Here is a 60,948-nt window from a genome sequence, read left to right on the forward strand (position 1 = left end):
ATCTACTGCCCGACCTGCATCAATCATCCTAGTGACCTCCTCGAAAAACTCTATCAAGTTAGTGAGACACGACCTCCCCTTCACAAAACCGTGCTGCCTCTCACTAATACGTCCATTTGCTTCCAAATGGGAGTAGATCCTGTCTCGAAGAATTCTCTCCAGTAATTTCCCTACCACTGAAGTAAGGCTCACCGGCCTGTAGTTCCCGGGATTATCCCTGCCACCCTTCTTAAACAGAGGAACAACATTGGCTATTCTCCAGTCCTCCGGGACATCCCCTGAAGACAGCGAGGATCCAAAGATTTCTGTCAAGGCCTCAGCAATTTCCTCTCCAGCCTCCTTCAGTATTCTGGGGTAGATCCCATCCGGCCCTGGGGACTTATCTACCTTAATATTTTTTAAGACACCCAACACCTCGTCTTTTTGGATCACAATGTGACCCAGGCTATCTACACCCCCTTCTCCAGACTCAACATCTACCAATTCCTTCTCTTTGGTGAATACTGATGCAAAGTATTCATTTAGTACCTCGCCCATTTCCTCTGGCTCCACACATAGATTCCCTTGCCTATCCTTCAGTGGGCCAACCCTTTCCCTGGCTACCCTCTTGCTTTTTATGTAAGTGTAAAAAGCCTTGGGATTTTCCTTAACCCTATTTGCCAATGACTTTTCATGACCCCTTCTAGCCCTCCTGACTCCCTGCTTAAGTTCCTTCCTACTTTCCTTATATGCCACACAGGCTTCGTCTGTTCCCAGCCTTTTAGCCCTGACAAATGCCTCCTTTTTCTTTTTGACGAGGCCTACAATATCATTCGTCATCCAAGGTTCCCGAAAATTGCCGTATTTATCTTTCTTCCTCACAGGAACATGCCTGTCCTGTATTCCTATCAACTGACACTTGAAAGCCTCCCACATGTCAGATGTTGATTTGCCCTCAAACATCCGCCCCCAATCTATGTTCTTCAGTTCCCGCCTAATATTGTTATAATTAGCCTTCCCCCAATTTAGCACATTCATCCTCGGACCACTCTTATCCTTGTCCACCAGTACTTTAAAACTTACTGAATTGTGGTCACTGTTACCGAAATGCTCCCCTACTGAAACATCTACCACCTGGCCGGGCTCATTCCCCAATACCAGGTCCAGTACCGCCTCTTCCCTAGTTGGACTGTTTACATATTGTTTTAAGAAGCCCTCCTGGATGCTCCTTACAAACTCTGCCCCGTCTAAGCCCCTGGCACTAAGTGAGTCCCAGTCAATATTGGGGAAGTTGAAGTCTCCCATCACCACAACCCTGTTGTTTTTACTCTTTTCCAAAATCTGTCTACCTATCTGCTCCTCTATCTCCCGCTGGCTGTTGGGAGGCCTGTAGTATACCCCCAACATTGTGACTGCACCCTTCTTATTCCTGATCTCTACCCATATAGCCTCACTGCCCTCTGAGGTGTCCTCTCGCTGTATAGCTGTGATACTCTCCTGAACAAGTAGCGCAACTCCGCCTCCCCTTTTACATCCCCCTCTATCCCGCCTGAAACATCTAAATCCTGGAACGTTTAGCTGCCAATCCTGCCCTTCCCTCAACCAGGTCTCTGTAATGGCAACAACATCATAGTTCCAAGTAGTAATCCAAGCTCTAAGTTCATCTGCCTTACCCGTAATGCTCCTTGCATTAAAACATATGCACTTCAGGCCACCAGACCCGCTGTGTTCAGCAACTTCTCCCCGTCTGCTCTGCCTCAGAGCCACACTGTCCCTATTCCCTAGTTCTCCCTCAACGCTCTCACCTTCTGACCTATTGCTCCCGTGCCCACCCCCCTGCCATACTAGTTTAAACCCTCCCGTGTGACACTAGCAAATCTCGCGGCCAGGATATTTATGCCTCTCCGGTTTAGATGCAACCCGTCCATCTTATACAGGTCACACCTGCCCCGGAAGAGCTCCCAGTGGTCCAGATAACAGAAACCCTCCCTCCTACACCAGCTGTTTAGCCACGTGTTTGTCTGCTCTATCTTCCTATTTCTAGCCTCACTGGCACGTGGCACAGGGAGTAATCCCGAGATTACAACCCTCGAGGTCCTGTCTTTTAACTTTCTGCCTAGCTCCCTGAACTCCTGCTGCAGGACCTCATGCCCCTTCCTGCCTATGTCGTTAGTACCAATATGTACAACGACCTCTACCTGTTTGCCCTCCCCCTTCAGGATTCCCTCTACCCGTTCGGAGACATCCTGGACCCTGGCACCAGGGAGGCAACATACCATCCTGGAGTCTCTTTCACGTCCACAGAAGCGCCTATCTGTTCCCCTGACTATAGAGTCCCCTATAACTATTACTCTTCTGCGCTTTGACCCTCCCTTCTGAACATCAGAGCCAGCCGTGGTGCCACTGCTCTGGCTGCTGCTGTTTTCCCCGGATAGGCTATCCCCCCCGACAGTATCCAAAGGGGTATATCTGTTCGAGAGGGGGACAACCACAGGGGATTCCTGCACTGACTGCCTGCCCTTTCTGGTGGTCACCCATTTCTCTGCCTGCACCTTGGGTGTGACCACACTTACATAACTGCGATCTATGACGCTTTCCGCCACCTGCATGCTCCTAAGTGCATCCAATTGCTGCTCCAACCGAACCATGCGGTCTGTGAGGAGCTGCAGTTGGGTGCACTTTCTGCAGATGAAGCCATCCGGGACGCTGGAAGCCTCCCGGACCTGCCACATCTCACAGTCAGAGCACAGCACCCCTCTAACTGACATTGCGTCAATTAATTAAAATTAAAATTTGTCTTTTTTTTTTTATAAATACTTTTTTTAAATTACAAAGTTACTGTCAACTATCTGTTTCCTAGCACTAGATTTCTAATAGAAATGCGATAGCTAACTATAATATCCTCCGATCTCTGGCTTAGATATCCTCTAAATTATAATTAAGTTATTATGTTTAATTAGTTCCCAAATACTCAAAAAAATTTAGGTTAGAATCCCAACCAGCCACTCAGGTCACAGCTTTTCTGTGATGTCACTTCAGTTTCCCCCCGACACACACAATTTGAAAAAAAGGTATAAAAGTAAAAATCACTTGCTTACCTTCTGAGATGTTCTCAGGTTCTCTTGCTGACAGAGACTGCTCCTCCACCTCCAATCCTTGGCCTGCACAATGCTAATAATATAATAATATAATATGGCACTTACCTTACACCAATGGGTCTTATTATTAGGTTAGAGGAGGAGGGTGGGTGGGAGACACTACACGTGTAGTGTCTCGGGTTTCCTCTCCACCAGAATTTATTGGGGGGGGGGGGACTTGCCAGAGGTCGAACTTCCGGTTCCCGCCGAAATCAAAGGGCTGCTCCTGTAAAGGTAAGGTTTTTAAACTAACTACTCACCTCCAAGAAGGCCCCTGCGCACCGCTGCCGCCGAAATCCAAAGGGCTGCTCCTGTAAAGGTAAGAGCTTTTAAACTAACTACTCACCTCCCAGAAGGCCCCTGCGCACCGCTGCCGCCGAAATCCAAAGGGCTGCTCCTGTAAAGGTAAGGTTTTTAAACTCACTACTCACCTCCAAGAAGGCCCCTGCGCACCGCTGCCGCCGAAATCCAAAGGGCTGCTCCTGTAAAGGTAAGAGCTTTTAAACTAACTACTCACCTCCCAGAAGGCCCCTGCGCACCGCTGCCGCCGAAATCCAAAGGGCTGCTCCTGTAAAGGTAAGGTTTTTAAACTCACTACTCACCTCCAAGAAGGCCCCTGCGCACCGCACCTCAATCAATGGGTGGGAATCAGAAAAGTTCCAGATCAGATCTGGAGTCAGGCAGGGCTGCCCTCTCTCCTCTGCCCTTTTTGTGTGCTGCATAGAACCTTTTGCCGAGTCCATCAGGAGGGATCCGGGTATAAGAGGAGTGACGATCCCAGGCAGTGGAGGCATGCAAGTCAAGGCCTCCCTGTACATGGACGACGTTGCCGTCTTCTGCTCGGATCCTGCGTCTGTACGCAGGCTCTTAACCACCTGCGACCAGTTTGAACTGGCCTCTGGAGCCAAGGTAAACCGGGGCAAGAGCGAGGCCATGTTCTTTGGGAACTGGGCCGACCGGTCCTTTGTCCCCTTCACTGTCAGGTCAGATTACCTGAAGGTGCTGGGGATATGGTTCGGAGCTGCTGGGGCGTGCACCAAAAACTGGGAGGAGCGCATAGGAAAGGTAAGACAGAAACTGGGCTGGTGGGAGCAACGCTCCCTCTCCATTGCGGGCAAAACCCTGGTCATCAGGTGTGAGGTACTCTCGGTGCTACTGTACGTGGCGCAGGTCTGGCCCATAACCCGACCCTACGCCACAGCAGTCACCCGGGCCATCTTCAAATTTATCTGGCGATCCAAGATGGACCGTGTCCGAAGGGACACCATGTACAAACCTCTGGAGAAGGGAGGGCGGAACGTACCCAACGCCTCCCTCATCCTGTTGGCCACCTTTGTGTCCAGCTGCATCAAGCTGTGCGTGGACCCCCAGTATGCAAACACCAAGTGTCACTACATACTGAGGTTCTACCTGTCCCCGGTGTTGCGAAGGATGGGCCTGGCCTCATTGCCGCGGAACGCTCCAAGTAGTTGGACCGTACCGTACCACCTGTCCTTTGTGGAAAAGTTTTTGAAAGAAAACACCTTTGACCACAAGGCAATGAAGCAGTGGTCAGCACGTAATGTCCTCGAGGCCCTCAGGGAAAAAGAGACCGTGGAGGACGTTGGATGGTTCCCTGAGCAGACTGCCAGAGTCATCTGGCAGAACGCCTCATCACCAGAACTTTCAAACAAGCACCAAGACCTAGCTTGGCTGGTGGTGAGAAGGGCCCTCCCTGTCAGATTCTTCATGCACACCCGAAGGCTCTGCACCAATGCACGCTGCCCTCGGAGTGGCTGTGGGGGAAATGAGACGGTCACACACCTCCTTGTGGAATGTGCCTTTGCAAAGAAGGTCTGGAGAGAGATGCAGTGGTATTTGTCAAGGTTTATCCCAAACAGATCTGTGACACAGGACTCTGTGCTCTACGGACTGTTTCCAGGGACACACACCGAGACAAATAGCAACTGCTGCTGGAAGGTCATCAACTCGGTAAAAGACGCTCTTTGGTCTGCCCGAAACTTGCTGATCTTCCAGTGCAAAGAATTGTCCTCGACCGAGTGTTGCAGACTGGCACATTCCAAGGTCCAGGACTACGTGCTGAGGGACGCACTCAAGCTTGGGGCAGCTGCCGCCAAGGCGCAATGGGGAAAGACCACTGTGTAAAGTCTTTCCAGCAAATGTACACCGAGGGGCGGGTAACAGTGTAAAGCCCCTCGGTCGGGGCAACCAACACTACAATGTATAAAACTAACATGCCACTGTAAATATTTAAGAAGGAATGGTAATGTAAAGAGTGATATGTGTACGACAATATCAAAATTGAATGGAAGAAAGTCAAGGCAACATGTAACCCTGCCGGAAATGTACAGTCAAGACAATTTGAAATGTTTCTGTAACGCTCATGATAAATTTTTATGAATAAAGTATATTTTTTTGAATAAAAAAAAAAAAAAAAAAAAATCTGTTCTTATCAGTTTAATATCTGATACGTCCCTTATCTGGGGACCATATATTAAATTGATTTTTGGAGCAGGGAGATGGAATAGGGGCTTGCTCCGTCCACTCCACGCATCGACCTGGTATTGCAGTATCTCCAGGAACGGTGCACACCACCCCTTTATGGGGAATTTCAAAGTCAAAAAACAGCTCAAACACAGACAAATATACACTTTATTCACATTTCTTTCATCACACAACAAAACGCTTCGTCAAGTGGCTGCTGCTACTCAGCTTCTACGGGGTGTGATGAAGGATGACGAAAGGCCTCATCTTACAAGCACAAGGGGGAAAGCAAACAAATTCAAAATTGACCACCCATTTCACTGCAAAATCCTACCAACTGTCCTGGCTTGACACAATTCACACCTCTCAAACCTGGGGTTACCCCATCTCTGGATCTGTAAAGATTTAATCACCTGCTAATGGTCGCATTCCAAGCATTGTCTGGCATCTTTGAATCTGTCCATATATATGTTTCTGGAGCATACCTCTTCATTCACCTGAGGAAGGAGCAGCGCTCCGAAAGCTAGTGACATCGAAACAAACCTGTTGGACTTTAACCTGGTGTTGTGTTGGACTTTAACCTGGTGTTGTAAGACTTCGTACTGTGCTCACCCCAGTCCAACGCCGGCATCTCCACATCATTTCACTGTTGAATGTGGATTACTCCGCTTCTCGGCCTTTTGGCTAAGATCAAGTGTAGTCTCATTTGATCGAGGGAAGCTGAGGATTTCCATGTCGATCGTGGATTGAAGTTGTCAAAGAGGAAACGTTTGGAGCTTGGCTGCTATTGGTGGATCTACATGCTGGCCTAAACCTCGGGTTTAGGCCTAACGCCGATACAGTTTCACACCCAACGTACGAGCTATGGATGCAGCTGCATCCCGACCACCAGGCTGGGGCGTGCGAAACACTGTCCGAGTCACAGTGAAGAAAACGGATGGAGAGTCACCTTTGGACCGGAAACACTTCGTGAAGAAGGTGCTGCTCGAGTGCTGTGGGTTTAAAGCAACAGAGATCTTCTGCTTGCAAAACTTCCCCAAGAATGGTTTCTTTGATGTCACCTTCAAGAGCGTCGCAGCGTGCATCAAATTCTTGAACGTCTTCAAGGAAAAAGGTAACCAGAGTCCCTTGTCGATCCTGACTGCGGAACCTCTGTTTACGCTACCGGCACAGCGAAATCGGGTTGTTACACTGCACACGTACAACCCCCACGTCCCTGTATCTGATGTGCTCACGTTCCTCGCCAGGTACGCTGAGCTGAAAAGTGACAGCGTGCAAGTGAAAGACACCTTCGGCATCTGGACAAGTGAGCACCAGGTCAAGGTGACCCTAAGAACGGACAGCAACGGAGCCATCCTGCATCCCCCCTCCAATTTCGCTATTGGAGTAAATCGTGGCTACCTCTACTACGTGGGACAGCCACGAGTATGCCACACCTGTGGCAAAACGGGGCATGTTGCCGCAAACTGCAGTGTGACCTTCTGCAAGAACTGCAGGCAGGAGGGACACATGACTAAGGACTGCAAGGAAGACAAGTGCTGCAACCTGTGTGGGGAGGCCGACCATCTTTACAGGGCCTGCCCGAAACGCGGGGCGACATACGCTGAAATCATCAGCAGCGGAGTTAAAAAGGCGACCAGAGAGGAGGTGCATACACCCTCCACCGAAAAAGACACCACGGCTCAGAATGAGGAAAAGCAACAAAAGGGCCCCCAACAAAAAGAGGAGGCCCCAGCACCTCCTGACAACCCAGCCCCAGCCCCATCTGAGGAACACTCAATGGAAGAGGAAGAGGATGGGACAAAGAATAAAGAGCCCTGGGAAACCGTGAACAGGGACAAACGTAAGAGGAAACAAAAAAACAAACTGAAGAACCCCCTGAGGGGTAGTGGCAAAAAGCGACACCTCTCAGCCGGCGCACTTAGTGCCGACACCTCATCCGATGAGGGAAAACAGGACAAGAATCGGCCTCAGATAAAGAGGCAAAGCACCAACGTGGAACGGAAGGCACAGACCCCCCAGACCACCGACCGGGAAGAAAACAAGGTCACAGACCAACCCCCGATAGCAACGAGCAGCAACAACCCAGGTGAAGACCGGCCTGCAACCCCAACACCTACTGACTGCCACGACGAACCCCAGGGCTACACCACCCCCCCAATGCATCTGCATCAAAATCACGGGGCCAGTACGGACCAGAACAGTTTTCTCAGCCCTGCAACTGTGCTAAAGTTTGCGAGCACCACCGGCATGCTGGGGAACATTCAACAGCTGGAACAGCCAACTGTATAGACTCTGGACTCTTGAGACTGGTAAATCTATCTTTTTATAATGGGTTTAAAAATTGCATCCATAAATGTGCGAAGCATCAAAGATACTTCGCGGTGTGTAGCCACTCTCAACTATTTGGCAAATGTAAAAGCTGACCTACTGTTCCTGCAGGAGTGCGGAATTCCGCACCTCAGCAACTACAGGCGCTGGTCGAGCTGGTGGTCCCACGGGCCATCCATCTGGTCAGGAGGAAACGACTGCCGCTCCTCCGGCCTGGGTATTCTGCTGCGGGGAGGCAACTTCACCATCTCCGACGTTAAGGAGGTGGTGGGCGGGCGCCTCCTCGTAGCAGACGTGAAATACAAAAACACCCCTCTCAGACTTATTAATGTGTACGCCCCGGCCGTAAAAAGTGAGCGGCTGGCAGTCCTTCAGCAACTCCCACTGCTGTTGGCCACCTCCAAGCCGGTCATTCTGGGTGGTGACTTCAACTGCATCATCGATGCGGCTGGACGATCCAGCAAAGCCGACAGCAAACTAGACGCTACGTCCAGACTCCTGATGGAAACGGTAAAAGACGCCAAGCTGCTCGACGTCTGCAGCAACCCTGCAGACGGCGCGCAGCGTAGATACACATGGTCACGGCCAGACGGGTCCGTCCGCTCCAGGATAGACTTCTTTTTTGTGTCCCGAGCTTTCACGGTCAGGTCCACCGACGTAACGCCGGTGTTCTTCTCTGACCACTGCCTCCTACTGGCCGACTGCCACCTGCAGGAAGACCAGGGGGTAGGCAGGGGGACGTGGAAGCTAAATGTAAAACTGCTGACCCCTGAGAACATCGAGGAACTCAGGAGGGATTACAAAGGTTGGAGAACCGTGAAACCCCTCTTTGAGGCCCCACATCTCTGGTGGGAAGCAATCAAGGGGAATATCAAGAGGTTTTTCATCCTCAAGGGCGTTCAGAAGGTGAGAGAGAGACGAGGGGTCATGTCCAGGCTCCAGAAAAGTATGCAAAATTTGCTCCAGCTGCAGTCGATGGGGGTGGATGTCAAGGAGGATCTCCAAGAGGTGAAGAGCCAGCAAGCCTCGCTCTACACCTCGGAGGCCTCCAAGGTTATCTTCCGTTCCAGAGTCCGCTCCGTGGAGCAGGACGAAAAGTGCTCACGCTTCTTCTTCCAAAAGGTGCACAGAGAGACCTCTGTGATCAGCAGCCTGAAGGAAGAAGATGGCTCTGAAAAGTCATCGCAGTCTGACATCCTGAGGATCAGCCAATCCTTTTATGCCGGACTGTATGACCTGAAGCCAACAGATAGCACTGTTTCCCAGACCTTCCTGTCGACCATCACGGAGGTCATAGGCGACAGCGAGCTGGAAAACCTGGACAAACCACTAACTCTGGACGAGCTGACAAAGGCCGCCAAGTCCTTCGAGACGAGTAAAACTCCCGGAAGCGACGGCTTACCGGTTGAGTTGTATTCGGCTCTGTGGGACTGGATGGGCCCAGACCTGCTGGAAGTGTACGAGAGTATGCTTCTGGAAGGCAGCATGTCAGAGTCCATGAGGAAAGGCATCATCACCCTCATCTACAAGCAGAAGGGGGAAAGGGAAGAAATTCGAAATTGGCGACCCATTTCACTGTTGAATGTGGACTACAAAATTCTAGCAAAGGTCATCGCCAATCAGGTCAGGTCTGCTCTGGAGTCGGTGATCCACCCTGACCAGACCTGTGCTGTACCCGGCAGGAAGATCTCTGATAGCCTCGCGCTACTCAGGGATACGATCGCCTACGTGCAGGACAGGGGGGTGGACACTTGCCTCATCAGCCTTGACCAGGAGAAGGCTTTTGACAGAATATCGCACACCTACATGATGGATGTGCTCTCCAAAATGGGGTTTGGGGAGGGAATTCGCAATTGGATCAAACTGCTCTACACAAACATCTATAGCGCAGTCTCAATCAATGGGTGGGAATCAGAAAAGTTCCAGATCAAATCTGGAGTCAGGCAGGGCTGCCCTCTCTCCTCTGCCCTTTTTGTGTGCTGCATAGAACCTTTTGCCGAGTCCATCAGGAGGGATCCGGGTATAAGAGGAGTGACGATCCCAGGCAGTGGAGGCATGCAAGTCAAGGCGTCCCTGTACATGGACGACGTTGCCGTCTTCTGCTCGGATCCTGCGTCTGTGCGCAGGCTCTTGACCACCTGCGACCAGTTTGAACTGGCCTCGGGAGCCAAGGTAAACCGGGGCAAGAGCGAGGCCATGTTCTTTGGGAACTGGGCCGACCGGTCCTTTGTCCCCTTCACTGTCAGGTCAGATTACCTGAAGGTGCTGGGGATATGGTTCGGAGCTGCTGGGGCGTGCACCAAAAACTGGGAGGAGCGCATCGCAAAGGTAAGACAGAAACTGGGCTGGTGGGAGCAACGCTCCCTCTCCATTGCGGGCAAAACCCTTGTCATCAGGTGTGAGGTACTCTCGGTGCTACTGTACGTGGCGCAGGTCTGGCCCATAACCCGACCCTACGCCACAGCAGTCACCCGGGCCATCTTCAAATTTATCTGGCGATCCAAGATGGACCGTGTCCGAAGGGACACCATGTACAAACCTCTGGAGAAGGGAGGGCGGAACGTACCCAACGCCTCCCTCATCCTGTTGGCCACCTTTGTGTCCAGCTGCATCAAGCTGTGCGTGGACCCCCAGTATGCAAACACCAAGTGTCACTACATACTGAGGTTCTACCTGTCCCCGGTGTTGCGAAGGATGGGCCTGGCCTCATTGCCGCGGAACGCTCCAAGTAGTTGGACCGTACCGTACCACCTGTCCTTTGTGGAAAAGTTTTTGAAGGAAAACACCTTTGACCACAAGGCAATGAAGCAGTGGTCAGCACGTAATGTCCTCGAGGCCCTCAGGGAAAAGGAGACCGTGGAGGACGTTGGATGGTTCCCTGAGCAGACTGCCAGAGTCATCTGGCAGAACGCCTCATCACCAGAACTTTCAAACAAGCACCAAGACCTAGCTTGGCTGGTGGTGAGAAGGGCCCTCCCTGTCAGATTCTTCATGCACACCCGAAGGCTCTGCACCAATGCACGCTGCCCTCGGAGTGGCTGTGGGGGAAATGAGACGGTCACACACCTCCTTGTGGAATGTGCCTTTGCAAAGAAGGTCTGGAGAGAGATGCAGTGGTATTTGTCAAGGTTTATCCCAAACAGATCTGTGACACAGGACTCTGTGCTCTACGGACTGTTTCCAGGGACACACACCAAGACAAATATCAACTGCTGCTGGAAGGTCATCAACTCGGTAAAAGACGCTCTTTGGTCTGCCCGAAACTTGCTGATCTTCCAGTGCAAAGAATTGTCCTCGACCGAGTGTTGCAGACTGGCACATTCCAAGGTCCAGGACTACGTGCTGAGGGACGCACTCAAGCTTGGGGCAGCTGCCGCCAAGGCGCAATGGGGAAAGACCACTGTGTAAAGTCTTTCCAGCAAATGTACACCGAGGGGCCGGTAACAGTGTAAAGCCCCTCGGTCGGGGCAACCAACACTCCAATGTATAAAACAAACATGCCACTGTAAATATTTAAGAAGGAATTGTAATGTAAAGAGTGATATGTGTACGACAATATCAAAAGTGAATGAAAGAAAGTCAAGGCAACATGTAACCCTGCCGGAAATGTACAGTCAAGACAATTTGAAATGTTTCTGTAATGCTCATGATAAATTTTTATGAATAAAGTATATTTTTTTGAAAAAAAAAAAAAAAAAAAAATCTGTTCTTATCAGTTTAATATCTGATACGTCCCTTATCTGGGGACCATATATTAAATTGATTTTTGGAGCAGGGAGATGGAATAGGGGCTTGCTCCGTCCACTCCACGCATCGACCTGGTATTGCAGTATCTCCAGGAACGGTGCACACCACCCCTTTATGGGGAATTTCAAAGTCAAAAAACAGCTCAAACACATACAAATATACACTTTATTCACATTTCTTTCATCACACAACAAAACGCTTCGTCAAGTGGCTGCTGCTACTCAGCTTCTACGGGGTGTGATGAAGGATGACGAAAGGCCTCATCTTACAAGCACAAGGGGGAAAGCAAACAAATTCAAAATTGACCACCCATTTCACTGCAAAATCCTACCAACTGTCCTGGCTTGACACAATTCACACCTCTCAAACCTGGGGTTACCCCATCTCTGGATCTGTAAAGATTTAATCACCTGCTAATGGTCGCATTCCAAGCATTGTCTGGCATCTTTGAATCTGTCCATATATATGTTTCTGGAGCATACCTCTTCATTCACCTGAGGAAGGAGCAGCGCTCCGAAAGCTAGTGACATCGAAACAAACCTGTTGGACTTTAACCTGGTGTTGTGTTGGACTTTAACCTGGTGTTGTAAGACTTCGTACTGTGCTCACCCCAGTCCAGCGCCGGCATCTCCACATCATTTCACTGTTGAATGTGGATTACTCCGCTTCTCGGCCTTTTGGCTAAGATCAAGTGTAGTCTCATTTGATCGAGGGAAGCTGAGGATTTCCATGTCGATCGTGGATTGAAGTTGTCAAAGAGGAAACGTTTGGAGCTTGGCTGCTATTGGTGGATCTACATGCTGGCCTAAACCTCGGGTTTAGGCCTAACGCCGATACAGTTTCACACCCAACGTACGAGCTATGGATGCAGCTGCATCCCGACCACCAGGCTGGGGCGTGCGAAACACTGTCCGAGTCACAGTGAAGAAAACGGATGGAGAGTCACCTTTGGACCGGAAACACTTCGTGAAGAAGGTGCTGCTCGAGTGCTGTGGGTTTAAAGCAACAGAGATCTTCTGCTTGCAAAACTTCCCCAAGAATGGTTTCTTTGATGTCACCTTCAAGAGCGTCGCAGCGTGCATCAAATTCTTGAACGTCTTCAAGGAAAAAGGTAACCAGAGTCCCTTGTCGATCCTGACTGCGGAACCTCTGTTTACGCTACCGGCACAGCGAAATCGGGTTGTTACACTGCACACGTACAACCCCCACGTCCCTGTATCTGATGTGCTCACGTTCCTCGCCAGGTACGCTGAGCTGAAAAGTGACAGCGTGCAAGTGAAAGACACCTTCGGCATCTGGACAAGTGAGCACCAGGTCAAGGTGACCCTGAGAACGGACAGCAACGGAGCCATCCTGCATCCCCCCTCCAATTTCGCTATTGGAGTAAATCGTGGCTACCTCTACTACGTGGGACAGCCACGAGTATGCCACACCTGTGGCAAAACGGGGCATGTTGCCGCAAACTGCAGTGTGACCTTCTGCAAGAACTGCAGGCAGGAGGGACACATGACTAAGGACTGCAAGGAAGACAAGTGCTGCAACCTGTGTGGGGAGGCCGGCCATCTTTACAGGGCCTGCCCGAAACGCGGGGCGACATACGCTGAAATCATCAGCAGCGGAGTTAAAAAGGCGACCAGAGAGGAGGTGCATACACCCTCCACCGAAAAAGACACCACGGCTCAGAATGAGGAAAAGCAACAAAAGGGCCCCCAACAAAAAGAGGAGGCCCCAGCACCTCCTGACAACCCAGCCCCAGCCCCATCTGAGGAACACTCAATGGAAGAGGAAGAGGATGGGACAAAGAATAAAGAGCCCTGGGAAACCGTGAACAGGGACAAACGTAAGAGGAAACAAAAAAACAAACTGAAGAACCCCCTGAGGGGTAGTGGCAAAAAGCGACACCTCTCAGCCGGCGCACTTAGTGCCGACACCTCATCCGATGAGGGAAAACAGGACAAGAATCGGCCTCAGATAAAGAGGCAAAGCACCAACGTGGAACGGAAGGCACAGACCCCCCAGACCACCGACCGGGAAGAAAACAAGGTCACAGACCAACCCCCGATAGCAACGAGCAGCAACAACCCAGGTGAAGACCGGCCTGCAACCCCAACACCTACTGACTGCCACGACGAACCCCAGGGCTACACCACCCCCCCAATGCATCTGCATCAAAATCACGGGGCCAGTACGGACCAGAACAGTTTTCTCAGCCCTGCAACTGTGCTAAAGTTTGCGAGCACCACCGGCATGCTGGGGAACATTCAACAGCTGGAACAGCCAACTGTATAGACTCTGGACTCTTGAGACTGGTAAATCTATCTTTTTATAATGGGTTTAAAAATTGCATCCATAAATGTGCGAAGCATCAAAGATACTTCGCGGTGTGTAGCCACTCTCAACTATTTGGCAAATGTAAAAGCTGACCTACTGTTCCTGCAGGAGTGCGGAATTCCGCACCTCAGCAACTACATGCGCTGGTCGAGCTGGTGGTCCCACGGGCCATCCATCTGGTCAGGAGGAAACGACTGCCGCTCCTCCGGCCTGGGTATTCTGCTGCGGGGAGGCAACTTCACCATCTCCGACGTTAAGGAGGTGGTGGGCGGGCGCCTCCTCGTAGCAGACGTGAAATACAAAAACACCCCTCTCAGACTTATTAATGTGTACGCCCCGGCCGTAAAAAGTGAGCGGCTGGCAGTCCTTCAGCAACTCCCACTGCTGTTGGCCACCTCCAAGCCGGTCATTCTGGGTGGTGACTTCAACTGCATCATCGATGCGTCTGGACGATCCAGCAAAGCCGACAGCAAACTAGACGCTACGTCCAGACTCCTGATGGAAACGGTAAAAGACGCCAAGCTGCTCGACGTCTGCAGCAACCCTGCAGACGGCGCGCAGCGTAGATACACATGGTCACGGCCAGACGGGTCCGTCCGCTCCAGGATAGACTTCTTTTTTGTGTCCCGAGCTTTCACGGTCAGGTCCACCGACGTAACGCCGGTGTTCTTCTCTGACCACTGCCTCCTACTGGCCGACTGCCACCTGCAGGAAGACCAGGGGGTAGGCAGGGGGACGTGGAAGCTAAATGTAAAACTGCTGACCCCTGAGAACATCGAGGAACTCAGGAGGGATTACAAAGGTTGGAGAACCGTGAAACCCCTCTTTGAGGCCCCACATCTCTGGTGGGAAGCAATCAAGGGGAATATCAAGAGGTTTTTCATCCTCAAGGGCGTTCAGAAGGTGAGAGAGAGACGAGGGGTCATGTCCAGGCTCCAGAAAAGTATGCAAAATTTGCTCCAGCTGCAGTCGATGGGGGTGGATGTCAAGGAGGATCTCCAAGAGGTGAAGAGCCAGCAAGCCTCGCTCTACACCTCGGAGGCCTCCAAGGTTATCTTCCGTTCCAGAGTCCGCTCCGTGGAGCAGGACGAAAAGTGCTCACGCTTCTTCTTCCAAAAGGTGCACAGAGAGACCTCTGTGATCAGCAGCCTGAAGGAAGAAGATGGCTCTGAAAAGTCATCGCAGTCTGACATCCTGAGGATCAGCCAATCCTTTTATGCCGGACTGTATGACCTGAAGCCAACAGATAGCACTGTTTCCCAGACATTCCTGTCGACCATCACGGAGGTCATAGGCGACAGCGAGCTGGAAAACCTGGACAAACCACTAACTCTGGACGAGCTGACAAAGGCCGCCAAGTCCTTCGAGACGAGTAAAACTCCCGGAAGCGACGGCTTACCGGTTGAGTTGTATTCGGCTCTGTGGGACTGGATGGGCCCAGACCTGCTGGAAGTGTACGAGAGTATGCTTCTGGAAGGCAGCATGTCAGAGTCCATGAGGAAAGGCATCATCACCCTCATCTACAAGCAGAAGGGGGAAAGGGAAGAAATTCGAAATTGGCGACCCATTTCACTGTTGAATGTGGACTACAAAATTCTAGCAAAGGTCATCGCCAATCGGGTCAGGTCTGCTCTGGAGTCGGTGATCCACCCTGACCAGACCTGTGCTGTACCCGGCAGGAAGATCTCTGATAGCCTCGCGCTACTCAGGGATACGATCGCCTACGTGCAGGACAGGGGGGTGGACACTTGCCTCATCAGCCTTGACCAGGAGAAGGCTTTTGACAGAATATCGCACACCTACATGATGGATGTGCTCTCCAAAATGGGGTTTGGGGAGGGAATTCGCAATTGGATCAAACTGCTCTACACAAACATCTATAGCGCAGTCTCAATCAATGGGTGGGAATCAGAAAAGTTCCAGATCAAATCTGGAGTCAGGCAGGGCTGCCCTCTCTCCTCTGCCCTTTTTGTGTGCTGCATAGAACCTTTTGCCGAGTCCATCAGGAGGGATCCGGGTATAAGAGGAGTGACGATCCCAGGCAGTGGAGACATGCAAGTCAAGGCGTCCCTGTACATGGACGACGTTGCCGTCTTCTGCTCGGATCCTGCGTCTGTGCGCAGGCTCTTGACCACCTGCGACCAGTTTGAACTGGCCTCGGGAGCCAAGGTAAACCGGGGCAAGAGCGAGGCCATGTTCTTTGGGAACTGGGCCGACCGGTCCTTTGTCCCCTTCACTGTCAGGTCAGATTACCTGAAGGTGCTGGGGATATGGTTCGGAGCTGATGGGGCGTGCACCAAAAACTGGGAGGAGCGCATCGCAAAGGTAAGACAGAAACTGGGCTGGTGGGAGCAACGCTCCCTCTCCATTGCGGGCAAAACCCTGGTCATCAGGTGTGAGGTACTCTCGGTGCTACTGTACGTGGCGCAGGTCTGGCCCATAACCCGACCCTACGCCACAGCAGTCACCCGGGCCATCTTCAAATTTATCTGGCGATCCAAGATGGACCGTGTCCGAAGGGACACCATGTACAAACCTCTGGAGAAGGGAGGGCGGAACGTACCCAACGCCTCCCTCATCCTGTTGGCCACCTTTGTGTCCAGCTGCATCAAGCTGTGCGTGGACCCCCAGTATGCAAACACCAAGTGTCACTACATACTGAGGTTCTACCTGTCCCCGGTGTTGCGAAGGATGGGCCTGGCCTCATTGCCGCGGAACGCTCCAAGTAGTTGGACCGTACCGTACCACCTGTCCTTTGTGGAAAAGTTTTTGAAGGAAAACACCTTTGACCACAAGGCAATGAAGCAGTGGTCAGCACGTAATGTCCTCGAGGCCCTCAGGGAAAAGGAGACCGTGGAGGACGTTGGATGGTTCCCTGAGCAGACTGCCAGAGTCATCTGGCAGAACGCCTCATCACCAGAACTTTCAAACAAGCACCAAGACCTAGCTTGGCTGGTGGTGAGAAGGGCCCTCCCTGTCAGATTCTTCATGCACACCCGAAGGCTCTGCACCAATGCACGCTGCCCTCGGAGTGGCTGTGGGGGAAATGAGACGGTCACACACCTCCTTGTGGAATGTGCCTTTGCAAAGAAGGTCTGGAGAGAGATGCAGTGGTATTTGTCAAGGTTTATCCCAAACAGATCTGTGACACAGGACTCTGTGCTCTACGGACTGTTTCCAGGGACACACACCGAGACAAATATCAACTGCTGCTGGAAGGTCATCAACTCGGTAAAAGACGCTCTTTGGTCTGCCCGAAACTTGCTGATCTTCCAGTGCAAAGAATTGTCCTCGACCGAGTGTTGCAGACTGGCACATTCCAAGGTCCAGGACTACGTGCTGAGGGACGCACTCAAGTTTGGGGCAGCTGCCGCCAAGGCGCAATGGGGAAAGACCACTGTGTAAAGTCTTTCCAGCAAATGTACACCGAGGGGCCGGTAACAGTGTAAAGCCCCTCGGTCGGGGCAACCAACACTCCAATGTATAAAACAAACATGCCACTGTAAATATTTAAGAAGGAATTGTAATGTAAAGAGTGATATGTGTACGACAATATCAAAAGTGAATGAAAGAAAGTCAAGGCAACATGTAACCCTGCCGGAAATGTACAGTCAAGACAATTTGAAATGTTTCTGTCATGCTCATGATAAATTTTTATGAATAAAGTCTATTTTTTTGAAAAAAAAAAAAAAAAAAAAAAATCTGTTCTTATCAGTTTAATATCTGATACGTCCCTTATCTGGGGACCATATATTAAATTGATTTTTGGAGCAGGGAGATGGAATAGGGGCTTGCTCCGTCCACTCCACGCATCGACCTGGTATTGCAGTATCTCCAGGAACGGTGCACACCACCCCTTTATGGGGAATTTCAAAGTCAAAAAACAGCTCAAACACATACAAATATACACTTTATTCACATTTCTTTCATCACACAACAAAACGCTTCGTCAAGTGGCTGCTGCTACTCAGCTTCTACGGGGTGTGATGAAGGATGACGAAAGGCCTCATCTTACAAGCACAAGGGGGAAAGCAAACAAATTCAAAATTGACCACCCATTTCACTGCAAAATCCTACCAACTGTCCTGGCTTGACACAATTCACACCTCTCAAACCTGGGGTTACCCCATCTCTGGATCTGTAAAGATTTAATCACCTGCTAATGGTCGCATTCCAAGCATTGTTTGGCATCTTTAATCTGTCCATATATATGTTTCTGGAGCATACCTCTTCATTCACCTGAGGAAGGAGCAGCGCTCCGAAAGCTCGTGACATCGAAACAAACCTGTTGGACTTTAACCTGGTGTTGTGTTGGACTTTAACCTGGTGTTGTAAGACTTCGTACTGTGCTCACCCCAGTCCAACGCCGGCATCTCCACATCATTTCACTGTTGAATGTGGATTACTCCGCTTCTCGGCCTTTTGGCTAAGATCAAGTGTAGTCTCATTTGATCGAGGGAAGCTGAGGATTTCCATGTCGATCGTGGATTGAAGTTGTCAAAGAGGAAACGTTTGGAGCTTGGCTGCTATTGGTGGATCTACATGCTGGCCTAAACCTCGGGTTTAGGCCTAACGCCGATACAGTTTCACACCCAACGTACGAGCTATGGATGCAGCTGCATCCCGACCACCAGGCTGGGGCGTGCGAAACACTGTCCGAGTCACAGTGAAGAAAACGGATGGAGAGTCACCTTTGGACCGGAAACACTTCGTGAAGAAGGTGCTGCTCGAGTGCTGTGGGTTTAAAGCAACAGAGATCTTCTGCTTGCAAAACTTCCCCAAGAATGGTTTCTTTGATGTCACCTTCAAGAGCGTCGCAGCGTGCATCAAATTCTTGAACGTCTTCAAGGAAAAAGGTAACCAAAGTCCCTTGTCGATCCTGACTGCGGAACCTCTGTTTACGCTACCGGCACAGCGAAATCGGGTTGTTACACTGCACACGTACAACCCCCACGTCCCTGTATCTGATGTGCTCACGTTCCTCGCCAGGTACGCTGAGCTGAAAAGTGACAGCGTGCAAGTGAAAGACACCTTCGGCATCTGGACAAGTGAGCACCAGGTCAAGGTGACCCTAAGAACGGACAGCAACGGAGCCATCCTGCATCCCCCCTCCAATTTCGCTATTGGAGTAAATCGTGGCTACCTCTACTACGTGGGACAGCCACGTGTATGCCACACCTGTGGCAAAACGGGGCATGATGCCGCAAACTGCAGTGTGACCTTCTGCAAGAACTGCAGGCAGGAGGGACACATGACTAAGGACTGCAAAGAAGACAAGTGCTGCAACCTGTGTGGGGAGGCCGGCCATCTTTACAGGGCCTGCCCGAAACGCGGGGCGACATACGCTGAAATCATCAGCAGCGGAGTTAAAAAGGCGACCAGAGAGGAGGTGCATACACCCTCCACCGAAAAAGACACCACGGCTCAGAATGAGGAAAAGCAACAAAAGGGCCCCCAACAAAAAGAAGAGGCCCCAGCACCTCCTGACAACCCAACCCCAGCCCCATCTGATGAGGAACACTCAATGGAAGAGGAAGAGGATGGGACAAAGAATAAAGAGCCCTGGGAAACAGTGAACAGGGACAAACGAAAGCGGAAACAAAAAAACAAACTGAAGAACCCCCCGAGGGGTAGCGGCAAAAAGCGACACCTCTCAGCCGGCGCACTTAGCGCCGACACCTCATCCGATGAGGGAAAACAGGACAAGAATCGGCCTCAAATAAAGAGGCAAAGCACCAACGTGGAACGGAAGGCACAGACCCCCCAGACCACCGACCGGGAAGGAAACAAGGTCACAGACCAACCCCCGATAGTAACGAGCAGCAACAACCCAGGTGAAGACCGGCCTGCAACCCCAACACCTACTGACTGCCATGACGAACGCCAGGGCTACATCACCCCCCCAATGCATCTGCATCAAAATCACGGGGCCAGTATGGACCAGAACAGCTTTCTCAGCCCTGCAACTGTGCTAAAGTTTGCGAGCACCACCGGCATGCTGGGGAACATCGAACAGCTGGAACAGCCAACTGTATAGACTCTGGACTCTTGAGACTGGTAAATCTATCTTTTTTATAATGGGTTTAAAAATTGCATCCATAAATGTGCGAAGCATCAAAGATACTTCGCGGTGTGTAGCCACACTCAACTATTTGGCAAATGTAAAAGCTGACCTACTGTTCCTGCAGGAGTGCGGAATCCCGCACCTCAGCAACTACAGGCGCTGGTCGAGCTGGTGGTCCCACGGGCCATCCATCTGGTCAGGAGGAAACGACTGCCGCTCCTCCGGCCTGGGTATTCTGCTGCGGGGAGGCAACTTCACCATCTCCGACGTTAAGGAGGTGGTGGGCGGGCGCCTCCTCGTAGCAGACGTGAAATACAAAAACACCCCTCTCAGACTTATTAATGTGTACGCCCCGGCCGTAAAAAGTGAGCGGCTGGCAGTTCTTCAGCAACTCCCACTGCTGTTGGCCACCTCCAAGCCGGTCATCCTGGGTGGTGACTTCAACTGCATCATCGATGCGGCTGGACGATCCAGCAAAGCCGACAGCAAACTAGACGCTACGTCCAGACTCCTGATGGAAACGGTAAAAGACGCCAAGCTGCTCGACGTCTGCAGCAACCCTGCAGACGGCGCGCAGCGTAGATACACATGGTCACGGCCAGACGGGTCCGTCCGCTCCAGGATAGACTTCTTTTTTGTGTCCCGAGCTTTCACGGTCAGGTCCACCGACGTAACGCCGGTGTTCTTCTCTGACCACTGCCTCCTACTGGCCGACTGCCACCTGCAGGAAGACCAGGGGGTAGGCAGGGGGACGTGGAAGCTAAATGTAAAACTGCTGACCCCTGAGAACATCGAGGAACTCAGGAGGGATTACAAAGGTTGGAGAACCGTGAAACCCCTCTTTGAGGCCCCACATCTCTGGTGGGAAGCAATCAAGGGGAATATCAAGAGGTTTTTCATCCTCAAGGGCGTTCAAAACGTGAGAGAGAGACGAGGGGTCATGTCCAGGCTCCAGAAAAGTATGCAAAATTTGCTCCAGCTGCAGTCGATGGGGGTGGATGTCAAGGAGGATCTCCAAGAGGTGAAGAGCCAGCAAGCCTCGCTCTACACCTCGGAGGCCTCCAAGGTTATCTTCCGTTCCAGAGTCCGCTCCGTGGAGCAGGACGAAAAGTGCTCACGCTTCTTCTTCCAAAAGGTGCACAGAGACACCTCTGTGATCAGCAGCCTGAAGGAAGAAGATGGCTCTGAAAAGTCATCGCAGTCTGACATCCTGAGGATCAGCCAATCCTTTTATGCCGGACTGTATGACCTGAAGCCAACAGATAGCACTGTTTCCCAGACCTTCCTGTCGACTATCACGGAGGTCATAGGCGACAGCGAGCTGGAAAACCTGGACAAACCACTAACTCTGGACGAGCTGACAAAGGCCGCCAAGTCCTTCGAGACGAGTAAAACTCCCGGAAGCGACGGCTTACCGGTTGAGTTGTATTCGGCTCTGTGGGACTGGATGGGCCCAGACCTGCTGGAAGTGTACGAGAGTATGCTTCTGGAAGGCAGCATGTCAGAGTCCATGAGGAAAGGCATCATCACCCTCATCTACAAACAGAAGGGGGAAAGGGAAGAAATTCGAAATTGGCGACCCATTTCACTGTTGAATGTGGACTACAAAATTCTAGCAAAAGTCATCGCCAATCGGGTCAGGTCTGCTCTGGAGTCGGTGATCCACCCTGACCAGACCTGTGCTGTACCCGGCAGGAAGATCTCTGATAGCCTCGCGCTACTCAGGGATACGATCGCCTACGTGCAGGACAGGGGGGTGGACACTTGCCTCATCAGCCTTGACCAGGAGAAGGCTTTTGACAGAATATCGCACACCTACATGATGGATGTGCTCTCCAAAATGGGGTTTGGGGAGGGAATTCGCAATTGGATCAAACTGCTCTACACAAACATCTATAGCGCAGTCTCAATCAATGGGTGGGAATCAGAAAAGTTCCAGATCAGACCTGGAGTCAGGCAGGGCTGCCCTCTCTCCTCTGCCCTTTTTGTGTGTTGCATAGAACCTTTTGCCGAGTCCATCAGGAGGGATCCGGGTATAAGAGGAGTGACGATCCCAGGCAGTGGAGGCATGCAAGTCAAGGCCTCCCTGTACATGGACGACGTTGCCGTCTTCTGCTCGGATCCTGCGTCTGTACGCAGGCTCTTGACCACCTGCGACCAGTTTGAACTGGCCTCTGGAGCCAAGGTAAACCGGGGCAAGAGCGAGGCCATGTTCTTTGGGAACTGGGCCGACCGGTCCTTTGTCCCCTTCACTGTCAGGTCAGATTACCTGAAGGTGCTGGGGATATGGTTCGGAGCTGCTGGGGCGTGCACCAAAAACTGGGAGGAGCGCATAGGAAAGGTAAGACAGAAACTGGGCTGCTGGGAGCAACGCTCCCTCTCCATTGCGGGCAAAACCCTGGTCATCAGGTGTGAGGTACTCTCGGTGCTACTGTACGTGGCGCAGGTCTGGCCCATAACCCGACCCTACGCCACAGCAGTCACCCGGGCCATCTTCAAATTTATCTGGCGATCCAAGATGGACCGTGTCCGAAGGGACACCATGTACAAACCTCTGGAGAAGGGAGGGCGGAACGTACCCAACGCCTCCCTCATCCTGTTGGCCACCTTTGTGTCCAGCTGCATCAAGCTGTGCGTGGACCCCCAGTATGCAAACACCAAGTGTCACTACATACTGAGGTTCTACCTGTCCCCGGTGTTGCGAAGGATGGGCCTGGCCTCATTGCCGCGGAACGCTCCAAGTAGTTGGACCGTACCGTACCACCTGTCCTTTGTGGAAAAGTTTTTGAAGGAAAACACCTTTGACCACAAGGCAATGAAGCAGTGGTCAGCACGTAATGTCCTCGAGGCCCTCAGGGAAAAAGAGACCGTGGAGGACGTTGGATGGTTCCCTGAGCAGACTGCCAGAGTCATCTGGCAGAACGCCTCATCACCAGAACTTTCAAACAAGCACTAAGACCTAGCTTGGCTGGTGGTGAGAAGGGCCCTCCCTGTCAGATTCTTCATGCACACCCGAAGGCTCTGCACCAATGCACGCTGCCCTCGGAGTGGCTGTGGGGGAAATGAGACGGTCACACACCTCCTTGTGGAATGTGCCTTTGCAAAGAAGGTCTGGAGAGAGATGCAGTGGTATTTGTCAAGGTTTATCCCAAACAGATCTGTGACACAGGACTCTGTGCTCTACGGACTGTTTCCAGGGACACACACCGAGACAAATATCAACTGCTGCTGGAAGGTCATCAACTCGGTAAAAGACGCTCTTTGGTCTGCCCGAAACTTGCTGATCTTCCAGTGCAAAGAATTGTCCTCGACCGAGTGTTGCAGACTGGCACATTCCAAGGTCCAGGACTACGTGCTGAGGGACGCACTCAAGCTTGGGGCAGCTGCCGCCAAGGCGCAATGGGGAAAGACCACTGTGTAAAGTCTTTCCAGCAAATGTACACCGAGGGGCCGGTAACAGTGTAAAGCCCCTCGGTCGGGGCAACCAACACTCCAATGTATAAAACAAACATGCCACTGTAAATATTTAAGAAGGAATTGTAATGTAAAGAGTGATATGTGTACGACAATATCAAAAGTGAATGGAAGAAAGTCAAGGCAACATGTAACCCTGCCGGAAATGTACAGTCAAGACAATTTGAAATGTTTCTGTAATGCTCATGATAAATTTTTATGAATAAAGTATATTTTTTTGAAAAAAAAAAAAAAAAAAAAATCTGTTCTTATCAGTTTAATATCTGATACGTCCCTTATCTGGGGACCATGTATTAAATTGATTTTTGGAGCAGGGAGATGGAATAGGGGCTTGCTCCGTCCACTCCACGCATCGACCTGGTATTGCAGTATCTCCAGGAATGGTGCACACCACCACTTTATGGGGAATTTCAAAGTCAAAAAACAGCTCAAACACATACAAATATACACCTAATTCACATTTCTTTCATCACACAACAAAACGCTTCGTCAAGTGGCTGCTGCTACTCAGCTTCTACGGGGTGTGATGAAGGATGACGAAAGGCCTCATCTTACAAGCACAAGGGGGAAAGCAAACAAATTCAAAATTGACCACCCATTTCACTGCAAAATCCTACCAACTGTCCTGGCTTGACACAATTCACACCTCTCAAACCTGGGGTTACCCCATCTCTGGATCTGTAAAGATTTAATCACCTGCTAATGGTCGCATTCCAAGCATTGTCTGGCATCTTTGAATCTGTCCATATATATGTTTCTGGAGCATACCTCTTCATTCACCTGAGGAAGGAGCAGCGCTCCGAAAGCTAGTGACATCGAAACAAACCTGTTGGACTTTAACCTGGTGTTGTAAGACTTCGTACTGTGCTCACCCCAGTCCAACGCCGGCATCTCCACATCATTTCACTGTTGAATGTGGATTACTCGGCTTCTCGGCCTTTTGGCTCAGATCAAGTGTAGTCTCATTTGATCAAGGGAAGCTGAGGATTTCCATGTCGATCGTGGATTGGAGAACTCGGAGGGATTGAAGTCGTCAAAGAGGAAACGTTTGGAGCTTGGCTGCTATTGGTGGATCTACATGCTGGCCTAAACCTCGGGTTTAGGCCTAACGCCGATACAGTTTCACACCCAACGAACGAGCTATGGATGCAGTTGCATCCCGACCACCAGGCTGGGGAGTGCGAAACACTGTCCGAGTCACAGTGAAGAAAACGGAAGGAGAGTCACCTTTGGATCGGATACTCTTCGTGAAGCGGGTGCTGCTCGAGTGTTGTGGGTTTAAAGCAACAGAAATCTTCTGCTTGCTAAACTTCCCCAAGAATGGCTTCTTTGATGTCACCTTCAAGAGCGTCGCAGCGTGCATCAAATTCTTGAACGTCTTCATGGAAAAAGGTAACCAGAGTCCCCTGTCGATCCTGACTGCGGAGCCTCTGTTTACGCTACCAGCACAGCGAAATCGGGTTGTTACACTGCACACGTACAACCCCCACGTCCCTGTGTCTGATGTGCTCACGTTCCTCGCCAGGTACGCTGAGCTGAAAAGTGACAGCGTGCAAGTGAAAGACACCTTCGGCATCTGGACAAGTGAGCACCAGGTCAAGGTGACCCTAAGAACGGACAGCAACGGAGCCATCCTGCATCCCCCCTCCAATTTCGCTATTGGAGTAAATCGTGGCTACCTCTACTACGTGGGACAGCCACGAGTATGCCACACCTGTGGCAAAATGGGGCATGTTGCCGCAAACTGCAGTGTGACCTTCTGCAAGAACTGCAGGCAGGAGGGACACATGACTAAGGACTGCAAGGAAGACAAGTGCTGCAACCTGTGTGGGGAGGCCGGCCATCTTTACAGGGCCTGCCCGAAACGCGGGGCGACATATGCACAGATCATCAGCAGCGGAGTCAAAAAGGCGACCAGAGAGGAGGTGCATACACCCTCCACCGAAAAAGACACCACGGTTCAGAATGAGGAAAAGCAACAGAAGGGCCCCCAACAAAAAGAGGAGGCCCCAGCACCTCCTGACAACCCAACCCCAGCCCCATCTGATGAGGAACACTCAATGGAAGAGGAAGAGGATGGGACAAAGAATAAAGAGCCCTGGGAAACCGTGAACAGGGACAAACGAAAGAGGAAACAAAAAAACAAACTGAAGAACCCCCTGAGGGGTAGTGGCAAAAAGCGACACCTCTCAGCCGGCGCACTTAGCGCCGACACCTCATCCGATGAGGGAAAACAGGACAAGAATCGGCCTCAGATAAAGAGGCAAAGCACCAACGTGGAACGGAAGGCACAGACCCTCCAGACCACCGACCGGGAAGAAAACAAGGTCACAGACCAACCCCCGATAGCAACGAGCAGCAACAACCCAGGTGAAGACCGGCCTGCAACCCCAACACCTACTGACTGCCACGACGAACCCCAGGGCTACACCACCCCCCCAATGCATCTGCATCAAAATCACGGGGCCAGTACGGACCAGAACAGCTTTCTCAGCCCTGCAACTGTGCTAAAGTTTGCGAGCACCACCGGCATGCTGGGGAACATTCAACAGCTGGAACAGCCAACTGTATAGACTCTGGACTCTTGAGACTGGTAAATCTATCTTTTTATAATGGGTTTAAAAATTGCATCCATAAATGTGCGAAGCATCAAAGATACTTCGCGGTGTGTAGCCACACTCAACTATTTGGCAAATGTAAAAGCTGACCTACTGTTCCTGCAGGAGTGCGGAATTCCGCACCTCAGCAACTACAGGCGCTGGTCGAGCTGGTGGTCCCACGGGCCATCCATCTGGTCAGGAGGAAACGACTGCCGCTCCTCCGGCCTGGGTATTCTGCTGCGGGGAGGCAACTTCACCATCTCCGACGTTAAGGAGGTGGTGGGCGGGCGCCTCCTCGTAGCAGACGTGAAATACAAAAACACCCCTCTCAGACTTATTAATGTGTACGCCCCGGCCGTAAAAAGTGAGCGGCTGGCAGTCCTTCAGCAACTCCCACTGCTGTTGGCCACCTCCAAGCCGGTCATTCTGGGTGGTGACTTCAACTGCATCATCGATGCGTCTGGACGATCCAGCAAAGCCGACAGCAAACTAGACGCTACGTCCAGACTCCTGATGGAAACGGTAAAAGACGCCAAGCTGCTCGACGTCTGCAGCAACCCTGCAGACGGCGCGCAGCGTAGATACACATGGTCACGGCCAGACGGGTCCGTCCGCTCCAGGATAGACTTCTTTTTTGTGTCCCGAGCTTTCACGGTCAGGTCCACCGACGTAACGCCGGTGTTCTTCTCTGACCACTGCCTCCTACTGGCCGACTGCCACCTGCAGGAAGACCAGGGGGTAGGCAGGGGGACGTGGAAGCTAAATGTAAAACTGCTGACCCCTGAGAACATCGAGGAACTCAGGAGGGATTACAAAGGTTGGAGAACCGTGAAACCCCTCTTTGAGGCCCCACATCTCTGGTGGGAAGCAATCAAGGGGAATATCAAGAGGTTTTTCATCCTCAAGGGCGTTCAGAAGGTGAGAGAGAGACGAGGGGTCATGTCCAGGCTCCAGAAAAGTATGCAAAATTTGCTCCAGCTGCAGTCGATGGGGGTGGATGTCAAGGAGGATCTCCAAGAGGTGAAGAGCCAGCAAGCCTCGCTCTACACCTCGGAGGCCTCCAAGGTTATCTTCCGTTCCAGAGTCCGCTCCGTGGAGCAGGACGAAAAGTGCTCACGCTTCTTCTTCCAAAAGGTGCACAGAGAGACCTCTGTGATCAGCAGCCTGAAGGAAGAAGATGGCTCTGAAAAGTCATCGCAGTCTGACATCCTGAGGATCAGCCAATCCTTTTATGCCGGACTGTATGACCTGAAGCCAACAGATAGCACTGTTTCCCAGACCTTCCTGTCGACCATCACGGAGGTCATAGGCGACAGCGAGCTGGAAAACCTGGACAAACCACTAACTCTGGACGAGCTGACAAAGGCCGCCAAGTCCTTCGAGACGAGTAAAACTCCCGGAAGCGACGGCTTACCGGTTGAGTTGTATTCGGCTCTGTGGGACTGGATGGGCCCAGACCTGCTGGAAGTGTACGAGAGTATGCTTCTGGAAGGCAGCATGTCAGAGTCCATGAGGAAAGGCATCATCACCCTCATCTACAAGCAGAAGGGGGAAAGGGAAGAAATTCGAAATTGGCGACCCATTTCACTGTTGAATGTGGACTACAAAATTCTAGCAAAGGTCATCGCCAATCGGGTCAGGTCTGCTCTGGAGTCGGTGATCCACCCTGACCAGACCTGTGCTGTACCCGGCAGGAAGATCTCTGATAGCCTCGCGCTACTCAGGGATACGATCGCCTACGTGCAGGACAGGGGGGTGGACACTTGCCTCATCAGCCTTGACCAGGAGAAGGCTTTTGACAGAATATCGCACACCTACATGATGGATGTGCTCTCCAAAATGGGGTTTGGGGAGGGAATTCGCAATTGGATCAAACTGCTCTACACAAACATCTATAGCGCAGTCTCAATCAATGGGTGGGAATCAGAAAAGTTCCAGATCAAATCTGGAGTCAGGCAGGGCTGCCCTCTCTCCTCTGCCCTTTTTGTGTGCTGCATAGAACCTTTTGCCGAGTCCATCAGGAGGGATCCGGGTATAAGAGGAGTGACGATCCCAGGCAGTGGAGGCATGCAAGTCAAGGCGTCCCTGTACATGGACGACGTTGCCGTCTTCTGCTCGGATCCTGCGTCTGTGCGCAGGCTCTTGACCACCTGCGACCAGTTTGAACTGGCCTCGGGAGCCAAGGTAAACCGGGGCAAGAGCGAGGCCATGTTCTTTGGGAACTGGGCCGACCGGTCCTTTGTCCCCTTCACTGTCAGGTCAGATTACCTGAAGGTGCTGGGGATATGGTTCGGAGCTGCTGGGGCGTGCACCAAAAACTGGGAGGAGCGCATCGCAAAGGTAAGACAGAAACTGGGCTGGTGGGAGCAACGCTCCCTCTCCATTGCGGGCAAAACCCTGGTCATCAGGTGTGAGGTACTCTCGGTGCTACTGTACGTGGCGCAGGTCTGGCCCATAACCCGACCCTACGCCACAGCAGTCACCCGGGCCATCTTCAAATTTATCTGGCGATCCAAGATGGACCGTGTCCGAAGGGACACCATGTACAAACCTCTGGAGAAGGGAGGGCGGAACGTACCCAACGCCTCCCTCATCCTGTTGGCCACCTTTGTGTCCAGCTGCATCAAGCTGTGCGTGGACCCCCAGTATGCAAACACCAAGTGTCACTACATACTGAGGTTCTACCTGTCCCCGGTGTTGCGAAGGATGGGCCTGGCCTCATTGCCGCGGAACGCTCCAAGTAGTTGGACCGTACCGTACCACCTGTCCTTTGTGGAAAAGTTTTTGAAGGAAAACACCTTTGACCACAAGGCAATGAAGCAGTGGTCAGCACGTAATGTCCTCGAGGCCCTCAGGGAAAAGGAGACCGTGGAGGACGTTGGATGGTTCCCTGAGCAGACTGCCAGAGTCATCTGGCAGAACGCCTCATCACCAGAACTTTCAAACAAGCACCAAGACCTAGCTTGGCTGGTGGTGAGAAGGGCCCTCCCTGTCAGATTCTTCATGCACACCCGAAGGCTCTGCACCAATGCACGCTGCCCTCGGAGTGGCTGTGGGGGAAATGAGACGGTCACACACCTCCTTGTGGAATGTGCCTTTGCAAAGAAGGTCTGGAGAGAGATGCAGTGGTATTTGTCAAGGTTTATCCCAAACAGATCTGTGACACAGGACTCTGTGCTCTACGGACTGTTTCCAGGGACACACACCGAGACAAATATCAACTGCTGCTGGAAGGTCATCAACTCGGTAAAAGACGCTCTTTGGTCTGCCCGAAACTTGCTGATCTTCCAGTGCAAAGAATTGTCCTCGACCGAGTGTTGCAGACTGGCACATTCCAAGGTCCAGGACTACGTGCTGAGGGACGCACTCAAGTTTGGGGCAGCTGCCGCTAAGGCGCAATGGGGAAAGACCACTGTGTAAAGTCTTTCCAGCAAATGTACACCGAGGGGCCGGTAACAGTGTAAAGCCCCTCGGTCGGGGCAACCAACACTCCAATGTATAAAACAAACATGCCACTGTAAATATTTAAGAAGGAATTGTAATGTAAAGAGTGATATGTGTACGACAATATCAAAAGTGAATGAAAGAAAGTCAAGGCAACATGTAACCCTGCCGGAAATGTACAGTCAAGACAATTTGAAATGTTTCTGTCATGCTCATGATAAATTTTTATGAATAAAGTATATTTTTTTGAAAAAAAAAAAAAAAAAAAAAAATCTGTTCTTATCAGTTTAATATCTGATACGTCCCTTATCTGGGGACCATATATTAAATTGATTTTTGGAGCAGGGAGATGGAATAGGGGCTTGCTCCGTCCACTCCACGCATCGACCTGGTATTGCAGTATCTCCAGGAACGGTGCACACCACCCCTTTATGGGGAATTTCAAAGTCAAAAAACAGCTCAAACACATACAAATATACACTTTATTCACATTTCTTTCATCACACAACAAAACGCTTCGTCAAGTGGCTGCTGCTACTCAGCTTCTACGGGGTGTGATGAAGGATGACGAAAGGCCTCATCTTACAAGCACAAGGGGGAAAGCAAACAAATTCAAAATTGACCACCCATTTCACTGCAAAATCCTACCAACTGTCCTGGCTTGACACAATTCACACCTCTCAAACCTGGGGTTACCCCATCTCTGGATCTGTAAAGATTTAATCACCTGCTAATGGTCGCATTCCAAGCATTGTTTGGCATCTTTAATCTGTCCATATATATGTTTCTGGAGCATACCTCTTCATTCACCTGAGGAAGGAGCAGCGCTCCGAAAGCTCGTGACATCGAAACAAACCTGTTGGACTTTAACCTGGTGTTGTGTTGGACTTTAACCTGGTGTTGTAAGACTTCGTACTGTGCTCACCCCAGTCCAACGCCGGCATCTCCACATCATTTCACTGTTGAATGTGGATTACTCCGCTTCTCGGCCTTTTGGCTAAGATCAAGTGTAGTCTCATTTGATCGAGGGAAGCTGAGGATTTCCATGTCGATCGTGGATTGAAGTTGTCAAAGAGGAAACGTTTGGAGCTTGGCTGCTATTGGTGGATCTACATGCTGGCCTAAACCTCGGGTTTAGGCCTAACGCCGATACAGTTTCACACCCAACGTACGAGCTATGGATGCAGCTGCATCCCGACCACCAGGCTGGGGCGTGCGAAACACTGTCCGAGTCACAGTGAAGAAAACGGATGGAGAGTCACCTTTGGACCGGAAACACTTCGTGAAGAAGGTGCTGCTCGAGTGCTGTGGGTTTAAAGCAACAGAGATCTTCTGCTTGCAAAACTTCCCCAAGAATGGTTTCTTTGATGTCACCTTCAAGAGCGTCGCAGCGTGCATCAAATTCTTGAACGTCTTCAAGGAAAAAGGTAACCAAAGTCCCTTGTCGATCCTGACTGCGGAACGTCTGTTTACGCTACCGGCACAGCGAAATCGGGTTGTTACACTGCACACGTACAACCCCCACGTCCCTGTATCTGATGTGCTCACGTTCCTCGCCAGGTACGCTGAGCTGAAAAGTGACAGCGTGCAAGTGAAAGACACCTTCGGCATCTGGACAAGTGAGCACCAGGTCAAGGTGACCCTAAGAACGGACAGCAACGGAGCCATCCTGCATCCCCCCTCCAATTTCGCTATTGGAGTAAATCGTGGCTACCTCTACTACGTGGGACAGCCACGTGTATGCCACACCTGTGGCAAAACGGGGCATGTTGCCGCAAACTGCAGTGTGACCTTCTGCAAGAACTGCAGGCAGGAGGGACACATGACTAAGGACTGCAAAGAAGACAAGTGCTGCAACCTGTGTGGGGAGGCCGGCCATCTTTACAGGGCCTGCCCGAAACGCGGGGCGACATACGCTGAAATCATCAGCAGCGGAGTTAAAAAGGCGACCAGAGAGGAGGTGCATACACCCTCCACCGAAAAAGACACCACGGCTCAGAATGAGGAAAAGCAACAAAAGGGCCCCCAACAAAAAGAAGAGGCCCCAGCACCTCCTGACAACCCAACCCCAGCCCCATCTGATGAGGAACACTCAATGGAAGAGGAAGAGGATGGGACAAAGAATAAAGAGCCCTGGGAAACAGTGAACAGGGACAAACGAAAGCGGAAACAAAAAAACAAACTGAAGAACCCCCCGAGGGGTAGTGGCAAAAAGCGACACCTCTCAGCCGGCGCACTTAGCGCCGACACCTCATCCGATGAGGGAAAACAGGACAAGAATCGGCCTCAAATAAAGAGGCAAAGCACCAACGTGGAACGGAAGGCACAGACCCCCCAGACCACCGACCGGGAAGGAAACAAGGTCACAGACCAACCCCCGATAGTAACGAGCAGCAACAACCCAGGTGAAGACCGGCCTGCAACCCCAACACCTACTGACTGCCATGACGAACGCCAGGGCTACATCACCCCCCCAATGCATCTGCATCAAAATCACGGGGCCAGTACGGACCAGAACAGCTTTCTCAGCCCTGCAACTGTGCTAAAGTTTGCGAGCACCACCGGCATGCTGGGGAACATCGAACAGCTGGAACAGCCAACTGTATAGACTCTGGACTCTTGAGACTGGTAAATCTATCTTTTTTATAATGGGTTTAAAAATTGCATCCATAAATGTGCGAAGCATCAAAGATACTTCGCGGTGTGTAGCCACACTCGACTATTTGGCAAATGTAAAAGCTGACCTACTGTTCCTGCAGGAGTGCGGAATTCCGCACCTCAGCAACTACAGGCGCTGGTCGAGCTGGTGGTCCCACGGGCCATCCATCTGGTCAGGAGGAAACGACTGCCGCTCCTCCGGCCTGGGTATTCTGCTGCGGGGAGGCAACTTCACCATCTCCGACGTTAAGGAGGTGGTAGGCGGGCGCCTCCTCGTAGCAGACGTGAAATACAAAAACACCCCTCTCAGACTTATTAATGTGTACGCCCCGGCCGTAAAAAGTGAGCGGCTGGCAGTTCTTCAGCAACTCCCACTGCTGTTGGCCACCTCCAAGCCGGTCATCCTGGGTGGTGACTTCAACTGCATCATCGATGCGGCTGGACGATCCAGCAAAGCCGACAGCAAACTAGACGCTACGTCCAGACTCCTGATGGAAACGGTAAAAGACGCCAAGCTGCTCGACGTCTACAGCAACCCTGCAGACGGCGCGCAGCGTAGATACACATGGTCACGGCCAGACGGGTCCGTCCGCTCCAGGATAGACTTCTTTTTTGTGTCCCGAGCTTTCACGGTCAGGTCCACCGACGTAACGCCGGTGTTCTTCTCTGACCACTGCCTCCTACTGGCCGACTGCCACCTGCAGGAAGACCAGGGGGTAGGCAGGGGGACGTGGAAGCTAAATGTAAAACTGCTGACCCCTGAGAACATCGAGGAACTCAGGAGGGATTACAAAGGTTGGAGAACCGTGAAACCCCTCTTTGAGGCCCCACATCTCTGGTGGGAAGCAATCAAGGGGAATATCAAGAGGTTTTTCATCCTCAAGGGCGTTCAAAAGGTGAGAGAGAGACGAGGGGTCATGTCCAGGCTCCAGAAAAGTATGCAAAATTTGCTCCAGCTGCAGTCGATGGGGGTGGATGTCAAGGAGGATCTCCAAGAGGTGAAGAGCCAGCAAGCCTCGCTCTACACCTCGGAGGCCTCCAAGGTTATCTTCCGTTCCAGAGTCCGCTCCGTGGAGCAGGACGAAAAGTGCTCACGCTTCTTCTTCCAAAAGGTGCACAGAGACACCTCTGTGATCAGCAGCCTGAAGGAAGAAGATGGCTCTGAAAAGTCATCGCAGTCTGACATCCTGAGGATCAGCCAATCCTTTTATGCCGGACTGTATGACCTGAAGCCAACAGATAGCACTGTTTCCCAGACCTTCCTGTCGACTATCACGGAGGTCATAGGCGACAGCGAGCTGGAAAACCTGGACAAACCACTAACTCTGGACGAGCTGACGAAGGCCGCCAAGTCCTTCGAGACGAGTAAAACTCCCGGAAGCGACGGCTTACCGGTTGAGTTGTATTCGGCTCTGTGGGACTGGATGGGCCCAGACCTGCTGGAAGTGTACGAGAGTATGCTTCTGGAAGGCAGCATGTCAGAGTCCATGAGGAAAGGCATCATCACCCTCATCTACAAGCAGAAGGGGGAAAGGGAAGAAATTCGAAATTGGCGACCCATTTCACTGTTGAATGTGGACTACAAAATTCTAGCAAAGGTCATCGCCAATCGGGTCAGGTCTGCTCTGGAGTCGGTGATCCACCCTGACCAGACCTGTGCTGTACCCGGCAGGAAGATCTCTGATAGCCTCGCGCTACTCAGGGATACGATCGCCTACGTGCAGGACAGGGGGGTGGACACTTGCCTCATCAGCCTTGACCAGGAGAAGGCTTTTGACAGAATATCGCACACCTACATGATGGATGTGCTCTCCAAAATGGGGTTTGGGGAGGGAATTCGCAATTGGATCAAACTGCTCTACACAAACATCTATAGCGCAGTCTCAATCAATGGGTGGGAATCAGAAAAGTTCCAGATCAGATCTGGAGTCAGGCAGGGCTGCCCTCTCTCCTCTGCCCTTTTTGTGTGCTGCATAGAACCTTTTGCCGAGTCCATCAGGAGGGATCCGGGGATAAGAGGAGTGACGATCCCAGGCAGTGGAGGCATGCAAGTCAAGGCCTCCCTGTACATGGACGACGTTGCCGTCTTCTGCTCGGATCCTGCGTCTGTACGTAGGCTCTTGACCACCTGCGACCAGTTTGAACTGGCCTCTGGAGCCAAGGTAAACCGGGGCAAGAGCGAGGCCATGTTCTTTGGGAACTGGGCCGACCGGTCCTTTGTCCCCTTCACTGTCAGGTCCGATTACCTGAAGGTGCTGGGGATATGGTTCGGAGCTGCTGGGGCGTGCACCAAAAACTGGGAGGAGCGCATAGGAAAGGTAAGACAGAAACTGGGCTGGTGGGAGCAACGCTCCCTCTCCATTGCGGGCAAAACCCTGGTCATCAGGTGTGAGGTACTCTCGGTGCTACTGTACGTGGCGCAGGTCTGGCCCATAACCCGACCCTACGCCACAGCAGTCACCCGGGCCATCTTCAAATTTATCTGGCGATCCAAGATGGACCGTGTCCGAAGGGACACCATGTACAAACCTCTGGAGAAGGGAGGGCGGAACGTACCCAACGCCTCCCTCATCCTGCTGGCCACCTTTGTGTCCAGCTGCATCAAGCTGTGCGTGGACCCCCAGTATGCAAACACCAAGTGTCACTACATACTGAGGTTCTACCTGTCCCCGGTGTTGCGAAGGATGGGCCTGGCCTCATTGCCGCGGAACGCTCCAAGTAGTTGGACCGTACCGTACCACCTGTCCTTTGTGGAAAAGTTTTTGAAGGAAAACACCTTTGACCACAAGGCAATGAAGCAGTGGTCAGCACGTAATGTCCTCGAGGCCCTCAGGGAAAAGGAGACCGTGGAGGACGTTGGATGGTTCCCTGAGCAGACTGCCAGAGTCATCTGGCAGAACGCCTCATCACCAGAACTTTCAAACAAGCACCAAGACCTAGCTTGGCTGGTGGTGAGAAGGGCCCTCCCTGTCAGATTCTTCATGCACACCCGAAGGCTCTGCACCAATGCACGCTGCCCTCGGAGTGGCTGTGGGGGAAATGAGACGGTCACACACCTCCTTGTGGAATGTGCCTTTGCAAAGAAGGTCTGGAGAGAGATGCAGTGGTATTTGTCAAGGTTTATCCCAAACAGATCTGTGACACAGGACTCTGTGCTCTACGGACTGTTTCCAGGGACACACACCGAGACAAATATCAACTGCTGCTGGAAGGTCATCAACTCGGTAAAAGACGCTCTTTGGTCTGCCCGAAACTTGCTGATCTTCCAGTGCAAAGAATTGTCCTCGACCGAGTGTTGCAGACTGGCACATTCCAAGGTCCAGGACTACGTGCTGAGGGACGCACTCAAGCTTGGGGCAGCTGCCGCCAAGGCGCAATGGGGAAAGACCACAGTGTAAAGTCTTTCCAGCAAATGTACACCGAGGGGCGCGTAACAGTGTAAAGCCCCTCGGTCTGGGCAATCAACACTCCAATGTATAAAACAAACATGCCACTGTAAATATTTCAGAAGGAATTGTAATGTAAAGAGTGATATGTGTACGACAATATCAAAATTGAATGAAAGAAAGTCAAGGCAACATGTAACCCTGCCGGAAATGTACAGTCAAGACAATTTGAAATGTTTCTGTAATGCTCATGATAAATTTTTATGAATAAAGTATATTTTTTTTTGAAAAAAAAAAAAAAATCTGTTCTTATCAGTTTAATATCTGATACGTCCCTTATCTGGGGACCATATATTAAATTGATTTTTGGAGCAGGGAGATGGAATAGGGGCTTGCTCCGTCCACTCCACGCATCGACCTGGTATTGCAGTATCTCCAGGAACGGTGCACACCACCCCTTTATGGGGAATTTCAAAGTCAAAAAACAGCTCAAACACATACAAATATACACTTTATTCACATTTCTTTCATCACACAACAAAACGCTTCGTCAAGTGGCTGCTGCTACTCAGCTTCTACGGGGTGTGATGAAGGATGACGAAAGGCCTCATCTTACAAGCACAAGGGGGAAAGCAAACAAATTCAAAATTGACCACCCATTTCACTGCAAAATCCTACCAACTGTCCTGGCTTGACACAATTCACACCTCTCAAACCTGGGGTTACCCCATCTCTGGATCTGTAAAGATTTAATCACCTGCTAATGCTCGCATTCCAAGCATTGTCTGGCATCTTTGAATCTGTCCATATATATGTTTCTGGAGCATACCTCTTCATTCACCTGAGGAAGGAGCAGCGCTCCGAAAGCTAGTGACATCGAAACAAACCTGTTGGACTTTAACCTGGTGTTGTAAGACTTCGTACTGTGCTCACCCCAGTCCAACGCCGGCATCTCCACATCATTTCACTGTTGAATGTGGATTACTCCGCTTCTCGGCCTTTTGGCTAAGATCAAGTGTAGTCTCATTTGATCGAGAGAAGCTGAGGATTTCCATGTCGATCGTGGATTGGAGAACTCGGAGGGATTGAAGTCGTCAAAGAAGAAACGTTTGGAGCTTGGCTGCTATTGGTGGATCTACATGCTGGCCTAAACCTCGGGTTTAGGCCTAACGCCGATACAGTTTCACACCCAACGTACGAGCTATGGATGCAGCTGCATCCCGACCACCAGGCTGGGGCGTGCGAAACACTGTCCGAGTCACAGTGAAGAAAACGGATGGAGAGTCACCTTTGGACCGGAAACACTTCGTGAAGAAGGTGCTGCTCGAGTGCTGTGGGTTTAAAGCAACAGAGATCTTCTGCTTGCAAAACTTCCCCAAGAATGGTTTCTTTGATGTCACCTTCAAGAGCGTCGCAGCGTGCATCAAATTCTTGAACGTCTTCAAGGAAAAAGGTAACCAGAGTCCCTTGTCGATCCTGACTGCGGAACCTCTGTTTACGCTACCGGCACAGCGAAATCGGGTTGTTACACTGCACACGTACAACCCCCACGTCCCTGTATCTGATGTGCTCACGTTCCTCGCCAGGTACGCTGAGCTGAAAAGTGACAGCGTGCAAGTGAAAGACACCTTCGGCATCTGGACAAGTGAGCACCAGGTCAAGGTGACCCTAAGAACGGACAGCAACGGAGCCATCCTGCATCCCCCCTCCAATTTCGCTATTGGAGTAAATCGTGGCTACCTCTACTACGTGGGACAGCCACGTGTATGCCACACCTGTGGCAAAACGGGGCATGTTGCCGCAAACTGCAGTGTGACCTTCTGCAAGAACTGCAGGCAGGAGGGACACATGACTAAGGACTGCAAAGAAGACAAGTGCTGCAACCTGTGTGGGGAGGCCGGCCATCTTTACAGGGCCTGCCCGAAACGCGGGGCGACATACGCTGAAATCATCAGCAGCGGAGTTAAAAAGGCGACCAGAGAGGAGGTGCATACACCCTCCACCGAAAAAGACACCACGGCTCAGAATGAGGAAAAGCAACAAAAGGGCCCCCAACAAAAAGAAGAGGCCCCAGCACCTCCTGACAACCCAACCCCAGCCCCATCTGATGAGGAACACTCAATGGAAGAGGAAGAGGATGGGACAAAGAATAAAGAGCCCTGGGAAACAGTGAACAGGGACAAACGAAAGCGGAAACAAAAAAACAAACTGAAGAACCCCCCGAGGGGTAGTGGCAAAAAGCGACACCTCTCAGCCGGCGCACTTAGCGCCGACACCTCATCCGATGAGGGAAAACAGGACAAGAATCGGCCTCAAATAAAGAGGCAAAGCACCAACGTGGAACGGAAGGCACAGACCCCCCAGACCACCGACCGGGAAGGAAACAAGGTCACAGACCAACCCCCGATAGTAACGAGCAGCAACAACCCAGGTGAAGACCGGCCTGCAACCCCAACACCTACTGACTGCCATGACGAACGCCAGGGCTACATCACCCCCCCAATGCATCTGCATCAAAATCACGGGGCCAGTACGGACCAGAACAGCTTTCTCAGCCCTGCAACTGTGCTAAAGTTTGCGAGCACCACCGGCATGCTGGGGAACATCGAACAGCTGGAACAGCCAACTGTATAGACTCTGGACTCTTGAGACTGGTAAATCTACCTTTTTATAATGGGTTTAAAAATTGCATCCATAAATGTGCGAAGCATCAAAGATACTTCGCGGTGTGTAGCCACACTCAACTATTTGGCAAATGTAAAAGCTGACCTACTGTTCCTGCAGGAGTGCGGAATTCCGCACCTCAGCAACTACAGGCGCTGGTCGAGCTGGTGGTCCCACGGGCCATCCATCTGGTCAGGAGGAAACGACTGTCGTTCCTCCGGCCTGGGTATTCTGCTGCGGGGAGGCAACTTCACCATCTCCGACGTTAAGGAGGTGGTGGGCGGACGCCTCCTCGTAGCAGACGTGAAATACAAAAACACCCCTCTCAGACTGATTAATGTGTACGCCCCGGCCGTAAAAAGTGAGCGGCTGGCAGTCCTTCAGCAACTCCCACTGCTGTTGGCCACCTCCAAGCCGGTCATCCTGGGTGGTGACTTCAACTGCATCATCGATGCGGCTGGACGATCCAGCAAAGCCGACAGCAAACTAGACGCTACGTCCAGACTCCTGGTGGAAACGGTAAAAGACGCCAAGCTGCTCGACGTCTGCAGCAACCCTGCAGACGGCGCGCAGCGTAGATACACATGGTCACGGCCAGACGGGTCCGTCCGCTCCAGGATAGACTTCTTTTTTGTGTCCCGAGCTTTCACGGTCAGGTCCACCGACGTAACGCCGGTGTTCTTCTCTGACCACTGCCTCCTACTGGCCGACTGCCACCTGCAGGAAGACCAGGGGGTAGGCAGGGGGACGTGGAAGCTAAATGTAAAACTGCTGACTCCTGAGAACATCGAGGAACTCAGGAGGGATTACAAAGGTTGGAGAACCGTGAAACCCCTCTTTGAGGCCCCACATCTCTGGTGGGAAGCAATCAAGGGGAATATCAAGAGGTTTTTCATCCTCAAGGGCGTTCAAAAGGTGAGAGAGAGACGAGGGGTCATGTCCAGGCTCCAGAAAAGTATGCAAAATTTGCTCCAGCTGCAGTCGATGGGGGTGGATGTCAAGGAGGATCTCCAAGAGGTGAAGAGCCAGCAAGCCTCGCTCTACACCTCGGAGGCCTCCAAGGTTATCTTCCGTTCCAGAGTCCGCTCCGTGGAGCAGGACGAAAAGTGCTCACGCTTCTTCTTCCAAAAGGTGCACAGAGAGACCTCTGTGATCAGCAGCCTGAAGGAAGAAGATGGCTCTGAAAAGTCATCGCAGTCTGACATCCTGAGGATCAGCCAATCCTTTTATGCCGGACTGTATGACCTGAAGCCAACAGATAGCACTGTTTCCCAGACCTTCCTGTCGACTATCACGGAGGTCATAGGCGACAGCGAGCTGGAAAACCTGGACAAACCACTAACTCTGGACGAGCTGACAAAGGCCGTCAAGTCCTTCGAGACGAGTAAAACTCCCGGAAGCGACGGCTTACCGGTTGAGTTGTACTCGGCTCTGTGGGACTGGATGGGCCCAGACCTGCTGGAAGTGTACGAGAGTATGCTTCTGGAAGGCAGCATGTCAGAGTCCATGAGGAAAGGCATCATCACCCTCATCTACAAGCAGAAGGGGGAAAGGGAAGAAATTCGAAATTGGCGACCCATTTCACTGTTGAATGTGGATTACAAAATTCTAGCAAAGGTCATCGCCAATCGGGTCAGGTCTGCTCTGGAGTCGGTGATCCACCCTGACCAGACCTGTGCTGTACCCGGCAGGAAGATCTCTGATAGCCTCGCGCTACTCAGGGATACGATCGCCTACGTGCAGGACAGGAGGGTGGACACTTGCCTCATCAGCCTTGACCAGGAGAGGGCTTTTGACAGAACATCGCACACCTACATGATGGATGTGCTCTCCAAAATGGGGTTTGGGGAGGGAATTCGCAATTGGATCAAACTGCTCTACACAAACATCTATAGCGCAGTCTCAATCAATGGGTGGGAATCAGAAAAGTTCCAGATCAGATCTGGAGTCAGGCAGGGCTGCCCTCTCTCCTCTGCCCTTTTTGTGTGCTGCATAGAACCTTTTGCCGAGTCCATCAGGAGGGATCCGGGTATAAGAGGAGTGACGATCCCAGGCAGTGGAGGCATGCAAGTCAAGGCCTCCCTGTACATGGACGACGTTGCCGTCTTCTGCTCGGATCCTGCGTCTGTACGCAGGCTCTTAACCACCTGCGACCAGTTTGAACTGGCCTCTGGAGCCAAGGTAAACCGGGGCAAGAGCGAGGCCATGTTCTTTGGGAACTGGGCCGACCGGTCCTTTGTCCCCTTCACTGTCAGGTCAGATTACCTGAAGGTGCTGGGGATATGGTTCGGAGCTGCTGGGGCGTGCACCAAAAACTGGGAGGAGCGCATCGGAAAGGTAAGACAGAAACTGGGCTGGTGGGAGCAACGCTCCCTCTCCATTGCGGGCAAAACCCTGGTCATCAGGTGTGAGGTACTCTCGGTGCTACTGTACGTGGCGCAGGTCTGGCCCATAACCCGACCCTACGCCACAGCAGTCACCCGGGCCATCTTCAAATTTATCTGGCGATCCAAGATGGACCGTGTCCGAAGGGACACCATGTACAAACCTCTGGAGAAGGGAGGGCGGAACGTACCCAACGCCTCCCTCATCCTGTTGGCCACCTTTGTGTCCAGCTGCATCAAGCTGTGCGTGGACCCCCAGTATGCAAACACCAAGTGTCACTACATACTGAGGTTCTACCTGTCCCCGGTGTTGCGAAGGATGGGCCTGGCCTCATTGCCGCGGAACGCTCCAAGTAGTTGGACCGTACCGTACCACCTGTCCTTTGTGGAAAAGTTTTTGAAGGAAAACACCTTTGACCACAAGGCAATGAAGCAGTGGTCAGCACGTAATGTCCTCGAGGCCCTCAGGGAAAAGGAGACCGTGGAGGACGTTGGATGGTTCCCTGAGCAGACTGCCAGAGTCATCTGGCAGAACGCCTCATCACCAGAACTTTCAAACAAGCACCAAGACCTAGCTTGGCTGGTGGTGAGAAAGGCCCTCCCTGTCAGATTCTTCATGCACACCCGAAGGCTCTGCACCAATGCACGCTGCCCTCGGAGTGGCTGTGGGGGAAATGAGACGGTCACACACCTCCTTGTGGAATGTGCCTTTGCAAAGAAGGTCTGGAGAGAGATGCAGTGGTATTTGTCAAGGTTTATCCCAAACAGATCTGTGACACAGGACTCTGTGCTCTACGGACTGTTTCCAGGGACACACACCGAGACAAATATCAACTGCTGCTGGAAGGTCATCAACTCGGTAAAAGACGCTCTTTGGTCTGCCCGAAACTTGCTGATCTTCCAGTGCAAAGAATTGTCCTCGACCGAGTGTTGCAGACTGGCACATTCCAAGGTCCAGGACTACGTGCTGAGGGACGCACTCAAGCTTGGGGCAGCTGCCGCCAAGGCGCAATGGGGAAAGACCACTGTGTAAGGTCCTTCCAGCAAATGTACACCGAGGGGCGCGTAACAGTGTAAAGCCCCTCGGTCTGGGCAACCAACACTCCAATGTATAAAACAAACATGACAATGTAAATAATTTAAGAAGGAATTGTAATGTAAAGAGTGATATGTGTATGACAATATCAAAATTGAATGAAAGAAAGTCAAGGCAACATGTAACCCTGCCGGAAATGTACAGTCAAGACAATTTGAAATGTTTCTGTAATGCTCATGATAAATTTTTATGAATAAAGTATATTTTTTTGAAAAAAAAAAAAAAAAAAATCTGTTCTTATCAGTTTAATATCTGATACGTCCCTTATCTGGGGACCATATATTAAATTGATTTTTGGAGCAGGGAGATGGAATAGGGGCTTGCTCCGTCCACTCCACGCATCGACCTGGTATTGCAGTATCTCCAGGAACGGTGCACACCACCCCTTTATGGGGAATTTCAAAGTCAAAAAACAGCTCAAACACATACAAATATACACTTTATTCACATTTCTTTCATCACACAACAAAACGCTTCGTCAAGTGGCTGCTGCTACTCAGCTTCTACGGGGTGTGATGAAGGATGACGAAAGGCCTCATCTTACAAGCACAAGGGGGAAAGCAAACAAATTCAAAATTGACCACCCATTTCACTGCAAAATCCTACCAACTGTCCTGGCTTGACACAATTCACACCTCTCAAACCTGGGGTTACCCCATCTCTGGATCTGTAAAGATTTAATCACCTGCTAATGCTCGCATTCCAAGCATTGTCTGGCATCTTTGAATCTGTCCATATATATGTTTCTGGAGCATACCTCTTCATTCACCTGAGGAAGGAGCAGCGCTCCGAAAGCTAGTGACATCGAAACAAACCTGTTGGACTTTAACCTGGTGTTGTAAGACTTCGTACTGTGCTCACCCCAGTCCAACGCCGGCATCTCCACATCATTTCACTGTTGAATGTGGATTACTCCGCTTCTCGGCCTTTTGGCTAAGATCAAGTGTAGTCTCATTTGATCGAGAGAAGCTGAGGATTTCCATGTCGATCGTGGATTGGAGAACTCGGAGGGATTGAAGTCGTCAAAGAAGAAACGTTTGGAGCTTGGCTGCTATTGGTGGATCTACATGCTGGCCTAAACCTCGGGTTTAGGCCTAACGCCGATACAGTTTCACACCCAACGTACGAGCTATGGATGCAGCTGCATCCCGACCACCAGGCTGGGGCGTGCGAAACACTGTCCGAGTCACAGTGAAGAAAACGGATGGAGAGTCACCTTTGGACCGGAAACACTTCGTGAAGAAGGTGCTGCTCGAGTGCTGTGGGTTTAAAGCAACAGAGATCTTCTGCTTGCAAAACTTCCCCAAGAATGGTTTCTTTGATGTCACCTTCAAGAGCGTCGCAGCGTGCATCAAATTCTTGAACGTCTTCAAGGAAAAAGGTAACCAGAGTCCCTTGTCGATCCTGACTGCGGAACCTCTGTTTACGCTACCGGCACAGCGAAATCGGGTTGTTACACTGCACACGTACAACCCCCACGTCCCTGTATCTGATGTGCTCACGTTCCTCGCCAGGTACGCTGAGCTGAAAAGTGACAGCGTGCAAGTGAAAGACACCTTCGGCATCTGGACAAGTGAGCACCAGGTCAAGGTGACCCTAAGAACGGACAGCAACGGAGCCATCCTGCATCCCCCCTCCAATTTCGCTATTGGAGTAAATCGTGGCTACCTCTACTACGTGGGACAGCCACGTGTATGCCACACCTGTGGCAAAACGGGGCATGTTGCCGCAAACTGCAGTGTGACCTTCTGCAAGAACTGCAGGCAGGAGGGACACATGACTAAGGACTGCAAAGAAGACAAGTGCTGCAACCTGTGTGGGGAGGCCGGCCATCTTTACAGGGCCTGCCCGAAACGCGGGGCGACATACGCTGAAATCATCAGCAGCGGAGTTAAAAAGGCGACCAGAGAGGAGGTGCATACACCCTCCACCGAAAAAGACACCACGGCTCAGAATGAGGAAAAGCAACAAAAGGGCCCCCAACAAAAAGAAGAGGCCCCAGCACCTCCTGACAACCCAACCCCAGCCCCATCTGATGAGGAACACTCAATGGAAGAGGAAGAGGATGGGACAAAGAATAAAGAGCCCTGGGAAACCGTGAACAGGGACAAACGTAAGAGGAAACAAAAAAACAAACTGAAGAACCCCCCGAGGGGTAGTGGCAAAAAGCGACACCTCTCAGCCGGCGCACTTAGCGCCGACACCTCATCCGATGAGGGAAAACAGGACAAGAATCGGCCTCAAATAAAGAGGCAAAGCACCAACGTGGAACGGAAGGCACAGACCCCCCAGACCACCGACCGGGAAGGAAACAAGGTCACAGACCAACCCCCGATAGTAACGAGCAGCAACAACCCAGGTGAAGACCGGCCTGCAACCCCAACACCTACTGACTGCCATGACGAACGCCAGGGCTACATCACCCCCCCAATGCATCTGCATCAAAATCACGGGGCCAGTACGGACCAGAACAGCTTTCTCAGCCCTGCAACTGTGCTAAAGTTTGCGAGCACCACCGGCATGCTGGGGAACATCGAACAGCTGGAACAGCCAACTGTATAGACTCTGGACTCTTGAGACTGGTAAATCTATCTTTTTTATAATGGGTTTAAAAATTGCATCCATAAATGTGCGAAGCATCAAAGATACTTCACGGTGTGTAGCCACACTCAACTATTTGGCAAATGTAAAAGCTGACCTACTGTTCCTGCAGGAGTGCGGAATTCCGCACCTCAGCAACTACAGGCGCTGGTCGAGCTGGTGGTCCCACGGGCCATCCATCTGGTCAGGAGGAAACGACTGCCGCTCCTCCGGCCTGGGTATTCTGCTGCGGGGAGGCAACTTCACCATCTCCGACGTTAAGGAGGTGGTGGGCGGGCGCCTCCTCGTAGCAGACGTGAAATACAAGAACACCCCTCTCAGACTTATTAATGTGTACGCCCCGGCCGTAAAAAGTGAGCGGCTGGCAGTTCTTCAGCAACTCCCACTGCTGTTGGCCACCTCCAAGCCGGTCATCCTGGGTGGTGACTTCAACTGCATCATCGATGAGGCTGGACGATCCAGCAAAGCCGACAGCAAACTAGACGCTACGTCCAGACTCCTGATGGAAACGGTAAAAGACGCCAAGCTGCTCGACGTCTGCAGCAACCCTGCAGACGGCGCGCAGCGTAGATACACATGGTCACGGCCAGACGGGTCCGTCCGCTCCAGGATAGACTTCTTTTTTGTGTCCCGAGCTTTCACGGTCAGGTCCACCGACGTAACGCCGGTGTTCTTCTCTGACCACTGCCTCCTACTGGCCGACTGCCACCTGCAGGAAGACCAGGGGGTAGGCAGGGGGACGTGGAAGCTAAATGTAAAACTGCTGACCCCTGAGAACATCGAGGAACTCAGGAGGGATTACAAAGGTTGGAGAACCGTGAAACCCCTCTTTGAGGCCCCTCATCTCTGGTGGGAAGCAATCAAGGGGAATATCAAGAGGTTTTTCATCCTCAAGGGCGTTCAAAAGGTGAGAGAAAGACGAGGGATCATGTCCAGGCTCCAGAAAAGTATGCAAAATTTGCTCCAGCTGCAGTCGATGGGGGTGGATGTCAAGGAGGATCTCCAAGAGGTGAAGAGCCAGCAAGCCTCGCTCTACACCTCGGAGGCCTCCAAGGTTATCTTCCGCTCCAGAGTCCGCTCCGTGGAGCAGGACGAAAAGTGCTCACGCTTCTTCTTCCAAAAGGTGCACAGAGAGACCTCTGTGATCAGCAGCCTGAAGGAAGAAGATGGCTCTGAAAAGTCATCGCAGTCTGACATCCTGAGGATCAGCCAATCCTTTTATGCCGGACTGTATGACCTGAAGCCAACAGATAGCACTGTTTCCCAGACCTTCCTGTCGACTATCACGGAGGTCATAGGCGACAGCGAGCTGGAAAACCTGGACAAACCACTAACTCTGGACGAGCTGACAAAGGCCGCCAAGTCCTTCGAGACGAGTAAAACTCCCGGAAGCGACGGCTTACCGGTTGAGTTGTATTCGGCTCTGTGGGACTGGATGGGCCCAGACCTGCTGGAAGTGTACGAGAGTATGCTTCTGGAGGGCAGCATGTCAGAGTCCATGAGGAAAGGCATCATCACCCTCATCTACAAACAGAAGGGGGAAAGGGAAGAAATTCGAAATTGGCGACCCATTTCACTGTTGAATGTGGACTACAAAATTCTAGCAAAGGTCATCGCCAATCGGGTCAGGTCTGCTCTGGAGTCGGTGATCCACCCTGACCAGACCTGTGCTGTACCCGGCAGGAAGATCTCTGATAGCCTCGCGCTACTCAGGGATACGATCGCCTACGTGCAGGACAGGGGGGTGGACACTTGCCTCATCAGCCTTGACCAGGAGAAGGCTTTTGACAGAATATCGCACACCTACATGATGGATGTGCTCTCCAAAATGGGGTTTGGGGAGGGAATTCGCAATTGGATCAAACTGCTCTACACAAACATCTATAGCGCAGTCTCAATCAATGGGTGGGAATCAGAAAAGTTCCAGATCAGATCTGGAGTCAGGCAGGGCTGCCCTCTCTCCTCTGCCCTTTTTGTGTGCTGCATAGAACCTTTTGCCGAGTCCATCAGGAGGGATCCGGGTATAAGAGGAGTGACGATCCCAGGCAGTGGAGGCATGCAAGTCAAGGCCTCCCTGTACATGGACGACGTTGCCGTCTTCTGCTCGGATCCTGCGTCTGTACGCAGGCTCTTAACCACCTGCGACCAGTTTGAACTGGCCTCTGGAGCCAAGGTAAACCGGGGCAAGAGCGAGGCCATGTTCTTTGGGAACTGGGCCGACCGGTCCTTTGTCCCCTTCACTGTCAGGTCAGATTACCTGAAGGTGCTGGGGATATGGTTCGGAGCTGCTGGGGCGTGCACCAAAAACTGGGAGGAGCGCATAGGAAAGGTAAGACAGAAACTGGGCTGGTGGGAGCAACGCTCCCTCTCCATTGCGGGCAAAACCCTGGTCATCAGGTGTGAGGTACTCTCGGTGCTACTGTACGTGGCGCAGGTCTGGCCCATAACCCGACCCTACGCCACAGCAGTCACCCGGGCCATCTTCAAATTTATCTGGCGATCCAAGATGGACCGTGTCCGAAGGGACACCATGTACAAACCTGTGGAGAAGGGAGGGCGGAACGTACCCAACGCCTCCCTCATCCTGTTGGCCACCTTTGTGTCCAGCTGCATCAAGCTGTGCGTGGACCCCCAGTATGCAAACACCAAGTGTCACTACATACTGAGGTTCTACCTGTCCCCGGTGTTGCGAAGGATGGGCCTGGCCTCATTGCCGCGGAACGCTCCAAGTAGTTGGACCGTACCGTACCACCTGTCCTTTGTGGAAAAGTTTTTGAAGGAAAACACCTTTGACCACAAGGCAATGAAGCAGTGGTCAGCACGTAATGTCCTCGAGGCCCTCAGGGAAAAGGAGACCGTGGAGGACGTTGGATGGTTCCCTGAGCAGACTGCCAGAGTCATCTGGCAGAACGCCTCATCACCAGAACTTTCAAACAAGCACCAAGACCTAGCTTGGCTGGTGGTGAGAAGGGCCCTCCCTGTCAGATTCTTCATGCACACCCGAAGGCTCTGCACCAATGCACGCTGCCCTCGGAGTGGCTGTGGGGGAAATGAGACGGTCACACACCTCCTTGTGGAATGTGCCTTTGCAAAGAAGGTCTGGAGAGAGATGCAGTGGTATTTGTCAAGGTTTATCCCAAACAGATCTGTGACACAGGACTCTGTGCTCTACGGACTGTTTCCAGGGACACACACCGAGACAAATATCAACTGCTGCTGGAAGGTCATCAACTCGGTAAAAGACGCTCTTTGGTCTGCCCGAAACTTGCTGATCTTCCAGTGCAAAGAATTGTCCTCGACCGAGTGTTGCAGACTGGCACATTCCAGGGTCCAGGACTACGTGCTGAGGGACGCACTCAAGCTTGGGGCAGCTGCCGCCAAGGCGCAATGGGGAAAGACCACTGTGTAAAGTCTTTCCAGCAAATGTACACCGAGGGGCGCGTAACAGTGTAAAGCCCCTCGGTCTGGGCAACCAACACTCCAATGTATAAAACAAACATGACAATGTAAATATTTAAGAAGGAATTGTAATGTAAAGAGTGATATGTGTATGACAATATCAAAATTGAATGAAAGAAAGTCAAGGCAACATGTAACCCTGCCGGAAATGTACAGTCAAGACAATTTGAAATGTTTCTGTAATGCTCATGATAAATTTTTATGAATAAAGTATATTTTTTTGAAAAAGAAAAAAAAAAAAAAAAAAAAAAAAAATCTGTTCTTATCAGTTTAATATCTGATACGTCCCTTATCTGGGGACCATATATTAAATTGATTTTTGGAGCAGGGAGATGGAATAGGGGCTTGCTCCGTCCACTCCACGCATCGACCTGGTATTGCAGTATCTCCAGGAACGGTGCACACCACCCCTTTATGGGGAATTTCAAAGTCAAAAAACAGCTCAAACACATACAAATATACACTTTATTCACATTTCTTTCATCACACAACAAAACGCTTCGTCAAGTGGCTGCTGCTACTCAGCTTCTACGGGGTGTGATGAAGGATGATGAAAGGCCTCATCTTACAAGCACAAGGGGGAAAGCAAACAAATTCAAAATTGACCACCCATTTCACTGCAAAATCCTACCAACTGTCCTGGCTTGACACAATTCACACCTCTCAAACCTGGGGTTACCCCATCTCTGGATCTGTAAAGTTTTAATCACCTGCTAATGCTCGCATTCCAAGCATTGTCTGGCATCTTTGAATCTGTCTATATATATGTTTCTGGAGCATACCTCTTCATTCACCTGAGGAAGGAGCAGCGCTCCGAAAGCTAGTGACATTGAAACAAACCTGTTGGACTTTAACCTGGTGTTGTAAGACTTCGTACTGTGCTCACCCCAGTCCAACGCCGGCATCTCCACATCATTTCACTGTTGAATGTGGATTACTCCGCTTCTCGGCCTTTTGGCTAAGATCAAGTGTAGTCTCATTTGATCGAGGGAAGCTGAGGATTTCGATGACGATCGTGGATTGGAGAACTCGGAGGGATTGAAGTCGTCAAAGAAGAAACGTTTGGAGCTTGGCTGCTATTGGTGGATCTACATGCTGGCCTAAACCTCGGGTTTAGGCCTAACGCCGATACAGTTTCACACCCAACGTACGAGCTATGGATGCAGCTGCATCCCGACCACCAGGCTGGGGCGTGCGAAACACTGTCCGAGTCACAGTGAAGAAAACGGATGGAGAGTCACCTTGGGACCGGAAACACTTCGTGAAGAAGGTGCTGCTCGAGTGCTGTGGGTTTAAAGCAACAGAGATCTTCTGCTTGCAAAACTTCCCCAAGAATGGTTTCTTTGATGTCACCTTCAAGAGCGTCGCAGCGTGCATCAAATTCTTGAACGTCTTCAAGGAAAAAGGTAACCAGAGTCCCTTGTCGATCCTGACTGCGGAACCTCTGTTTACGCTACCGACACAGCGAAATCGGGTTGTTACACTGCACACGTACAACCCCCACGTCCCTGTATCTGATGTGCTCACGTTCCTCGCCAGGTACGCTGAGCTGAAAAGTGACAGCGTGCAAGTGAAAGACACCTTCGGCATCTGGACAAGTGAGCACCAGGTCAAGGTGACCCTAAGAACGGACAGCAACGGAGCCATCCTGCATCCCCCCTCCAATTTCGCTATTGGAGTAAATCGTGGCTACCTCTACTACGTGGGACAGCCACGAGTATGCCACACCTGTGGCAAAACGGGGCATGTTGCCGCAAACTGCAGTGTGACCTTCTGCAAGAACTGCAGGCAGGAGGGACACATGACTAAGGACTGCAAGGAAGACAAGTGCTGCAACCTGTGTGGGGAGGCCGGCCATCTTTACAGGGCCTGCCCGAAACGCGGGGCGACATACGCTCAAATCATCAGCAGCGGAGTTAAAAAGGCGACCAGAGAGGAGGTACATACACCCTCCACCGAAAAAGACACCACGGTTCAGAATGAGGAAAAGCAACAGAAGGGCCCCCAACAAAAAGAGGAGGCCCCAGCACCTCCTGACAACCCAACCCCAGCCCCATCTGATGAGGAACACTCAATGGAAGAGGAAGAGGATGGGACAAAGAATAAAGAGCCCTGGGAAACCGTGAACAGGGACAAACGAAAGAGAAAACAAAAAAAACAAACCGAAGAACCCCCCGAGGGGTAGTGGCAAAAAGCGACACCTCTCAGCCGGCGCACTTAGCGCCGACACCTCATCCGATGAGGGAAAACAGGACAAGAATCGGCCTCAAATAAAGAGGCAAAGCACCAACGTGGAACGGAAGGCACAGACCCCCCAGACCACCGACCGGGAAGAAAACAAGGTCACAGACCAACCCCCGATAGTAACGAGCAGCAACAACCCAGGTGAAGACCGGCCTGCAACCCCAACACCTACTGACTGCCATGACGAACGCCAGGGCTACATCACCCCCCCAATGCATCTGCATCAAAATCACGGGGCCAGTACGGACCAGAACAGCTTTCTCAGCCCTGCAACTGTGCTAAAGTTTGCGAGCACCACCGGCATGCTGGGGAACATCGAACAGCTGGAACAGCCAACTGTATAGACTCTGGACTCTTGAGACTGGTAAATCTATCTTTTTTATAATGGGTTTAAAAATTGCATCCATAAATGTGCGAAGCATCAAAGATACTTCGCGGTGTGTAGCCACACTCAACTATTTGGCAAATGTAAAAGCTGACCTACTGTTCCTGCAGGAGTGCGGAATTCCGCACCTCAGCAACTACAGGCGCTGGTCGAGCTGGTGGTCCCACGGGCCATCCATCTGGTCAGGAGGAAACGACTGCCGCTCCTCCGGCCTGGGTATTCTGCTGCGGGGAGGCAACTTCACCATCTCCGACGTTAAGGAGGTGGTGGGCGGGCGCCTCCTCGTAGCAGACGTGAAATACAAAAACACCCCTCTCAGACTTATTAATGTGTACGCCCCGGCCGTAAAAAGTGAGCGGCTGGCAGTTCTTCAGCAACTCCCACTGCTGTTGGCCACCTCCAAGCCGGTCATCCTGGGTGGTGACTTCAACTGCATCATCGATGCGGCTGGACGATCCAGCAAAGCCGACAGCAAACTAGACGCTACGTCCAGACTCCTGATGGAAACGGTAAAAGACGCCAAGCTGCTCGACGTCTGCAGCAACCCTGCAGACGGCGCGCAGCGTAGATACACATGGTCACGGCCGGATGGGTCCGTCCGCTCCAGGATAGACTTCTTTTTTGTGTCCCGAGCTTTCACGGTCAGGTCCACCGACGTAACGCCGGTGTTCTTCTCTGACCACTGCCTCCTACTGGCCGACTGCCACCTGCAGGAAGACCAGGGGGTAGGCAGGGGGACGTGGAAGCTAAATGTAAAACTGCTGACCCCTGAGAACATCGAGGAACTCAGGAGGGATTACAAAGGTTGGAGAACCGTGAAACCCCTCTTTGAGGCCCCACATCTCTGGTGGGAAGCAATCAAGGTGAATATCAAGAGGTTTTTCATCCTCAAGGGCGTTCAGAAGGTGAGAGAGAGACGAGGGGTCATGTCCAGGCTCCAGAAAAGTATGCAAAATTTGCTCCAGCTGCAGTCGATGGGGGTGGATGTCAAGGAGGATCTCCAAGAGGTGAAGAGCCAGCAAGCCTCGCTCTACACCTCGGAGGCCTCCAAGGTTATCTTCCGTTCCAGAGTCCGCTCCGTGGAGCAGGACGAAAAGTGCTCACGCTTCTTCTTCCAAAAGGTGCACAGAGAGACCTCTGTGATCAGCAGCCTGAAGGAAAAAGATGGCTCTGAAAAGTCATCGCAGTCTGACATCCTGAGGATCAGCCAATCCTTTTATGCCGGACTGTATGACCTGAAGCCAACGGATAGCACTGTTTCCCAGACCTTCCTGTCGACTATCACGGAGGTCATAGGCGACAGCGAGCTGGAAAACCTGGACAAACCACTAACTCTGGACGAGCTGACAAAGGCCGCCAAGTCCTTCGAGACGAGTAAAACTCCCGGAAGCGACGGCTTACCGGTTGAGTTGTATTCGGCTCTGTGGGACTGGATGGGCCCAGACCTGCTGGAAGTGTACGAGAGTATGCTTCTGGAAGGCAGCATGTCAGAGTCCATGAGGAAAGGCATCATCACCCTCATCTACAAGCAGAAGGGGGAAAGGGAAGAAATTCGAAATTGGCGACCCATTTCACTGTTGAATGTGGACTACAAAATTCTAGCAAAGGTCATCGCCAATCGGGTCAGGTCTGCTCTGGAGTCGGTGATCCACCCTGACCAGACCTGTGCTGTACCCGGCAGGAAGATCTCTGATAGCCTCGCGCTACTCAGGGATACGATCGCCTACGTGCAGGACAGGGGGGTGGACACTTGCCTCATCAGCCTTGACCAGGAGAAGGCTTTTGACAGAATATCGCACACCTACATGATGGATGTGCTCTCCAAAATGGGGTTTGGGGAGGGAATTCGCAATTGGATCAAACTGCTCTACACAAACATCTATAGCGCAGTCTCAATCAATGGGTGGGAATCAGAAAAGTTCCAGATCAGATCTGGAGTCAGGCAGGGCTGCCCTCTCTCCTCTGCCCTTTTTGTGTGCTGCATAGAACCTTTTGCCGAGTCCATCAGGAGGGATCCGGGTATAAGAGGAGTGACGATCCCAGGCAGTGGAGGCATGCAAGTCAAGGCCTCCCTGTACATGGACGACGTTGCCGTCTTCTGCTCGGATCCTGCGTCTGTACGCAGGCTCTTGACCACCTGCGACCAGTTTGAACTGGCCTCTGGAGCCAAGGTAAACCGGGGCAAGAGCGAGGCCATGTTCTTTGGGAACTGGGCCGACCGGTCCTTTGTCCCCTTCACTGTCAGGTCCGATTACCTGAAGGTGCTGGGGATATGGTTCGGAGCTGCTGGGGCGTGCACCAAAAACTGGGAGGAGCGCATAGCAAAGGTAAGACAGAAACTGGGCTGGTGGGAGCAACGCTCCCTCTCCATTGCGGGCAAAACCCTGGTCATCAGGTGTGAGGTACTCTCGGTGCTACTGTACGTGGCGCAGGTCTGGCCCATAACCCGACCCTACGCCACAGCAGTCACCCGGGCCATCTTCAAATTTATCTGGCGATCCAAGATGGACCGTGTCCGAAGGGACACCATGTACAAACCTCTGGAGAAGGGAGGGCGGAACGTACCCAACGCCTCCCTCATCCTGCTGGCCACCTTTGTGTCCAGCTGCATCAAGCTGTGCGTGGACCCCCAGTATGCAAACACCAAGTGTCACTACATACTGAGGTTCTACCTGTCCCCGGTGTTGCGAAGGATGGGCCTGGCCTCATTGCCGCGGAACGCTCCAAGTAGTTGGACCGTACCGTACCACCTGTCCTTCGTGGAAAAGTTTTTGAAGAAAAACACCTTTGACCACAAGGCAATGAAGCAGTGGTCAGCACGTAATGTCCTCGAGGCCCTCAGGGAAAAGGAGACCGTGGAGGACGTTGGATGGTTCCCTGAGCAGACTGCCAGAGCCATCTGGCAGAACGCCTCATCACCAGAACTTTCAAACAAGCACCAAGACCTAGCTTGGCTGGTGGTGAGAAAGGCCCTCCCTGTCAGATTCTTCATGCACACCCGAAGGCTCTGCACCAATGCACGCTGCCCTCGGAGTGGCTGTGGGGGAAATGAGACGGTCACACACCTCCTTGTGGAATGTGCCTTTGCAAAGAAGGTCTGGAGAGAGATGCAGTGGTATTTGTCAAGGTTTATCCCAAACAGATCTGTGACACAGGACTCTGTGCTCTACGGACTGTTTCCAGGGACACACACCGAGACAAATATCAACTGCTGCTGGAAGGTCATCAACTCGGTAAAAGACGCTCTTTGGTCTGCCCGAAACTTGCTGATCTTCCAGTGCAAAGAATTGTCCTCGACCGAGTGTTGCAGACTGGCACATTCCAAGGTCCAGGACTACGTGCTGAGGGACGCACTCAAGCTTGGGGCAGCTGCCGCCAAGGCGCAATGGGGAAAGACCACTGTGTAAAGTCTTTCCAGCAAATGTACACCGAGGGGCGCGTAACAGTGTAAAGCCCCTCGGTCTGGGCAATCAACACTCCAATGTATAAAACAAACATGCCACTGTAAATATTTAAGAAGGAATTGTAATGTAAAGAGTGATATGTGTACGACAATATCAAAATTGAATGAAAGAAAGTCAAGGCAACATGTAACCCTGCCGGAAATGTACAGTCAAGACAATTTGAAATGTTTCTGTAATGCTCATGATAAATTTTTATGAATAAAGTATATTTTTTTGATAAAAAAAAAAAAAAAAAAAAAAATATGTTCTTATCAGTTTAATATCTGATACGTCCCTTATCTGGGGACCATATATTAAATTGATTTTTGGAGCAGGGAGATGGAATAGGGGCTTGCTCCGTCCACTCCACGCATCGACCTGGTATTGCAGTATCTCCAGGAACGGTGCACACCACCCCTTTATGGGGAATTTCAAAGTCAAAAAACAGCTCAAACACATACAAATATACACTTTATTCACATTTCTTTCATCACACAACAAAACGCTTCGTCAAGTGGCTGCTGCTACTCAGCTTCTACGGGGTGTGATGAAGGATGACGAAAGGCCTCATCTTACAAGCACAAGGGGGAAAGCAAACAAATTCAAAATTGACCACCCATTTCACTGCAAAATCCTACCAACTGTCCTGGCTTGACACAATTCACACCTCTCAAACCTGGGGTTACCCCATCTCTGGATCTGTAAAGATTTAATCACCTGCTAATGGTCGCATTCCAAGCATTGTCTGGCATCTTTGAATCTGTCCATATATATGTTTCTGGAGCATACCTCTTCATTCACCTGAGGAAGGAGCAGCGCTCCGAAAGCTAGTGACATCGAAACAAAACTGTTGGACTTTAACCTGGTGTTGTAAGACTTCGTACTGTGCTCACCCCAGTCCAACGCCGGCATCTCCACATCATTTCACTGTTGAATGTGGATTACTCCGCTTCTCGGCCTTTTGGCTAAGATCAAGTGTAGTCTCATTTGATCGAGGGAAGCTGAGGATTTCGATGACGATCGTGGATTGGAGAACTCGGAGGGATTGAAGTCGTCAAAGAAGAAACGTTTGGAGCTTGGCTGCTATTGGTGGATCTACATGCTGGCCTAAACCTCGGGTTTAGGCCTAACGCCGATACAGTTTCACACCCAACGTACGAGCTATGGATGCAGCTGCATCCCGACCACCAGGCTGGGGCGTGCGAAACACTGTCCGAGTCACAGTGAAGAAAACGGATGGAGAGTCACCTTTGGACCGGAAACACTTCGTGAAGAAGGTGCTGCTCGAGTGCTGTGGGTTTAAAGCAACAGAGATCTTCTGCTTGCAAAACTTCCCCAAGAATGGTTTCTTTGATGTCACCTTCAAGAGCGTCGCAGCGTGCATCAAATTCTTGAACGTCTTCAAGGAAAAAGGTAACCAGAGTCCCTTGTCGATCCTGACTGCGGAACCTCTGTTTACGCTACCGGCACAGCGAAATCGGGTTGTTACACTGCACACGTACAACCCCCACGTCCCTGTATCTGATGTGCTCACGTTCCTCGCCAGGTACGCTGAGCTGAAAAGTGACAGCGTGCAAGTGAAAGACACCTTCGGCATCTGGACAAGTGAGCACCAGGTCAAGGTGACCCTAAGAACGGACAGCAACGGAGCCATCCTGCATCCCCCCTCCAATTTCGCTATTGGAGTAAATCGTGGCTACCTCTACTACGTGGGACAGCCACGAGTATGCCACACCTGTGGCAAAACGGGGCATGTTGCCGCAAACTGCAGTGTGACCTTCTGCAAGAACTGCAGGCAGGAGGGACACATGAATAAGGACTGCAAAAAAGACAAGTGCTGCAACCTGTGTGGGGAGGCCGGCCATCTTTACAGGGCCTGCCCGAAACGCGGGGCAACATACGCTGAAATCATCAGCAGCGGAGTTAAAAAGGCGACCAGAGAGGAGGTGCATACACCCTCCACCGAAAAAGACACCACGGCTCAGAATGAGGAAAAGCAACAAAAGGGCCCCCAACAAAAAGAGGAGGCCCCAGCACCTCCTGACAACCCAGCCCCAGCCCCATCTGATGAGGAACACTCAATGGAAGAGGAAGAGGATGGGACAAAGAATAGAGAGCCCTGGGAAACCGTGAACAGGGACAAACGTAAGAGGAAACAAAAAAACAAACTGAAGAACCCCCTGAGGGGTAGTGGCAAAAAGCGACACCTCTCAGCCGGCGCACTTAGTGCCGACACCTCATCCGATGAGGGAAAACAGGACAAGAATCGGCCTCAGATAAAGAGGCAAAGCACCAACGTGGAACGGAAGGCACAGACCCCCCAGACCACCGACCGGGAAGAAAACAAGGTCACAGACCAACCCCCGCTAGCAACGAGCAGCAACAACCCAGGTGAAGACCGGCCTGCAACCCCAACACCTACTGACTGCCACGACGAACCCCAGGGCTACACCCCCCCCCCAATGCATCTGCATCAAAATCACGGGGCCAGTACGGACCAGAACAGTTTTCTCAGCCCTGCAACTGTGCTAAAGTTTGCGAGCACCACCGGCATGCTGGGGAACATTCAACAGCTGGAACAGCCAACTGTCTGGACTCTGGACTCTTGAGACTGGTAAATCTATCTTTTTATAATGGGTTTAAAAATTGCATCCATAAATGTGCGAAGCATCAAAGATACTTCGCGGTGTGTAGCCACACTCAACTATTTGGCAAATGTAAAAGCTGACCTACTGTTCCTGCAGGAGTGCGGAATTCCGCACCTCAGCAACTACAGACGCTGGTCGAGCTGGTGGTCCCACGGGCCATCCATCTGGTCAGGAGGAAACGACGGCCGCTCCTCCGGCCTGGGTATTCTGCTGCGGGGAGGCAACTTCACCATCTCCGACGTTAAGGAGGTGGTGGGCGGGCGCCTCCTCGTAGCAGACGTGAAATACAAAAACACCCCTCTCAGACTTATTAATGTGTACGCCCCGGCCGTAAAAAGTGAGCGGCTGGCAGTTCTTCAGCAACTCCCACTGCTGTTGGCCACCTCCAAGCCGGTCATCCTGGGTGGTGACTTCAACTGCATCATCGATGCGGCTGGACGATCCAGCAAAGCCGACAGCAAACTAGACGCTACGTCCAGACTCCTGATGGAAACGGTAAAAGACGCCAAGCTGCTCGACGTCTGCAGCAACCCTGCAGACGGCGCGCAGCGTAGATACACATGGTCACGGCCAGACGGGTCCGTCCGCTCCAGGATAGACTTCTTTTTTGTGTCCCGAGCTTTCACGGTCAGGTCCACCGACGTAACGCCGGTGTTCTTCTCTGACCACTGCCTCCTACTGGCCGACTGCCACCTGCAGGAAGACCAGGGGGTAGGCAGGGGGACGTGGAAGCTAAATGTAAAACTGCTGACCCCTGAGAACATCGAGGAACTCAGGAGGGATTACAAAGGTTGGAGAACCGTGAAACCCCTCTTCGAGGCCCCACATCTCTGGTGGGAAGCAATCAAGGGGAATATCAAGAGGTTTTTCATCCTCAAGGGCGTTCAGAAGGTGAGAGAGAGACGAGGGGTCATGTCCAGGCTCCAGAAAAGTATGCAAAATTTGCTCCAGCTGCAGTCGATGGGGGTGGATGTCAAGGAGGATCTCCAAGAGGTGAAGAGCCAGCAAGCCTCGCTCTACACCTCGGAGGCCTCCAAGGTTATCTTCCGTTCCAGAGTCCGCTCCGTGGAGCAGGACGAAAAGTGCTCACGCTTCTTCTTCCAAAAGGTGCACAGAGAGACCTCTGTGATCAGCAGCCTGAAGGAAGAAGATGGCTCTGAAAAGTCATCGCAGTCTGACATCCTGAGGATCAGCCAATCCTTTTATGCCGGACTGTATGACCTGAAGCCAACAGATAGCACTGTTTCCCAGACCTTCCTGTCGACCATCACGGAGGTCATAGGCGACAGCGAGCTGGAAAACCTGGACAAACCACTAACTCTGGACGAGCTGACAAAGGCCGCCAAGTCCTTCGAGACGAGTAAAACTCCCGGAAGCGACGGCTTACCGGTTGAGTTGTATTCGGCTCTGTGGGACTGGATGGGCCCAGACCTGCTGGAAGTGTACGAGAGTATGCTTCTGGAAGGCAGCATGTCAGAGTCCATGAGGAAAGGCATCATCACCCTCATCTACAAGCAGAAGGGGGAAAGGGAAGAAATTCGAAATTGGCGACCCATTTCACTGTTGAATGTGGACTACAAAATTCTAGCAAAGGTCATCGCCAATCGGGTCAGGTCTGCTCTGGAGTCGGTGATCCACCCTGACCAGACCTGTGCTGTACCCGGCAGGAAGATCTCTGATAGCCTCGCGCTACTCAGGGATACGATCGCCTACGTGCAGGACAGGGGGGTGGACACTTGCCTCATCAGCCTTGACCAGGAGAAGGCTTTTGACAGAATATCGCACACCTACATGATGGATGTGCTCTCCAAAATGGGGTTTGGGGAGGGAATTCGCAATTGGATCAAACTGCTCTACACAAACATCTATAGCGCAGTCTCAATCAATGGGTGGGAATCAGAAAAGTTCCAGATCAGATCTGGAGTCAGGCAGGGCTGCCCTCTCTCCTCTGCCCTTTTTGTGTGCTGCATAGAACCTTTTGCCGAGTCCATCAGGAGGGATCCGGGGATAAGAGGAGTGACGATCCCAGGCAGTGGAGGCATGCAAGTCAAGGCCTCCCTGTACATGGACGACGTTGCCGTCTTCTGCTCGGATCCTGCGTCTGTACGCAGGCTCTTGACCACCTGCGACCAGTTTGAACTGGCCTCTGGAGCCAAGGTAAACCGGGGCAAGAGCGAGGCCATGTTCTTTGGGAACTGGGCCGACCGGTCCTTTGTCCCCTTCACCGTCAGGTCAGATTACCTGAAGGTGCTGGGGATATGGTTCGGAGCTGCGGGGGCGTGCACCAAAAACTGGGAGGAACGCATAGGAAAGGTAAGACAGAAACTGGGCTGCTGGGAGCAACGCTCCCTCTCCATTGCGGGCAAAACCCTGGTCATCAGGTGTGAGGTACTCTCGGTGCTACTGTACGTGGCGCAGGTCTGGCCCATAACCCAACCCTACGCCACAGCAGTCACCCGGGCCATCTTCAAATTTATCTGGCGATCCAAGATGGACCGTGTCCGAAGGGACACCATGTACAAACCTGTGGAGAAGGGAGGGCGGAACGTACCCAACGCCTCCCTCATCCTGTTGGCCACCTTTGTGTCCAGCTGCATCAAGCTGTGCGTGGACCCCCAGTATGCAAACACCAAGTGTCACTACATACTGAGGTTCTACCTGTCCCCGGTGTTACGAAGGATGGGCCTGGCCTCATTGCCGCGGAACGCTCCAAGTAGTTGGACCGTACCGTACCACCTGTCCTTCGTGGAAAAGTTTTTGAAGAAAAACACCTTTGACCACAAGGCAATGAAGCAGAGGTCAGCACGTAATGTCCTCGAGGCCCTCAGGGAAAAGGAGACCGTGGAGGACGTTGGACGGTTCCCTGAGCAGACTGCCAGAGTCATCTGGCAGAACGCCTCATCACCAGAACTTTCAAACAAGCACCAAGACCTAGCTTGGCTGGTGGTGAGAAGGGCCCTCCCTGTCAGATTCTTCATGCACACCCGAAGGCTCTGCACCAATGCACGCTGCCCTCGGAGTGGCTGTGGGGGAAATGAGACGGTCACACACCTCCTTGTGGAATGTGCCTTTGCAAAGAAGGTCTGGAGAGAGATGCAGTGGTATTTGTCAAGGTTTATCCCAAACAGATCTGTGACACAGGACTCTGTGCTCTACGGACTGTTTCCAGGGACACACACCGAGACAAATATCAACTGCTGCTGGAAGGTCATCAACTCGGTAAAAGACGCTCTTTGGTCTGCCCGAAACTTGCTGATCTTCCAGTGCAAAGAATTGTCCTCGACCGAGTGTTGCAGACTGGCACATTCCAAGGTCCAGGACTACGTGCTGAGGGACGCACTCAAGCTTGGGGCAGCTGCCGCCAAGGCGCAATGGGGAAAGACCACGGTGTAAAGTCTTTCCAGCAAATGTACACCGAGGGGCGCGTAACAGTGTAAAGCCCCTCGGTCTGGGCAACCAACACTCCAATGTATAAAACAAACATGACAATGTAAATATTTAAGAAGGAATTGTAATGTAAAGAGTGATATGTGTATGACAATATCAAAATTGAATGGAAGAAAGTCAAGGCAACATGTAACCCTGCCGGAAATGTACATCAAGACAATTTGAAATGTTTCTGTAATGCTCATGATAAATTTTTATGAATAAAGTATATTTTTTTGAAAAAAAAAAAAAAAAATCTGTTCTTATCAGTTTAATATCTGATACGTCCCTTATCTGGGGACCATATATTAAATTGATTTTTGGAGCAGGGAGATGGAATAGGGGCTTGCTCCGTCCACTCCACGCATCGACCCGGTATTGCAGTATCTCCAGGAACGGTGCACACCACCCCTTTATGGGGAATTTCAAAGTCAAAAAACAGCTCAAACACATACAAATATACACTTTATTCACATTTCTTTCATCACACAACAAAACGCTTCGTCAAGTGGCTGCTGCTACTCAGCTTCTACGGGGTGTGATGAAGGATGACGAAAGGCCTCATCTTACAAGCACAAGGGGGAAAGCAAACAAATTCAAAATTGACCACCCATTTCACTGCAAAATCCTACCAACTGTCCTGGCTTGACACAATTCACACCTCTCAAACCTGGGGTTACCCCATCTCTGGATCTGTAAAGATTTAATCACCTGCTAATGGTCGCATTCCAAGCATTGTCTGGCATCTTTGAATCTGTCCATATATATGTTTCTGGAGCATACCTCTTCATTCACCTGAGGAAGGAGCAGCGCTCCGAAAGCTAGTGGCATCGAAACAAACCTGTTGGACTTTAACCTGGTGTTGTGTTGGACTTTAACCTGGTGTTGTAAGACTTCGTACTGTGCTCACCCCAGTCCAACGCCGGCATCTCCACATCATTTCACTGTTGAATGTGGATTACT

The 60,948-nt window shown here is 51.6% G+C and overlaps 8 non-coding genes and 2 pseudogenes across 8 annotated transcripts; all 10 read left to right on the top strand.

Annotated features, from left to right (window-relative positions):
- The first annotated feature begins 5,523 nt into the window (after positions 1-5,523).
- Positions 5,524-5,711, top strand: LOC140394691 (U2 spliceosomal RNA). Its single transcript, XR_011935974.1, has one exon. It is a non-coding gene; the product is annotated as a U2 spliceosomal RNA (small nuclear RNA).
- A 5,890-nt stretch (positions 5,712-11,601) lies between these two features.
- On the top strand, positions 11,602-11,786 carry LOC140394695 (U2 spliceosomal RNA). The gene has a single exon (XR_011935978.1). It is a non-coding gene; the product is annotated as a U2 spliceosomal RNA (small nuclear RNA).
- Positions 11,787-17,676: 5,890 nt separating this feature from the next.
- Positions 17,677-17,863, top strand: LOC140394591 (U2 spliceosomal RNA). Its single transcript, XR_011935912.1, has one exon. It is a non-coding gene; the product is annotated as a U2 spliceosomal RNA (small nuclear RNA).
- A 5,893-nt stretch (positions 17,864-23,756) lies between these two features.
- LOC140394598 (U2 spliceosomal RNA) lies at positions 23,757-23,941 on the top strand. The gene has a single exon (XR_011935917.1). It is a non-coding gene; the product is annotated as a U2 spliceosomal RNA (small nuclear RNA).
- Positions 23,942-29,829: 5,888 nt separating this feature from the next.
- On the top strand, positions 29,830-30,016 carry LOC140394700 (U2 spliceosomal RNA). Its single transcript, XR_011935983.1, has one exon. It is a non-coding gene; the product is annotated as a U2 spliceosomal RNA (small nuclear RNA).
- A 5,893-nt stretch (positions 30,017-35,909) lies between these two features.
- On the top strand, positions 35,910-36,090 carry LOC140394636 (U2 spliceosomal RNA; annotated as a pseudogene).
- A 5,889-nt stretch (positions 36,091-41,979) lies between these two features.
- LOC140394682 (U2 spliceosomal RNA) lies at positions 41,980-42,162 on the top strand. Its single transcript, XR_011935966.1, has one exon. It is a non-coding gene; the product is annotated as a U2 spliceosomal RNA (small nuclear RNA).
- Positions 42,163-48,051: 5,889 nt separating this feature from the next.
- LOC140394586 (U2 spliceosomal RNA) lies at positions 48,052-48,247 on the top strand. Its single transcript, XR_011935907.1, has one exon. It is a non-coding gene; the product is annotated as a U2 spliceosomal RNA (small nuclear RNA).
- Positions 48,248-54,137: 5,890 nt separating this feature from the next.
- On the top strand, positions 54,138-54,326 carry LOC140394609 (U2 spliceosomal RNA). Its single transcript, XR_011935926.1, has one exon. It is a non-coding gene; the product is annotated as a U2 spliceosomal RNA (small nuclear RNA).
- A 5,887-nt stretch (positions 54,327-60,213) lies between these two features.
- On the top strand, positions 60,214-60,394 carry LOC140394595 (U2 spliceosomal RNA; annotated as a pseudogene).
- The last annotated feature ends 554 nt before the right edge of the window (positions 60,395-60,948 follow it).

Source organism: Scyliorhinus torazame, chromosome 17 (genome assembly GCF_047496885.1).
Source record: "Scyliorhinus torazame isolate Kashiwa2021f chromosome 17, sScyTor2.1, whole genome shotgun sequence".
Taxonomy (NCBI): domain Eukaryota; kingdom Metazoa; phylum Chordata; class Chondrichthyes; order Carcharhiniformes; family Scyliorhinidae; genus Scyliorhinus; species Scyliorhinus torazame.